Genomic DNA, 54,848 nt, shown 5'->3' with positions numbered 1-54,848 from the left:
ATATGGTGAAAGGGGGGTGGTTACTTAGCTGGCATATAACGTCCCATAGGCGGGGGGTACAGATATTCATGTAGTTGGCAAACAAAGAGTTAATACGGTGTATGTGTGTGGCAGTGTTTGTGCCTTTAGGCCTACAATACATCGCCTGGCGTTTGGCTTTCTTTTCACATGCTTTTTTGTTAAGTGAACGTTAGCAAGATTTCAGAGTTTTCCAGCAACTTACCGTAAATGTCTATGTGTGGTGTAAAGAGACAGCGCTGTGTATATACTGATTGTGATCACTGGAGTGCGTTGTGATTGTATGTGTGTGTGTGTGTGTGTGTGTGTGTGTGTGTGTGTGTGTGTGTGTAGGGGGGGGGGCAGCCAGAGTGGCACCAGGTACAGTTCTTTATGGGAGATGGAACACATTAGAGATTATTATTGCTTCAGCATGTTTTCAGCCCACGCTTTATTCCCCTCCCACTGACTCCTATCACAACCAGTTTGCATTGGGAGGCTTGGAGGTTAACAGTGAATTCCACAGATAAAACGAATATTTGTTTTCATCTGCACTCAACCCTGTCTCTGTATGTATAAGTGTGTGTGTGTGTGTGTGTGTGTGTGTGTGTGTGTGTGTGTGTGTGTGTGTGTGTGTGTGTGTGTGCTGTCAGTCCTGTACTATGAGTGTAGTGTATGTGGCTCCGTCATGCGCATGGCAACAGACAAACAAAAAAAATACCACTAATGAGATTGTTGGTGGTCGAGCTGGCATATATTAAGATCCACGTGGAGTTTAATCCTGCGGTGGTTAATTGAGACCCTTGCGAGCCATGGCAGAAATATAAACATACATACGTACGTGCATATATTACATTATAAAAAGGTTTGTTTTTCACCCAACCAAAACAAGGCTGCTGTGATGCGAGAAAACAACCTAAATGTGTGTCAGGGAACCATAATTACTGACCCCCCCCCCCCCCCCCACACACACACACACACACACACACACACACACGAATGATTCACCCCTTATGTCTGGGAGGCACTAAGTGAGTCAGTTTTTAAATGTGGACGAGGCCCTCAACTCCACCTCGCCTCTGCCGCTATACCCTGCTACCATGCTCTGGTTCTTCTCATCCGGCCATTGTTTAAACACTGCTGACCCGTCTCGCCAAGCCCAGCCAGGGCGGTGCGCTCGTCCCCTTGGCACACATTTCTGCACACATAACAAATAGACACACATCCACACTCACGCTGAGAGGAGCACGACAGCGGGTGGTCCATCTGTTTCACTCTGCAGAGTTCAATGGGAACGTGGCTGGACCTCTGCAGTAACTTAAAAACAAAACAAGACAAAGCCAAAAAAGAAAAGAGAGTTTTATTAGGGATTACAAAAATAAACACGTACGTATAAAATTACAAGCATTTCCCATTTTTTTGTTATGACAAGCATTTTCCGGACAACATGAACGCCAAAACATTGTCTCTGTATCGAACATAACAATGCTACTAGTGATTATAGTGTGTATGAAACTATAAATATTTAATATTTTACAAATAACTAGTAGAATAAAAAAGACATACCGGTAAATTATAAACAATAAAATACAAATAAATAGAGGAGTGAAGTTGGGAAGGGGGTAATTAGTCAGGGAGTATAGTAAACTATATGAAACGATATCATACAGTATATAGAAGAATTGTTAGCAGAGCTCCATTTCCCTGAGAATCTTATATTTTATAAACTTAAAAAACTTTTACATCCCTAAGCCACAGATAAATAGATGGACCCTTATTATATTTCCATATAAGAAAAATATATATCTAATTTGGGATTTCAATAGTTAGAGATAGATAAGGATTTTAAAAAGTTAACTGTGTGAGCTTGAACACATTCTATACAGAGATTCACCCCACCCCATAATTGTAAGATCTGCCAGCTTCTGCTCCCAAGCAATTCTGGTTTTGGCAATAGAGATGCCTTGAGATGATCACATATCTTGGATATGATGATAGGATTCTAGGGTCAGAAGGTCATCCCATGCCTGGTCAGTGGGGAGGGAAGGGTAACATGGAAAGAAATAGGGAGGCAAGGTGTCTAACTTGAAAGTAACAAAACAACTCACTTCCGTTTCTTTCAACAAGCAAATATGAGGATAGTTCTGAGAAGCTTAGAAGAGGTCTCTAAAAATCTCTAAAAAAAGGGTAGACAGCACAGACACCGCAACCACAGGTCTACATGTACAGTACTGTAAATCTGGAAGGCTTTATTGTAGGGAGTTGGCGAGTAGGGCCATTGGGGAAGATGAGGAACATGACTGAACGACAACTTACACCGTAACCTCCCTGTGAAGTTGCCCGAACGGCCAAGGCTCCAAGAACAGTCAGAAATGGTAGTTAAGGGCTTTTATTTTCCCCCAAACTCCTCCACCAAAGTCCAGTACAGATTCCAGTGTGAAAACAGGAAAATAACAATAATACTGAAAAATGAAATAAACACATGAGCAAACACTACGAACAAAAGCCAACTGGATAAGAGCTCTCTTCAGGCTGTACCCTGATTACACAAGGCCCTGTAGCTCTCCCTCAGGGATGTTACCTGTGTCATTGCTCACTTCTAACTAACTAGCCTTTCCCTGCAGCCTCCTTTAAATAGGAGTGGATCCTACCACTGGGCACAGACTCAATTAGCACATTTCTTCTCAAATACTTCACTAATATAAATACTTACATCAACAACACCTTGAATAAACAGTAACCTAAACATTCTCAATAATGTGTTACAATTAAACAAGTAATGAAAACTCATACTTTTAATCAAAGCATAAGGAGAAACACCCCTCTCCTGCATAGCACTTGGCCACTTCCTCATCAAGGGAAATGCCACCAGCAGTGCAGGAAAGACAACTAACCAATCAGTGAACATTTCAATTCCACCACACAATTTTAAAATAGTCTTTGCACGTTATAGAAAGCAGTTTGTGTCTTTGTATATAGGCAGGGTACGGGTTTCCCCGTGACACTCCCCAGTGATTGCCAATAAGTCAATTTGCGAATATTTGGTGACCAAAAGCAGAGCAGAACATTTAATTGGGTAAGGTAAGTCTGCCACTGAATTTACATTTTTACAATGATTTCCTCCATCTTCCAAATTTGGTCCACAGATGGAAAGTTATAGCATCATACATGCCGGTGCATCACATTCACTCTTAAGAAACCTTAAAGAAATCTTAAGAAAGTATCTTGAGCATGGGACATTATTCAAATGGGTTATTCAGTGGATTTAATACATATTAAGCAGTTCATATGCACAGTTTCATTTCGCCACTAGCACAGGAAACTGTGTTATTTGAATGGCCAAGGTAAAAAGTAAAGGGTGAAGATGACAGCTCTACCTACCTAGTACCTCATAACAATGTAAGATCGTGTGTCAATGGTGTGAACGCTGGCCTGAGGGGTGATATGACCTGGCCTGAGGGGTGATATGACGTTGGCCTGAGGGGTGATATGACCTGGCCTGAGGGGTGATATGACCTGGCCTGAGGGGTATTATGACGTTGAACCCAGCAGCATATAAATCTGTTCTCAAATCCAAACATAACAGGCCTATATGAAGAACGGCAATGCGATAATTCCACTCATGGGAAGATTCTCATTCTACTGCTCTGCCACCAACATGTGAAATGCCCTGACACCATCCATTAAAGTCAATGGTCACTTTCAAAATAAATAAAATCAAAATCAATCAAAATCAGGAGACCACAAGGGAAGGTAAATGTAAATTCCCATTTGTAAGGAGGTGTCATTCACTCCTGCCTTTTTTCCTTTTCATCCTTTATACATAACTAGAGGTTCGGCCCGCTATAGACCGATTCACAGAGGGGTGCCCTGGGCGCGGCCATTACTGAGGGGTAATCCATGGAGCAGGTGCTCCGTAGGCCAGGTGTAGCTAATCAGTGCTGCAGTACTCAATGGTACACCCTCAGTAATGGCCGCACCCAGGAAACCCTCTGTGAATCGGTCTATAACGCTGCCCTTCACATCTAGTTGCAGCCGCCCACACATCACACACATGCAGGGTAATTAGTATGGCATTAATTGTCTCCACCAGGCCGAAGGCATGGGGGGAGAGTATGTTTTGCACTCCGTCCGTCCGTGTGTCCGTCCGTGTGTGTGTGTGTGTGTCCGTCCGTCCGTCCGTGAGCAGCTAATCTCGCCCACCGTTAACCCGGTCGATGCCAAATGTTGCACACACACTCCCTGGATGCCAACGATGAACCTCTGCCCCAAACTTTCCAGAACGGCCTGTTATAGCGCCACCAGGAGGCCGCTTTGTGCAAAACAGGTTTTTGCACAGCACACCTACAGATTTTGTCCAAACATCACGCAAATTGGTACACAGTCTCTCTAGAGCCATTCAACCAAACCGGTCTTTCAGATTTCTCACACTCCATCCTGATTGGTTAAGATTGGCTTCCAAAGTTCACAGGAGTGCTCAGTTTCAAACAAAATGCTGCAAATCATGAACACATCGCGTGATTTCCGTTAAATTGTGCACCCACATTCCCACTAGGCCGAGGACAAAATGCCACATGAACAATTTCAACTCAGCCTCAAGGTGGCGCTATAACTGGCCGAAAAGTGTTTTTACCTCTAACTGCACGGATCTGTGGATAACCTGGTGGAGACCTGTGCCCAGAAGGGCACTTTTTCTAGTTGTAAAGTAAGGTCAGGAGGTGCACGCACATCCAAGAAAATCCAACGGGTGATTGAACAAAAGAGATAAACTAAAGAAAAGGAGAAAGTCTGCAGACCGTTTTGAATGCTCCTGTTTTGTCGTAATGTGAGCGATATCCGCAGTGACTGAACACAACAGGGACATTCTGGGATCATTTCTGAAGTTATGCTGTGTCGACAATATAAACGCTTCTGAAGAGAAATACTGTTTTAAGACGCCATTAGTCACAGCGTGCCTAATGGTGGACGTGAGAAACAGAAGCTATACCAGCGCAGACCGGAAAACGGAAATGCAGCACGGAAACGGAAACTGTAGAAGCTGGGTTGAAAACGCAGAGGTGAAGTGAGTGACGTCAAGAGCACAGCACAGGAGTAAATGGCACTTCCGCATACTGCTCATATGTCACGGTCTATGACTTGGACACAGGATTGTGAACCCAAATGTGAGCAGCCTCAAAGTCAAAGTCATACGATTTGTCACACACGTTACCGCAGTGAAATTTGTTCTCTGCATTTGAGCGGTGAGCTACAGCTCTGATTAGTAGATTTGCCCCCCCAATGCAACCCTTTGATGCTGAGTGCCAAGCAGGGAGGCATTGGGTCCCATTTTTACAGTCTTTGGTATGACCCGGCCGGGGATCGAACCCCGACCTCCCAGTTTCAGGGCGGACACACTAAGCACAAGGCCACTGTCAGCCTATGAGGATTGTAATGATATTTCTTATTAGTTGATGACACGTATTATTGTGTTAATTTTTATGCTATGTTGATTAACTGAATACATACATAGGACCACAATGAAAACAAGTCCCCAGGACCTTTTTGTGTTATCCTTTTAGCCATAATATCTTACTGTCTTACTTACATTTCTGACTGATAAGCTTATAGCTGGAATTCCCCCTCTGTGTAACCTTTAGTGTAAGTGTGCCCTATGTGCTATTAGCACTGCAACATTTTGATGGAAATGACCAGTAAGAAATATATGCCAGAAGCCGTATATGTCTGATTTGTCTGGGCCTTACAGATGGTTCACAGGGGGTCATTATGCTATATAGGGAATGCATGAGAAACATCGTCAAGTCTTGGGATTGTAGAGATAAGTGATTGAACTGATGTCCAAGTGCTTTCTGGGTCATATGGCTCCTTCTATTTACTACCCTCTGGTCGAACTCAGTGGTGACCTAGCCACAGTGAGCCAGGCAGTGAGTAAGACAGGAACTCCAGAAGGAAAACCCTGTCTCCCATCCCACGCACACGCGCGCACGCATGCGCGCGCATGTACGTGGTCACAAACAGACATACAACCCCCCACACACACACCACAAATGTCTGTGGGGCCCCTCTACGCTGACGTCAGTTAATGGAGTCCGCTGGCTCATGGTTAGTGTGAGTGGGAAAGCTGTTGCACGCAGCTAAAAATGGCCATGGCTGTGTATGTAAATACACCCTAATCCAAACTGAAGACCACACAAACAAGCGAGGGAAGAAACGCAACCCATAACAAGTTACAGTTGTGAAGTCACCGTTTTCAATGGCCAATCAAATGTAAACAAGAAGGGAAAAAAAAAAACATTTTCCTGAAAAGACGAAGTGATCTAATTTTAGATTTTCGTAGTAGAACAGAAATAAGGCTTGAGCCACCTGGTTCACGTTAGCGGGACAAGCTGACGCAGGACAAAGGCAGAAAAAGGGCAAGTCGCACAGATGTGGTACCGAAGTTGTTGACGTGAAGTCGGGCATCTTGACTATGTATAGCTGCGGCCTGCGGGGCATTCGTTTGCTCGTAACAGACGTCACAGTTTCTGCCCAATTCCGGCCCACAACAAAGGCTCCGGGTTCTGGTCAGTCAGTCTAAAATGTGCCTTTCTAATTGTCTTTGTGTCCAGCCTGGCCATGATGCCCCCGTCCGTCACCAGCCACTGTTTCCCACTCGGGCCGCGGGGGCTGAAGGGGTGATTTCAGCAGGACATCGGGGGCGTTTTTGTGGACTGAAAGTCTTCAATTTGATTCACCAGTCTTCTATTTTGGTGAACCAGACAGAACAAAACCTCCCCCCCTCTTCCCTCTCGACGTGTCACAGTGGTAGGGATGGCTAGTGAGTGCCAGGGGACTAAATTACACAGATGATGGGAATCTTGCACAGCGCACACACCCAGCTACCATTTTGGGGTAATAATAAGCAATTCCAAAGGCAAACATGGAAAAGAAAACATGCTCATATTAAGAGGAGGCTTTTGGTTTCTGACAAAAGGGTAATGAGACAAAGAAAATGACAGGGTGAAGTGGAACAACTATGTCTTCCTGTCTGTCCGTCTGCGTCAGACTCATTCACCCCCCCCCCCCCACCCACCCTCTCTGTCTCTCCAGCCGTCTGTGGGTGACTTGAACTCTCTACTGGCCCTCAGGGCGGTGAGTTAGCCTGCCTGGGGCGAGACAGTGGGAAAACTGGTGCTCCTTCTCCTTCTAAAAGTTACAGGATCGTCGCACGCCACACAAGCCGCGGGCAAACATGTCTGAAGAAGAAGAAGAAAGAACGAAAGAAAAAATAGTCCTTGTATCTTCATTTGTCAACATTTACAGAAGGATGTATGAGAGCATCAGCGGTTATTTCTGGTGTCTCCACAGACCCCGAAAGACACACAGTCTGCCCTGATAACTCGCAGTGATGACGGAGCTGTGGCTTAAGTATGTCAGACCGTGGAGCCAAAAGACGTGTGGCATATCTCACACACACTCTCTCTCACACACACACACTACACATACACACACACAGATGTGTGTACGCACGTGCGCGCGTACACACACACACACACACACACACCGAGTGTGGAGATTGTGTCGGGGGGGGGGGTTCAGTATACTCACTGACGGCATCACCCTCTCCGCCACCCGCCCTTTAAGACCATAGCGGTACAATGAAATTATACGTCTAGCCCTCAGGGCAAATATTGTTTGATTCAACGTGGCGTACTTTGAATGCCATCAGTGCGCGATGGTTTGTTTGTGGTGGTTTCAGGAGGCAGGGGGGGCTGAATGTATGTACGCTTGTCTGCGATATGTACGCCAGGGGCCTTGGCAGGGCTGACGTGCGACGGATTACAGATTAAGGGTTTGCGGGTTTTTCGATGGGAACCTCACACAGACTACTCTCTCATACGACTCTGTATTTAAGAACTATAAGCAGAGGTGACTTATATTAGCGCTAAATAAGAGGTTGTCCTCCGGTCCAATGGAGAAGAGACACGTCTCTTGTGAGGTTTCTGTGACGAACCTCATGACAAGCTGTCCCCACATTGCTTTTCACAAATATACTACATGGAGTTAGAGTTATATGACATGACATCTGTGTGTACACATGGTAGGCCTTTTTTTTGTTCTTTCTCTCTTAAGCCATTTTGTGCGGGAACCCCTTTTGGTGTATTAAACATTATGTTATAATTTAGCTATTGCTGCTATTTTTTTTTTATCGTAAAAATGTGGTGCAAATCTTTGAATATATACATTTTTTAACTAAAATATTGGCTTCTGGGGGGTCCCTGGAACTACATATTTTGAGATGGGGGTCAGTGGCCAGTGGCCCAATAGAGATAATTCTGGGGGTCCTTGACATAGAAACATGGGTTTTTCAGAAAAATGCCTTTTTTTATTATCGACCTCAGTCCAAAATGGGTTAAGCACACATACACCTGGGGGCCAATGCTAATGGCCCTTATGTTCTTCATAGCGTGAGAGCGACCCATGGGTCTAAATACGGAAAAATCCTGTACTGTTGGACAATCCTTTTGAAAAACCTCACCGCAGATATCATTACCATGGCGCACTTACAGACACAGCCGTTTCATTTGCAAGCTGAGAAGTGCAGAGAAAGGAAACTCACACCCGTGCTACACCGCATTAAAGGAGATTTTGGTAATCATCTTTAAACACGTGAAATACATTAAAAAAATTGCTTTTCGGTTCCTAAACCCCCCACCCAAAAAAAAAAAGAATCAAATGGGTGAGGCGACTGTGCCCCATAAAGAATGTATTACATAAGAGGTCAGGTTTTCACTATAAGACTATAAATAAAATGTTAAAAAATATTTAAAACAAAACCCCTCTGCTATAACAATTACTGAGCTCATGAACAACAGGCCCCTGAACGCCCCTATGAATCTGGCACCGAGCGCCACGCAGCAGCGTAGATCTGGCCAGTGACAACCATGCTAAAAAGCCATGACAAATACGAGAACAGTCTGTGTCTGCAACACAGCGTAGCGTGTCAGGCGCTGGACACTTCTGACTCCTGGACGGCCAACGTCTTACTTGTTGGCATCTCTCTCCATTACGCACACTTCATACCGCTCGTCCAGGGGTTTATACACACTTAATCCGAGACCTTGCGACGGTATTGGTCTGAAAAACCCGTAATGCAGCGAGCCGTAAAACTGTTGGACTAATGAATTCGGTTATGTTTTACTTCTGCAGGAGGCAGCAAAAAAAGAAAGGGGGGGGGGGGGGGGGGAACGAAACAACGAATAGGGAGTTGACACTTTAGTGAAAATATAGCTGGGCAGCGTATTAATGGGTGTTTATGGGGTAACTGAAAAGTGCAAGACATACGACAGAGCTGGAAGCAGAAGTTTGTTTTCATTAGTAAATAAGCGTGGGCTTCCTGGGCACCATTAGATACCCTGCTTCAGCAGTAAAGTAATGCCGAGCGTAGATGGGGAGGGCCATCTATGGACTCTTAAAGCACAGAGGAGGCACTGTCTCGTGGCAGTAAGAAAGTTAGAATAATATATACGTTGGATGAGGGCCCACTATTTAAGATGGAGCCTACTCCGGGCAGTTGTGTAAACTTCAGAGGACTCGCAGTGTGTCTCTGTGATGTCAAAGGCGCTCCGAAAAGCTCCAAATTGAATCACGGTAATAGACGAGCGGGGAGATTGGGAACAAAAAGCTACACGAAATTAGATTTCCTCCGGCGATCAGGTTCCACGGTTTCACTTTCAAACAAGGTGCAGCCATTTTCGCTTATAGGAGGAGGAGGAGGAGGCGGCTGGGCGGGTGGGCGGGAGCGCTGGGCCGCTCACGGTATTTTGTGATTTGATCATGCTTTGAAATGTTAATAGGACAAAATTTGAATTCGATCCCTCTGCAAAATAAGCAGTGGGAGGGAGGGGCGTATTGTGATTGGAGGGGACGGTGTTTATCCTTGGTTTCGGGGCCCCCACTCTGCGCTTCAGGAAGGTTTTCTCTGGCAGGGATGACACAAACCAGCTCGAATAAAGGACCGGACAGCCCCGAGAAAACGGAGTGAGTTTCTGTCACCCTCGCTGCTCCAGCTGCCCGCCGGCCCCCTGAAAACAAGCGAAAGAAAACACGTCGGGCCCCACAGGGCCCTGAGTCAACATGGCCTCCTTCCTCTGGCGGACGCCAACAGCTGCGTTCCTAATCACAGGAAAACCTATCAGCAGCCTGTTGTGAGTGGGACACAGACCTGTGGGCGATACACTTCACCCTATCGCTACACACACCACACTGTCACACTGTTCGCAACAAGGTCCGACTGGCCCGTGCATGCACACAGACAATATGTTACTCATGCTTCTATAGACACACACTGAATACCCCCCCCACACACACACACAAGGAATAACAAGTACCATCACCAGCACATTGATAGACACTGTCCTTCCTCTCTCATAAGGTCAACGTCACCGTGATTCGCAGGGCAAAGATGACATCATGGCATCTAAAATAAACCCGGATGACTAATGCTGGCAGACATCAGCACCACCAGTGGTGACATCACCCCTGCATGACCGACCAAACTCTGATCTGCTGCAAGGAATTCACATATTCATTTTTCTTTTCGCAGGGTTTTATTTTTTTTATTCTCTCGTTGAAAAGATCTAACTCTTGCCAGGTCAACAGAGACAGAGAAGACAGGCCTGAATATAAAGTGAGCAAAGTCGAGAATGACATCACCGCCATCATTTCATTGCTACTGTCAAATTATTGTCCGATACGCAGGAAGGGCCAGAACTGGCAACTTTTACAGATTTAACCGTCAAAAGAGTCAGAAATGACTCATTTATTTCAACAATTTCTATAAATACGACATGCTATAGCCAGGAAAGATTTTATATGTATAAATATTCATCCTGGGGATGGATTTTCTTTCCTCTTTTTTTTTACGTCAGCAAAACAAACTCGAGCGCAAAATTTAATGACATGAAGCTAACACTTATTTCACTGCAAACTAAAAATCTACAGTGTGTGGCTGGCTCCATTAACTTCAAGCGGGTGCATAATACAGTGGAGTATGTACACCCAGGTGTGATGGCACATTTATGGAGATTCTCTGAAATAGTAAACCGGCTAAACCTTCTGGAGGATCGTGTTGTTGCTGTTACGCCGGCTACCGCTGCCAAACCATAACCTTCGCATGTTTATTTGGTGTAACTTTATGCATAATGTACTGAGCAGGAGTTTAAGGCCTTGTAAAAGCGTCGTTATACCTAGTTGCACGCTGGCGTCACACACCAACAGCAGCAGATTGACAAGCTCGCAACACGCCACAGCGGAATACTCTGTGAGCTTGTAGATCTGCAATTTTTGCGGTGCACGCCAGCCAAGTATGAATCAAGCCTTAACGCTGTGTTAATGGCTGTGAACCCCACGCCCCCCCTCCCCACCCCCATTTAGCAACAGGAAAAGACAAATTGAATTACAACAATTTTGATGAGCTCAGCTAAAACAACATCTTAATGATCTTTGGTTGGAAAAGCGCCCCGGAGATGGCATGGAGACTGGATATAAGGGGAGGAAAGGGGGGCGTAGTGCTGGAGCAGAGCCAGGTAGTTGGCTCCTAACGGTGCTTGTGTATTGGCCCTGGGGGTGAAGTAGGAGGCAAAATGTTTTCACGTCTGCCTCGCTAAGCCTCGCTATTGATGCCTTTTGGAAGACATTATAGACCAAAAGTGAAAAATAAGAAGGGCCTGCTTTGAACTTCAGGGAGGTCTGCAGGTCGTGGGTTATTATACTGCAGACTATACTCAGTCAGATCATGAGTGGTTCCTTATAGGTGTCCTACAGAGGCCTATTCCGTGTTTTCAGCAGGATATTGGTGCATGCTACAGAGGAGAGTGGAAACCTACAAACAAATAGTGTTCATAAAATGTAGTCCCGGATTTCCCATTTAAGCGTATACCCATTTCCGGTTCTGGTGCAGTTTTAAATTAGCTTTGCATGATTGGTGCAGTATCGGATTAAACCCTCCAAACTCCCCAGGGCTCTATACTGGGTCATCTAAGTCCAGTGGTTTACCGGGGGGTTCCGGGGAAGCTATGGTAAATTGGACACAGAAGCGGAAACAGGTATGGCACATATTATAGCACAGAGCCCCTAGAAAACATGTTCAGCGCGGGCGGCTTCACCATGTGTCACGTGGAAACAGCTGGGGTTGGGGGAATAAAAACCTACCCATGTTCTCCCTGTTCTGGTGATGGAGATCACGTCTGGCTGCAGCCTCAGTGACGTCCCAGTCCAAAGCCCAGAGTCAGGGACCGGTTTGCAGACCCGTCCAGGCTTAGGTTCAGCCGCTTGTAAAAGAGGCGTCCAAGGCTGCTGGAGGACGAACAGACGCTGCGAGTCCCTCTCCTGGACGCCTGGCCCTTTGGTCCCTCGTGCAGCAAAGTAGGAGCTAAACCTGTGAAACGTTTTTAAAAGAAATCTGCCTTTCCCAAATGATGTTCTCACAGCTCCGAGGATGTAGTGAGCACGTGGACAGGGTGAGCAGTAGAAAAGTGAGGGCCAGGGACAGGATGTCAGTTTGCTGGAAAGCAGGTTGTTAAAATGATAATAAAAACTAGATATGACACGCTTTCCCTTAGTTAAGAGTCAAAGCTCTGCAGGACCAGATCTAACAGACTGCGGCCACTTGGACTGAGCTGAAAATTAAAACAAAATCTTCTTAAAAAAAAGAAAGAATGAGAAAGAAATTGAATATAGCTGGAATGAGTTGAAAGGACATGTTCCCATGAGGTAGTATGCTCAATAACACAAGCATTCCGTGAATGCGGTTCCCGTTACAAATGTGAAAATCTGATGTAATTTTTAATTTTAAGACATGACATCAATAATTCAATATATCAGCAGTTTCAAGACCTCTGTATCAAGCTGAAAGAGCATCGACGGCGATCTAAATAGATTAGCGAAAGATCTGCCATTGAAATCATCTAATCAAGTTCTGACCTTTAATGTGGGGGGGGGGGGGGGGGGGGGGGTTGTGGGGCGATTGGCCAGTTGAGCGATCTGGAATCTGTCAACACCTCGGTTCCCTCGGCCGGGAATTCCTTCTGCAGCCTGGCCACTCTGGAGCAGTTCCACATGGAAAGTACAGCGCAGTGGAAAACTGGCAGCCAAAAAAGCTCCGACTTTGCAGTCCGCGACTCTTCCAGATTAGCATTCCTTCCCCCTGACACATGCGCCGTGGAGCAGATTTATCATCTGAACCAACAGGGGACGCACTTCGGGTGGGGTGGGACATGGGTTGGGGGGTGCTGTGGGTACTGGGGCGGGGCGGGCGGGGGTGGTGGGGTACGTGAAGGGAAATCTGCCATGGAATAAAGATGCAAAAGGCAATGATGATATAAGAGGCCAAGGAGTTTAAATTGACAATCATTAACTCTGGCCTACTGAGCCGTGAATCGCCAGAAAGCACTCTCGAGTCAGAAGAGCCAGGCATCCTGGGAATTGCAGTCAAACTGTAAAAACGGCAATAAAATAATTGCTGAATTGAAATAAACAGGAGGTTGTGGGAATTCAAGTACTGACAGGAGGAGGGGTGCTGTTGCAGCCAGCGCGATTTTCTTGTTGGAAAATAACAAGGTGGGTCATTTCTTGAGCTGTTGACATGCACACTTCCTCACCTGATTTCACCTATAGGGAGGAGCAGACCGCAAGGAAGCCCTTTCATTAACTATACATCTATTCCCCACCATTAAATCACAAAACGCCTGGAGGCCCCACACACACACCCGCATGGGCTCTGCTGCAGTCATTCAACAACACACAGAGAAATGACAGCGAGAGAAGTCTTGCAAGGGAGTGAGAGAGGGGAGAGAGAGAAGAGACCGAGGAAAAGAAGAGGTGTGGGGGCGTGAAAAGAGCGAGTGAGAGGTGAAGAGGAGCGGCAGGGGGAGTGTGCCAGTCCATGAGCGAGGGTGTGGGGTTCACATTTGGGGGGTGCAGTGGGGTGTGCTGCTGCTGGCCGCTCAACAGTAGCATTCTTTCACACATAGCTGGAAGTAATCAGTGATCGGGGGCCAGAACGAAACTCGGAGCTCCGTCTGTTTGCTTTGGCCGCGCCTCCCTTCTTCCCCCTATCCTTCCACCTCGACATGCGAAGGCCCCCATTCGCATGCACCCCCCATCCTGGGGTCCACCTCCATATTCTGCACAGCCAGAATAACCCCATACCCCCCTCCCCTTAAACCTCCCTCAGCCGCACCACTCCAAAGCACTCCAGATGATCTCAACATTGTTGCCTAATCAGAGTTCAACTGATACTCACGTTTCCATCCTCCCTGCAGGAGAAATAGAGGTGGGGGAGGAAGTGAGATGGGGTGAGGAGAAAGAAAGAGAGCACATGACCGACTTTGGGGGAGAGAGAAAATGTGAAGAAAATAAAAAAGAATATTCTTAAGACGATTTGTTTGATGATATTCTCTCACACACACACTGCAGTTTGCAGGGCCTGTGAGCGCAAAGTATAGTCAGTGTCAAGTTCAACACATACTGTAGGGATAAAACAGATGCTTGAGGTTAATATTTCCTCGCTGATGTCGAGGACAGGATGTTGCATAAGTTGTCAAATCCCAAGACAATTCAAAATGGCCTCGTTGGCACCATAAAAGCAGCTGCGTACGCCGCCAAAGTGTTTTGGACCTCCAGTTTATATGTTGGACAGAGGACAGCCATGGACGTGAAGCAAAAGAAGAAGAAAAAAACACTTTGTTGCAGCTCGATACTATGTTCAGTTTTTGTGTTCTTGTACTGTATGTTGTCTCAGCAGGGTTAACTCTTGTTACTTGATGCACAGTGCAGTGCAGGCCGGGCTGCAGAGGCAAACGTGCATGCTATGCACATGCACGCATGCACCACTGGAAAGGATACTTCCCATCTCCTCCTATCGGTGGTGCATGGATTCAAGCAAATACAATCTCACGACTGAAGAATGTTTGCCATAGGCCAAGTCCTAATATGTAATGTTGTGAAACAGCGTGAAAAGGAGCCAACTCACACTATAGCGCCCTAGTGTCCTACACACTTAACACAATATGCAAAATGTGATGTTTTGGTAGCCACACGGCTAACCTGCAGTTGAAGAAATGCGGTTATGAAATATCTGAGATCGTTAGGGGTTTCTGGAAGACTGAAATAACTAATAACCGAAGATAAGCCTATACAAGCTTTTTCTGCAGGACTGCACTTCTATAGAAGACTCCAAATGACTCAGTCGTGGTGACTGAGAACTTTGGGAAGGCTTGGGAGAGCCTTCGTGACCTCAGTCACCTATCTCACTTCCTCTACTGTAGAACCCCCCCCCCCCCCCCCCCCCCCCCCCCCCCCCCCCCCCCCCCCCACCCCCCCCCCCCCCCGGCCTATTAGGGCATACATTAAAGTTAATTAAAGGATAGGGGCGTGGCACGTGCCGTGGAATGTACGAGTGCACACACAGGCACTTTTCCAAACAAACAAGGCACCGCCTGCGTCAGATACGGTATAGACTAGAGGCAGCTTTTTTTCATCCAGAGTGAGGAGAACACACACACACACACCAACACAAAACGCTGGAGCGCAGGGGGCCGTAACGTTAACAGACGATCTTTAACTTACGTACAGAGGCCTTAAAGACATTTCCATCATTGTCACGATTCTCATTATTTTTGGCACCATGTCGCTCCATCTCGCTCGTAATCCCCGTGCCGTGACCTTGGCCTGGAGCCGCTCTATACAAGCTCTCACAGGGGAACATCCTGGCCACTTCAAGAACAACACAACTGAGAGTGTGTGAGTGAGTGAGTGAGTGAGTGTGTGTGTCTGTTTGTGTGTGTGTGTGTGTGTGTGTGTGTGTGTGGGGGGGGGGGGGGGGGGCACTAACCACTTCCTTCCAATAACCATTAATGAAGCGATGTGTGTTATGGAGCAGTGCTACTGAGCAAACAGTGCGGACCTCAGTCCAGACACATGTTCAACACATTTACAACAAATTGATGATGGATTCTGAAACAAAAAAAGGACACACACACTGCACACACACACACTCGCAGAGAAAGGAGAGGAAGCATCAGAGATAAAGAGCTGTTTCTCAACCCTGGCCAAACAGGAGTGCCAAAGTAGACCGATTGACGCTGGACAAACGCTGCTCTCTCCAGTGCAGGGTGTTGACTCTCAAGGCAAAGGGCCTCTTGTGCTGCGAGCCTATAGGACGACGAGGTGACGTGACACACACATCGTGCTGTGAGCCTATAGGACGACGAGGTGACGTGACACACACATCGTTCCCACAGAACTGTGAGCTGGCGCTCAGGTCTGAAGCGCTTATCCATCACTTTGACTGTTTTGTCAGCACAAGCCATACAGCAGGTGTTTGAGTGTGTGAATTGAGCACGAAATGTAATGTAATATAAAGCAAAAGAAGAGAAGAAAATCACACTTGTGTGAAGTGAGGGGCGCCCACTGTATTTACATCGGCCAAATGACGTCGTCATTGAATGCCCTAACACACGTTAAAGGTCCATAGACTTGGATTGCAAACGATTGACGTCATGATTGCTCTAAACAGACATTGTAATATCCTCAAAGTCCATAGACTTGGCTGCAAACGATTGACGTCATAAGTGCTCCAAGCAAACAATGGAATATGCTTAAGGTCCATAGACTTGGCTGGCAAACGATTTACATCATAAGTGGCAAAAAGAAACATTTCAAATCCCATAGACTTGGCTGCCATATGACTTAATCTTCAAAAAGCCATGCACTGGAGGGGCTATAGCGCCCTTCAAAAACAGGTTTATTGCCAAACTCACAAAAGCCATGGTGCCGAAATACCCGGGAGGTAGAATCTGTTCTTGTGAGGATCGGTCATTGGTCAGGGACCTTAGGGTCCGTCCGGTGGCAGCTTGGCGAGGATCCAGGAACGCAGCAGCTCCATCTCGGGTCGGGACAGCTGGTGGTACAGTCCAGGGATGGAGTGGAAGGTGGCGGCCATGCCAGCCTTCCGTAGCGCTGACCATGTGTCCTCTCCCCACTGGTGAAGCACCAGGTCATCTTTGGTCCCGTGGCACTGGAACAGCTCCGGAACCGACTGTCCAGCGGCCACCCGACGTTCCACAGCCTTGGAGGGGACACAACTAATTACCAGTGGTGGAAAAAGTACTCACATTTTCTACTTAAGTAAAAGTACCAATACTGCAATATAGAAGTACTCCGTTACAAGTAAAAGTCCGGAATTCAAAATGTACTTGAGTAAAAGTACAAAAGTATCGACATCAAAATGTAAAAAAAATGAAGTGAGTGGTGCAACTCCGTGTGTGGGGGGGGGGGGTTCAAGACCCACAGGAACGCACCCAGGGTTCCAGCCCGGTTACCTTTAGAGCATACGCTGAAGTATTTGGGCTTTTGATCCGCGAAAATCCGAAAAAATGTTCGTCCGTTTGTTATTGGCCTAAATTTCCCAGAAGCCCTAGCAGCCCACAGCATGTGTTGATTTCCGGTTTCGTCATCATAACATGAAGGTCTCGTCTCCAGCTCCGCGGCAAAGACAGAGTTTCTTTTTGATTATTAAAATACGGCTAATTAAACACATAAAACAAAAGGCGGGAATATCGTATTACGCGTGGTGGAACCCTGGATTAAACAATTAGTGGCCGTCAAACTGTTAAAATAACCGTAAAATAGATCTATATTCGGTTGGCAATATTGCTATCAATAATATGGAGCTTATAGCTGAGGTTCAGGAGCGGGTCCACACCTCCAGTACAGCTACTTCCACCTCCTATCAAGCCACCTCCGCCCATATTATAAAGGCCCATCTAACCCACGGTTCCCCCTCTGTTCTCACCCTAATTCTCATACTACTCCCTCTCTAACCTCTCCACATAAAGTTCGTCAAACATCCTTATTTGTTGAATCCTTGACACAAATACTCATGTTTATGATACATAGATGCTTATATTTCTAGGGGGTGACCTCATAGATGGGATGGTAACTGTTGTTATTTATTTTCTTTATATACGGTACTTTACTGTCCAATATTATTGTGTGTGGGTGTGTGTATGACTGTGAGAGTGTGTGGGGGTGTATGCGTGTGAGTGTGAGTGTGTATGTGTGTGTGTGTGTGTGTGTGTGCGCGTACGCTCACATATTGTTTGCATTTTATTATTATCCTGTGTGATCTCCTACAGTTATAGCATTTATCTACTGTTATTTACGGAGTTGGCAACACATACTGTAATGTTCAATTGTTTGTCTTTTTCCTTTCTGTATGTCCTTGTCTATTTCAGTTCATGAAAAATGAATAAAATGTAAGTTGAAAAAAAAAACATCCTTATTTGTTGGTGTGGTCCTCCTTGATAGTGAACAATTGATGAGTGTTTATTCTGCAACAGGCGTCTCCACATCTCTTCCTCTCTTTAGTAAACAGAAAATACGTATTCACGTCGGGACGGCAATTTGATCCAATCAGGAGAGAGAACTCATTCAGGATGCAGGATAAACACATGTAATTGGAAGTGATGAAACTTTTTTTTTTACTGAAGTGAACAGCCTGTAGCAATGATTACAGTCGTGATATACTGTAGGGCTTTAGCTTTTTAACAAAAGAAAATAATCACTTATACACCGCCTTCAACGCGGAGGATCGAAGTTTTGATTGAATACTTTATTAGCCAAAAATGTGAACAGCACGGAGGTACATTTAGGCTAAAAGTAATAAGTACGAGCAAAATGGCTGCCATCTGCATGGTTTATGTGTGGGCTTGAGGTTCACCTGAACAGCGATGGAATCCTTATTGAGGAAGCTGGACAGAGCGTACACTCCGGCGACATCTGGGTGATACCGGCACGCCAAATGGAGGGCCATGGCTCCGCCCATTGAGAAACCCCCTTTGATGAATGGAATACAAAAAAAATAAAATAAAAATGCTTATTTTGTTTACATTGTGCGTGAGACAAAACAGGAGGTAGGACTGTAAACTACATTATTCTCCATATCGTCATATCTCTGGTGGAAACCTCATATTTCCAAAACTGTTACTTTCAGGATTCAAATAAAAAGCTAAAAGCTAAAGTAGCAGATCTACAAGCTCCAAACGAGTCGCTTCACACTGCATTTCAAGCTTGTAGATCGGCTACTTTTGATGATCCCGTAGTGTGATCAGGGCAGGGCGTTAATTTACAGAAGAATGCTGAATGTTTCAATATTGAGATAAGACGTTTCTGCCCCAACAGCGACAATATATATATATATATATATATACAGTAGCTCACTCGTGGCACTTAAAAGTTCTCAGACGTGGAAAATTCTCTCTTCCTTAAAAGAAAAGAAAAAACATTAAAATGAATAGGACTCCTTAGTTCCACATCATCAGCTTTTTCGTTCCTTTTGGACCAGGCACCCGTTCACGAGTCTGTCCTTAATCTTACACATCTGGGTAGATCTGGGCACACTGTGTACATCTGGGAAAGAGTGCAAGTACCCATCATCCTGTCAGAGGGGGCAGAGGGGAGAGAGAGAGAGAGAGAGGTGGGGGTACAGGAAAGGTGGAACTCACATGCTCAAACCAGTGTATTAAAGGAAAAAGTACAGACATCCATGGGATTCCTAAGCCTGCTTTATACTTCAGTTCAGTTCAATTTTGGTCATAAAAAAATTAAAATAAACATTACATGTATTCATTTCGTAATGTTTTTTTACACTTTTTTTTACTTACTTTTTTTTTAACGTTTTTTTACTTTACTTACTTTTTTACTTAGTCATATGATGGCGTCTCATGTGTAAAAAATAGACAATTTGCAAGCTCACACAATGCATGAGCTTGTAGATCTGCTATTCTTGGCACGGGACACCGCCATACGACTAAGTATGAATTTGACATTTCTGTTTCTTTAATGGTTTCCCTCTGATTTTGTATCATCGCTGTAGTGAACCTAAGCCCCCCAAATACACACGGTATTCTCTGTACCGTTGTGTTCTCTGCATGTGTGTCAATATGTTTGAGCCAAGTTGTGTAAAATCACTGTGTGTATGCGATACCTTTCTTTTACACCAGGCCTTCCCAAATATTTAAAATTGGTGTCTCCTCAGGATAGGAAATATTACACTTTTTGTGACTTTTCCCCATTTTCTTTAAAAATATATATTTCTTTGTTTCTTGTATGAAAGTAAAAAGGTACTGGTGACTCATATACAAACGGGTCTGTGGCCCAATATGGGTCGCGACCCTATGTTTGGGAAACCCTGCTTTAGACAGTTTCCTGTGGACTGATGCCTCCAAAGAGAGAGAGAGAGAAAAACATCAACACACACACACACACACACACACACAAACCCGCAATCCCGGCCCCCTAGAAAAAAAAAACTTTTCCATGGAAAGCTCTGGCACTTGTCAGTCCGTCAGCCCGGGGAAGTGGACTCTGGGTACGGAGCAGTGCGTTTTCTCCAGCATGCCGAGTGACTCCAATGAGTATTTATAGTTAATGACAAAATGTTATGATTTAGGAAGATAATATTTCAGCAGTCTCCCAGGAGCATGTGTTTTTTGAATCACTTTCTCTGGAGCTGAGTTCAGGGGCTTTTCTGGCCCTCTACACTGAAGCCTTTCACACAAGCCCTCTCTCCTTTTTTTCACTCCCCCTCTCAACTATTTCTGTATATTTATATATTTCGGGGCTTGTAGGTTAACCCTTTTCCCAGTGCTCCCAGCGGTTTCCCCTTTCATGCACGGCAATCATTTGCTGTCTTTACACTGACATTAAAACGCATGATGCCCCCCCCACATTATTTCCTGTGGGAACTCTTACCTAAGTTCAGCCATAATGTTTACAACACTTGACGCGCGCGGTTCCATTTCATTGTTATTTATATGCGAACTTGATAACCACAATATTGAGGAAAAAGCTTTTCAGGACCTGAGAATCTCCCTGAAATACCCCCCCACCCCCCCTAACCCCCCTTTGTTCGTAATTGGCAGCACATGAAAGGATACGGTAACCTGATAAGTTGCATACTTCATTTTATATCGTGATAGTGGGAGTTAAGAACACCAAAGCTACGATGAACTGAGGTGTATGAGAAAGAGAGTGTGTCTGTGTGTGTGTGTGTGTGTGTGTGTGTGTGTGTGTGTGTGTGCGCGTGGGTGCGTGCGTGCGTGCGTGCAAATGTGTTAGTGTAATAGGGAGGAAAAGAATAAGAAGGAAAAAAGCAGTATGGAAGAACAGAGCCAAGGATCAACTGTGAGAAAAAATGAGAGAGAAAATAAGAGGTTGGGGTGTGCAGAAAGGCAGAGTTGAATAATACATTTAAAAAAGGTGACATGGCTACATAGCTAGCTACCGAGTCTACACAACAGAAATAATGGCCTAGTGGTCCAGGCGCATGCCACATATAGGCTCTGGCCTGACAGCGCATCGCATATTCGAGTCCCGCTCATGACGACCTTTGCTGTATGTCTCTCCCTCTTTCCTGACTATCTTCACTTGTAACTATCAATAAATGCAAAAGGCCAAAAACTAATCTTAACAATTATTTTTTTTTAATAATAGAGTGTGGTGCAATACAGACAGAGAGAAAACAAGTACCGATGATCATCCTGTGTTTGGGCACACCAGCCTTGAGCTCTTCTTCAATCACAGCCCCCAAGGTGCTGCACATTGAATCTACGGACTCCAGGTGCTCAGGACAGTCTTGCGAGATCTTGAGACGATCGAACCACACAGTGGACAGTGCCCCTCGCATCGGTGTGTATGGCCTGAGAGAATGAGACAAAGGCAGACATGGGCTTTTACAGAGTCATACATCTTGTGGAAAGCACTGGGAGAAATTGTTCACTATGTAAAAGTACATATTACAAAGTACATTTTCTTTTTAATATCAATGTATTGCTGTATTTAAATCCCACCATAATAATTATTTGAAACCATTTATAATGTACCTTTTCCCTACAATGTAGTGGAGTCAAAAGTACAATATTTGTCTTTGAAATGTATAGTGGAGTGAGTCATGTCAAGTATTTATATATAAAATAACAGATGACAGTACACAAGTAACAGTACACAGTCCACCATTGCTAGAAAAACAAGACATGGAAGGTTGTGAGATGTACAGTAACCTACCTGGCTGGAGCAGTGGGATAAATGACTCGTATATGAGAGAATGCCAATTCTGGGGTAATAACATCTCGTACCCAGGCTCGCAGTCCCTGCCCAGTATCACCTAAAGTTGGAAAGGAGATTTGTTAAGAAGTGGAGGATGGATGACCACTTGACCAGTGCTAGGGGCGGGCTGATATGTACAACACCAAATATCACAATATATTTTGAACAGATACTGTGTCAATATTGTGGCGATGACTATTGAGCTTTCACAAAATACTCACACAATGAGATTCTTCATGAATAAAATGCATACTGTTTCTGATCTATATCTGTGTGGGTGCACTATTTCCCATTGACAGCCCATACATCCAATCTGATTGTATTAAACAACATCAAACTGACCAATATTGCAGCTGTACGAAAAGCTTGAATTATCCTCTTTCTATCTCGTTGTAAAATCCATAGTAGATATGTTATGAGCTACTTCTGAGAAATTGAGAAATTCTTTGTAGGTGATTTTTTCTTCTAAGTGTTGAAGTTTGGAAGCGCTCGTTTCCAGTAGTTTTTCATATATATACCGCCTACCGGTATATTTTTTTCATATAGTTTTTCTTTTTCATATAATGTTTTTTCCCTGGCATGTTATATCACAACATTACAGTCCCCTTCTTGACCTCAGGGTTACTAGTTCCCTCAAAAATAACAAAATTAAAGACACATTTCTACGGAGAGGCCTTTTTAAGCCCCAGAACTCTGATAGTGTTGTTGTTATATATTTGGCTGTAATTGTTGTGATGTTTATGATTGCTTGGTTGTTTTATTTTATATTGTTAAGCAAAAAGGTGCTTAGTTTTAATATTACAATGTTCAGCCCTAACCAGTGCTATTATTACTTCCCACCATACCATGGCATGTCCCATAAACACTAATACGTTCAAAAACTAGTAGACAACTCTAGTTCAGTGGTTCTCAAAGCGGATGCGGGGACCTCCACGGTTCTTGAGGGAATGTGTTAATGTAGCATCAAAATCAGTTTAAATGCATCAGCCTATTTAAAACGAATTTACAACCTCACAAATATTGCATATGGTCCACAGCCAAATACATATTGACTATGACTGTCATGATTATGACAGTCATGTTTCAGGGCTAGGACTCTGCATCTCTAGCCCCTCTCGGAACCCCCTGGGTCAGCCCAATCCGAACCAAACCGGGCTGACCCGTAGGGTCCCTGTGCGGTGATGTGTTTTCGTATGGAAATGTTGGAACGCAGACATAAATACCTTCGGTAACGTGGTTTCTGCGCTGTTTGAGGGCTTCTGAATGTGTGAACTCTAGTTTCCAACGCACACCGCTGCGAATTATCCTGTGCTGCGGAAGCCGTTAAGTATTTTTGAGTGACCAATACATCCAGCAATGTCCGTGTACCTGTATGTTTGTATGTATAAGTGAGCACGAGTATGTTACTTATTTATACCAGTAGGGGGCACCAGAGTGGTGCAACCACTCCTACAACCAGCAATGATCCTGTTGTCATGAGCACGAGTGGTGTGCACATGCGTGAAATTGGAACGATACAGAGAAGAAATTTGGACGATACAAATTGGAATGATACAGAGAACCAATAGACGGGAGTTGCACCACTCGGTTCACACTGGTGTGATTTTTAATCTATGTTTGACCGACTTGGAAGCTTTGATTCCTCTCTTCCTTCCTTGTTTATTTAGGGGAGACGGGGGTAATGTGAGACACTTTTTACATTTGCTCCCCTGTAGGCGAGCTAAAATGATATATCAGTCAAATTTACATATTTCCCATTCATTTGGGATGTTTCCTAAAAATGGAAATGATTAGAATGAATCCAAGACAAAGGGCAGTGAAAATATGATTGTTTTAAAAAAAGTGGTCAGGTGTCTCACTTTACCCCAGGGCTGGGGTAAAGTGAGACAGACCAGCAAAATCAATGGGGTAAAGTGAACCACTTATTCTTTTCACTTTAAAACTACCATAAAAACACTTGTTTTAACAGTTAGAACACTGACAGCTAGCTTGACAACCACACATTCCAAAACTAATGTCAGACTAGTAACAGAATCATGGGAATTGGTCATTAACCACATTTTCTTTCTAAACACTTTAAAGTAAGTCTGAACAGAATCAAAGACAACATTCTGTATTTCAAAATGTTTTAATTAACATTCAAATGATTAGAACACAACACACACGCACACAATCCACATCTCTACAAAAAGCAACACTTGCTAAAAGAGATAAACGTTTCTCTCGGTCGAAGTTTCCCCCCATTTAACCCATTAAGACCGGGAATGTATCTGTGTCACTTTAGCATAGTAGACAGCAATTGGGTTCGGAACACTTGACCCTTAGAGCAGGCTAGTAGGGGCTCAGCACCATCAGAACCAGCTAGAACAGCTACAGCTACAACTAGGCCTACTCTACATTCCAGCCCTGAAGGTTACAGTTTGTAAATACATCAACGATGTGATTATAATCATAAATCATCATAAATGGATGAAGCCTTGGCCTGGAAGAGAGGTTATCAGGTGGTCTCCAAACGTCTTAGAGTGTTTTAACCCTCAACAACTACACTCTCCAGTTGGCGGGTCAGCAGTGATTTGGCCAAGTCACTGCCCCTCTCCTCCATGCCCACAGCTATAGACAAATCTGTGGAGGGGCGCCCCGGGCACAGCCATCACCGAGGTGAAACCAGCTATAGCATTGGCCACACCCGGCCAACAGGGAACGCAGTGACCTGCTGGCCAGGTGCAGCAAACCAGTGCTGACCACACCCCAGCGACCAGCTCGCCCAGGGAAACCCCTGAAGATCTGCCCACTGTCCTTTCTGTCATGCCTGAACCAACAGGAGGCTCCCTCGGCCTTGTGTGTTCTTGGGGGACTGCAGGCACTGAGGTCTCTAGGACTATGGTTTGCCTCATGCCTAGGGTTCTCCTACATCTCACCAGACTGTTCGTATGTGCGGTGTGCATGTGTCCATCCTTGTCCACACTTAGCCTTACTCTGGTGTATTTGAGTCAAAGAAGCCTTCTCTGAGTCGGTGTCACTGGCATTGTTGTTGTCGTTGAATCTGTTCTATCGAGTCTCCCTTCCTCCCCTCCTCTCGGAAGACTCTGGGGGTATTGCTTATTTGTACGTTCTGTAGCTTGCTTGGTGCCCTCTTGCGAGTGCTGCGACAGGGGCTGCTGGCCCCTGTTACCCCGCCAGTCTTTCCTGGAGGTCAGCTGTCTCTCCAGCGTCACTGACCTTCCTCGGTTGCCATCCAGACTTTCCTGGAAGTCACTGGTTTCTAAAGGTGAGGATTTGCTCTCTCTGTGTGGTTCCTCCACGCTGTTTAGGTTGTGGCAGCTTCTTCGCCACATCACATTTCAGAACATGTGCCACATCGTTTTCCTTTATAGCAAATGTGGGTCTCTCCCATGCTTTCGTGTTTCCCAGGATTCTTCTGATAATTTGTGCAATTGTGCATATATTTCTGGTGTATTATCTTCTTTTCTGCCTTGCTCTCAGCGGCTGCCTTCTCCATCTCTACAAGGGCGGTTCCACCCCAGGTTGTCTTTCTGGTGTATCTTGGCATTTTCTACAATGTTTATGACATAGAAAATAAAACATATGCAATGTAATATTAGATTAAAATATGTTTAAGACTGAACTTAACTTGTGCCTCATGGTGGGGTAATGTGAGACAGTGTCTCGCTTTACCCCAGAGCATTTGTCTCACTTTACCCCACACCCACATTTTGGTAAACAGGACCTCTTTTAGCAATTCAGGCTAATCTTCAGCTAGCAGCAATCTCATGGATGTATATGATGGTAGTTCATCAACGTGTATGATTTAAGTTTTTCTACCTGAATTAATTTGCTTTGACACAACAGCTGATTATGTTGACGACAAGAAAATTTACTTTTACATGCAAAAAACATATTTTTGTGAAAAAAACATGCTTACCACAGCACAATAAGGTCCTCTCCTCCATGGCAGGTAGGAAATGGGAGGGGCTTCAACATATAATGGTCACATGACACAAATGTCTTGTGGTCATGTGATACAGGGGGTGTCTCACATTACCCAGTGTCTCACATTACCCCCGTCTCCCCTACCGTTTATTGTACCGCCTCCCGCTGTGCGGTTGGCTTGTGCGTGGATACGTTCCTGCCACTGATTTGCTCTGTCATAGCTATAGCCACTAGCTAGCCAGATAGGCGGTACAATGAGGTGTCAATAAATAAGGAAGGAAGAGAAGAATCAAAGCGGTCAAACAAATACTTAACGGCTTCCGCGGCACAGGAGAATTCACAGCAGTAATTATAGGTACTTATAGTTCACACATTCAGAATAACTCAAACGAACAAAAGCCCTCAAACAGCACAGAAAGGACGTATCCGACGTATTTATGTTTATTTATGTTCGCGTACCCGGTGGCAGGGTAGAGGTGGAATAGGACCCCATGGTAACTGGGTCTCAAAAATGTCAGAAACTTCAGTACCATTGGGTTCTGCTTGTAGGGCTACTGCATCTCCTGAGTTAGAATGATAGCCTATTTATAAACCTTGCTTGGTGTGGATTACAGTCAGTCATATAATCTACTAGAGATCTTGTGTCAGTTTTGACTATATTGTTTGACACGTGCTTAACATTTTTCAGGCTTCTCTGAAGTGTGCCATGTACACTGTGTTGACATTTGTACACAGTACACACTCGAGTTATTATGGGGCTCCTTTGAGTTCGAGAACCACTGTTCCAAGATATTAAATACAGCTCCACCTGACCACATAATGATCCCCACTTGTCTGCAGCAGTACAGTACAGTTACAGTACAGTGAGTACACAACACATAGCCTACATGTGTTACATGTATGCCTGCATGTCCCCACTCTCCTCTGCAAAAAGTCGTAGTATAGCCGTTTAGAATATAGACCATCAAAACAACACACACACCTCTACTTTTCCCACTAAATAATCACACGGTTCATATAAAAAAGCTATTGCTGAGCAGCACCTGAGCCGTGCAGGAAGATAACCGACGCGGTGTGCTTCCCCGTCGGCGACACGGCGCACTTTTGAAGCCTCTGCACGGAGGCAGCCATGACACTCTGCTGCTGCCGTCTGTGACGCGAGATGGTGCGTTCACAGTACACGGGGCAAATGTAAAAGATGCAGTCTGCCATTCATTGTCAATGGAAGCCAGCGACATGACGTTGCAAAGACGCAATGCTGCATCCATGTATGTAGCTGCTGCTCCAAATCAACTCGCAACGCGTCGTTGCGTCTGCCCGTGTGAACGCAACAAGGGACAGTGGGAGTGCACGCTTCGTCGATGTGATTGGGTGAAGCAAAAAACGCAGATCCACCAAGCATAATTGAAGAGGTACTGCGTCGTTTTACACTATCCCTATGATTATGAATACATGATCTTGGGGGGAAGAAGCAAAACTTGCATTTTCCTGTATCTAAAATATAAATACTATTTTGTATTAATCTCAAATTTACATATACAAATGATGCATGTGTATTTTCTTCTTACTTTTAGGAGTAGGCCTATGAGGCCAGGTTACACCATTTGCTTATTTTAGGACCAACAAAAGCCAGTGAGCTGGGTTCCTATGTGTAGTGACTAAGGAATGTCTGGATCTGAATATCTGTTTAAACACATTTAAGGGTCTTATCTTCTATAAACATAACCCTCTTTCACTTGGATTCTGGTCATTTTCACTAGCAGAAGACCACACAAACAGTGTCCCTCTCTCGACCCCATTGTTCTTGTGAAGGGAGGAAGATGGAAGAAGTTGCTTCATATCTGTTAAAGAGTCAAAAGACCTTTATAAATGTTCGCTTTACCGACTCAGGCCCGGCACCATGTGGGTGCCAGAGGGGGCCTGGCACCCTCAGTTGCAAATTCTGACCCCTCAGTTTAAAATGTATGTACATATTATTTTACTATATATACAAATGAAATGTGCGCCCTCGCCATTTTTAACTGCCCCCCCCCCCCCCCCCCCCTCAGTAATTTCATCCTGGAGCCGAGCCTGCACCGACTTCAAATTCACACTTCACACACATCCCACACCACCACAGGGAGTGCAGTGCCCAGTGTTGAGTCCGTCGGATAGCCGGTTGTCCAGAACCAGCACAAAAGCCTCTGCCCGGGCTCTGGATCTGATCTCCATATATGGAGCTGGCCTGTTCTGACATCACAACACTTAATATTTGGGCATGCCGGCTGACACAGAACTGACATCACAATGATGTTCTTTTTTTAAAATATTTTTTTATCCCACGATTTTGTAACCCATTTTTCACCCCTGTGTCAATTTGAGTACTATAGACGAATAACAGTTTAAGTCCACACTAATTATCTATAATGTATAAATGATGGATTTATAGTGGACAACCAGGCCTTGTGCAGGGGTCAGAATAAAATGTGGACTTAAACTGTTATTCGTCTATAGCTCTACACACCCTCCGCCAACCTGGGGAGAGCAACAGACTTGAACTCATGCTTCCTTCATGTGTGAGTGTCCAAGTGTGACTCTACCCTCCTTCAAAACTACTCTAAAAGAGGACCTACAGGTGGCTGCAATTTGTAACTGGCCCCTGTAAAAAGACAAAGCTTATCACCAGAAATGACCCCACTCCCCAACTGTTTACTGTACTTCTTTTTTATCACAACTTGTAGAATATATAATGTTTCTGAATATGATATTATTATTTGTCTTTAAATGTCTTGATGAATTGAATACAAAGAACCTTATTGGAAACAAGCCCTTGGCTTATTTGCGTTATCCTTTTAGCATTTTGTGTGTCTTTAAAAAAAAACATCTTAATAAAGTATTCAATCAATCAATCTGTTATTCTCCAAACCAACAGGGATGTGACTTATCTTGTCTTACCTACATCCTCGCCTGACATCTGGAGGATGCTGCCCTCAGTGCCCATTGCCCTGCTCTCATCACAGGCTACCAGAGGTGTGTTTACATCTGGAGGATGCTGCCCTCAGTGCCCATTGCCCTGCTCTCATCACAGGCTACCAGAGGTGTGTTTACATCTGGAGGATGCTGCCCTCAGTGCCCATTGCCCTGCTCTCATCACAGGCTACCAGAGGTGTGTTTACATCTGGAGGATGCTGCCCTCAGTGCCCATTGCCCTGCTCTCATCACAGGCTACCAGAGGTGTGTTTACATCTGCAGGATGCTGCCCTCAGTGCCCATTGCCCTGCTCTCATCACAGGCTACCAGAGGTGTGATTACATCTGGAGGATGCTGCCCTCAGTGCCCATTGCCCTGCTCTCATCACAGGCTACCAGAGGTGTGTTTACATCTGGAGGATGCTGCCCTCAGTGCCCATTGCCCTGCTCTCATCACAGGCTACCAGAGGTGTGTTTACATGCATGCTTTAAAGCAGGGGTCTTCAACGATTTTAAGGCCAAGGACCCCTTAGCTGAAGCAGGGACCCTTTATGGCATTATGTTATACCGTTCTTATTTTGATCATGTAATGTGCAACGAAAGCACTGATTTTAGTATTGAAATCCCAAAAATGTAATAGACTTGGACCATGCTGCATTGATGCCTGTATACAGCCAGTGAGGTGGCTGACTTGACAGTCTCCAGAATAGGTACAGGACATTGATTTAATGAATGCGGAAATACTATCAGGTATCATGTGATATAGCCACTATGGCACATTAGGAATCCACTACACATTACGGCTAGGTCAATGTGGTAATATTATTGACTGCCCATTTTGTATGTCTGTGGCAAAAAATTACATTTTGACAAAACCTGGCATGGTGATGACCTCTACTCTACAATAGAACCCTCATAGGGCAGAACATGAAGATATATACACAGAAATGAAAAGAACATGATACAATACATGTGAAGCTGCATTGGATGCAGGGCATTCAGGCATATAGTGAAAAAGAATGCTATAGAGGAGGAGGCTGGGAAGTTGGAGGGAGTTTGATCACTGGCGAGCTGTCATTTGAAGTATACTTAGCAGCGAGAGATGTTGGTCATGAGGGAGTGAATGTCGGTCTGCTTAAATACTGTAGATTGTGTAGATTCCGAATGAATCATTAGGATCGTGGCTGTATGTGCAAATTATGCATGGAACCAGTTTGACTTCGGTGCCTGCTTGCCTCAACTAAAGTGATGCTCCATTTGGTCTGGCGCTCTCTGGGAATCTTGGAGGCTGGTTGTTATAAACAATAAACAGTGGAGGCTCTGGTGACCCATAGACAGTAGCTGTTGGGTACATAAATCAACCAATGATTCTGTCAACAGCTTACACCAAGTCTGAACTAAACATACCACAGCACGTATAGGCTCGGCATGCACACGAACCCATGCATGAATGCAGGCATGCACGCACGTCGTCTACGCACACACACACACACACACACACACACACACACACACACACACACAGGTTACTCCAGGAAAGAAAACGCTGATCCGTCTTCATTTAGGGACCAGAAAGTCCTCAGAGCTTTTAGCCAGACCAGATCTCTCCCAACATCTTTTCAAGCCAAAAGAAAAATGGGAGATATTGAGGCGTGCAGGACAATCCTCGCTTCTGTTAATTCCCACTTCTGGTTTTATCATATTGGAAAGTCTGACTGGGGAATTAGAGTACTTCTGACCGCAGTGATTTTTCACCCTGGTGTTTTTCTTCTGCTTTTCTTTCTAGCCCTGCTCCCCCAAGTTCTTCTGCTTTTCTTTCTACCCCTGCTCCCCCAAGTTCCAACCACCCGCCCCCGCCTCTGTGAGTGTGAGCTCACTGGGCGAGTGCAGTAGAGCCTCCCCCATCGATCCTCAGCGATGATGAAAGAATCACCGCACTCAGGTTGCGTGCGGTGATGATTTAAACAACTCATCACTCCCCGGTTCTCAGGTCCTATGGTGACTCAGGTCCTAACTCCTGAGTGTGTAATATTTCTTTGAAATGGAAACATTGTTAGCAAAGGAAAAACGCCAGCAATGGAATCAGTTTGACCCTGTGCTCTTAGTCTCAGGTCAAATGTGATTGATGATATAGTGCATGGTTTCATGCTACGATACGATGCAAGAGCACGGGCTACGTCAGAGCATGGGCTATATGTACCCTGTATATGCTTCGGAATCTAAATCCGCAACAATAACTCACACTTAATGCAAACTCGCCCTTGCAAAGTGTGTCGACTACACGTTTGCCCAACTCAAAGGGCTGCCATTTTGCAGGAACAGCTGCCTCTCACCTGTGCAAAGACGTTAATCAGAGAATGTCATATTTGACTTTGGGCCATGTTTTGGATGTGCTCCTTTTGTTATTGTCCTGCTCAGACCGTGGCCTTCGGGTTTAAATGGGATTACCAGTACCTGTGCTGTGTTCACTCTGCAGCACAGTGTATCGCTCGCTGACTCCTCTGACCTGAGCGTCCTGTCTCAACCCACGGTACAGTGTGCTGCCTTGACTGCTCTCTTCCAGCTTTTATGGCTTCACATCAAAGCCCCCCACTGCAGCGTTGCCAGAGAGCGCCACATAACTCAGCCAACATGAAAGTACGGCCGGCCGTAAATTTTTATGGAGAGAAAACCCAAGTAAACACGACAAACCTTTAACACGCTAGATAATGGAAGAACAATACCACCACTTTCAAGCCCTCAGTGTTCATCTGGAACTATACGCCGTTGCTATACGTTGAATATCTGTTACCGTGTTTTTCATTATGTACGCTATCTATAAGGTCTTATACCTACAGCGTAGAAACAGAAGTTTCGGGGTTTGCAGGAATGCACACAGGAGGCCAAGGAATTTTCTGGCGATAGGATTTTATTTTCAGGGTTGACTTTGATGTGGATGGATGTATTCTCCATTCTTTGTGTTACTGGGAAAATTAGAAGCATACATGTCTCACAAAGGTCAACGGAGAGAGTGCAATGTTACTGCGACGTTTCACTTTGTTACAGTGAAATTTGTGTCCCCAAAGCATGGTTGAGAAATAAATGATTGTCTTCATGGCCTATTTAAGTGCAGCCATGAATAGCCCCTCTTGGACTTTCAAAACATTTACATCCCTGTTGCTCCTCTTCCATGCCGGTGTGCCTCATCCTTGCAACACTGCTGCCTCTGTACTGTAAACTGACCTGCTGCAAGTGCAGGAAAACTGGCAGAATTTTATTTATTTTTAATTCGTTTTTTTTTCCTTTTTTTGCCCCGAAGTGCCGATCCGGGGAAAGTTTTGCTCATTAGCTCATAGTGGCTGAGGTCAGAATTGGGGTAGCGAAAGCTGATCCCAGGTCTGCAGCTCCAGGGCAAACGTGTCTCCCCAGAGTGCTGGGGAAGCACCTGCTCTCTCCGGGCCTCTGATTTAACCATAACACAGAGCTTCTGTGGCTCTCCCAACTTCAGACAGGTTTCCATTACACAGGAAAAAAGGGGGGAAAGCGGTGTTTTCTGAGCTGCGAGCGGTCACAGTTGCGCCCCTGCCAACTTCCAACAGTATTTTTGGAAAAAGAAAAGAAAAAGGCGAAAGGAGCTGGTCGTCACAGCGCTCTGCGAGGCACAGGCTCCACTCGGGTTGATTTTGGATAAGGGACGCCCTCTGGAACGGATCTTCGGTCTTTGTTTGGATGGATCTGTCACAGAGAATGAGTGGAAAGCAGGAATGTTAGAGAGGCGTGAAAGGCAGAATCTAAGACAAAAAGGCGAGTGAAAGTGATGCAACGTATAGTAGGCCTATACGGATTTCAGAATTCTTTCTCCCAAATTAAATTATCTTTTTCTTTTGTGACATTGCAAAAGGGGTCTCGCAAATGAACTTCCCAAACAATGGGTTCTTGAATCACTGGAAGCCCTCGATGAATGGTTGGAAGGGTCTGAAGAGGATTCATGTCACTGGAGTCACTGGCTTATCTGTCTGAATGGTGGCTCCATATTCAGAAGGATTTGTGATAGCATGTGAAATCCAATATCCTCCAGGAGAGGAGAGGTTGGGCGGTTCCTCCTGATCTAATTAACGCTCCCTCCCTCCATCCGTCCATTCCAAAAACATTCTGTTCCCACATCATTAGAGACCGATGGCCCCTCCCAGGGGTCCCCATACGGTGCCACATATAGGCTATACAGATCCTTCGTCTCACCTCACTTTGAAATCAGACTCAGGGAGAAATAGGTTATTATTCTTCTGCTTCTTTTTCACCACTGAGCTAGCAGAAATGAGAAGCAGAATATATATTCACATACATGCTGTTGCAGGGGTCTGTGTTTTGGGGGACTGGGGTCTGATATGTCTTGCAACGTACGGCACCTTAAAAAGTCAATGCAATGCTTTTCATTTAGTCTTTCAGCTATTTGACTGATTTTATTTTTTTTCTATTTTGGCTGTGGTTATGCGACAATAATAAAATTACACTTCAGTGAGACACTGACGTTTATTTTTATTTATTTTTTGCGGAACCTTCCCAGGTACAATGGCCCCTGCAGCTGGTTGTATTGACGCTGCTGACTATCACTTTCATCCCTGTCAGCACAGCTGCCGCTGGAGATTTCCAGAGTGACACGGCAGACCTGCTGGTTGCTCTGCCTGCCTGGGATCCGCTTAGCATCCGGCCCAGGGTTCTATTCCTGTCGCCGCCAGCCACTGGGTGATGCTAAGTGAGGCAGGGGAATATAAATGGGGCCCCGGCCCTGACAGTGCCCCCCCCCCCCCCCCCCCCCCCCGGCCCTGACAGTGCCCCCCCCCCCCCCCCTTCCCCCGGCCCTGACAGTGCCCCTTGCAACAGGAGTGGCTTGATTTCAAAGAAAGAGTGATGGAAAGGGTGTGTGGGGGGGTGTGGGGGGGTGAAGGGCAACAGAGAGAGAGAGAGTGAGAGTGGAAAGGAGGGGGGCGGGGGGTGAGACTGGGGTGGCAAGCGTTCATGAGAACTATGAGTCTCATGTTACGGGCTCACATGCAACGCTGCGCGCCTCTCCCTGACAGGTGACAGGCTTCTCCCCGGAGACCAAAGCCTGATTTATATATGCCTCGTCGTGTGTTGACGGTGTTGCTCGGCGAAAATAGAAGATCTGCAAGCTCACAATGTGTCGCGAGTATAAATGAATAGACGGGCAGAATCCCGCACCCACTCGAGTCTAAAGAACACAGGCCGTAAGTCATGAAGGAGAACAGTTGGGCGACTATGTGGAGGTGAACTGTGTGCATGTGTGGTGGTGGGTGGGTATCATAAATCTCTTCTTCTGACTGCTGGGGTGTGGGTTGTTTGGGAGTTTAGTTTACTGGACAAGGTCACAGGGCTGAAGGTGAGGGGTCATAAATTTAAGTTATCAACACGGCAATGACATATGAGGTCTCCGGAGATGCCCCCCCCATCCACACACACACACACACACACACACACACACACACACACACACACACACACACACACACACACACACACACACACACACACACACACACAACACACACACACACACACACACACACACACACACACACACACACACACACACACACACACACACACACACACACCATTGAAGCGTTCATTCAGCTGTGCAGGCTTAGCTTTGGCACTTTTCTTCGCTGTGAAAAGTTCAAGGTTGAAGGGTCAGGGGTCTTGTTAGCGAAAAGGTCGGGCAGCCATGGCAGCATGCCTAAGTAACCTTGTAATTCATTATCTGCACTTTTGTACAGTACACTCACACAGATTAACTCACTTTATAAATGCTTACATGCATCATGAAACAATGCCTCAAATTAGTGTTTTTAGCAAAAACACACATTTAAACACATGTATATACCCCAGGGGGTTATGTAATGATTTATGTGTACAAGCGAAATATAATTTTGCAGCTCTTGCAAAGTTAAGGCGCTGCCAAATATTCCAAGCGCAAATAAAGATTTGTTTGTTGCTATAGCAACACAAACTGCACCATAGCAACCCAAAAGAATCTCACAAATTTCTCCCGGGTGTCTTTTCTGCAGAGAAAACGATCTGCAAGTACTGTACAGTGAACCCCAAAAAATAACCAAACTAAAGAAACACCATTTGGAGAGAGGTCTCAGAAAGGGGTTAAACAACTTTAGACTCCATGAAAGTGTGTGAATTAAACTAGTCCCAGGGTCCATTTGGTTGCATTTATTTTGTATACTTTTAGTTAAATCAACGCAAGATATTGTCTCTGTTTGGTAGAAAACCTCATTATGTCCAAACCCACACCACAAACACTGTGAGAACCAATCAGCATATACGTTATATTGGAGTGTAACAGCAGGCCGCAAGGTAGCAGTGACTGAGTGGTATGTTACAGTTCTCAGACTGATGGGTGTCACAGCTGCAGCGATTGTTACAGAGTCACAGGTTGAGGCGATAACTGCTGGAGGCCTCGTCACAGCGGCTGGGAATGTCAGGGAGTGCACCTCCTTATCGGAGAAGGAGGAGAGGAAATGGGAACGAGGCCAGTAGGTGGGACTCTGTAATAATTCTATCAGATGAGAATCATATCAAGGAATCTCTGTTTTTTTGTTATTGCTCGAGTGACTATGATACTATAACTGGGCTATAAATAATGTAATGTAAATAGTGACGATTGAGCCCTTAAAGTAAAAACAAACGTTAATTCAACGTATATCTGATCTCATGCCGGATTATTGTGTTAGATGGTCTCCCCATCTGACGTGAAGCAAATCACTGTGCATATAGCATGGGTGGAAATCTCCTAGATATTGTCGTGATTAACGAGCGCTGGTCTGGCAGACAAACAACACATGCTTTTACTTCTCGTCGTACGAGGGAAACATACTTTGGCAATGAAAGAAAAACATTATAGTGGTAATGAATAATCTGGTGTGAACACAGCGCTGACTTCGGTTTCTGCACCGCCTTCATTATTTTCCATCATTTCTCTCTCTCTTTTTTTTTTTTTTTTTGAGGAATCAGAAAACGTGTAAAAGACATTCCGGGGGCCGTGTGGAAAATGTGCACGCTAAGTGAATGAACAGACACTGGGCCAATTCCAAAGTCATATAGAACATGATACTAGGAGGGGCCAGAGGGGGGGGGGGTTGGAGGGTGGGGGTACTAGGGTGTGGTGTTTGGGGAAGTGCGTGTGTGTGGGTGGGGGGGGGGGGGGGAAGGAGACGGGGGGGTTCAAGTGGGTCCCCTCTCACTGTAGTGTACACTGCATTATTGTGTTCTGGGGACTTTTGTCTTTTGTCAACATCTAGGAGTCCCTTTTTAATCCACTTTCAGTTCCAACCGTCCCTATTTTTAGGCAGACACCTGTGTTCTGTAGACCATGGGGTTCTCTCAACCCTTTTCATGTCAAGGACCTCCTGTTTGATATGCATTGGGCCATGCGCCCCTGTTTTATTAATTTAAGTATTATTTAAGTCCATATATGACTCTACGCTCTAAACAAACATCATGCCGTCATGTGGCAGCCACATGACGTCATGAGGTGGGGGTCCATGCTGATGTTTGGGGGCATGCTTATTTTTTGGGGGGAATGAATAATTGAGAAATAAATAAAAAAACATGATCATCCTCATCGTCCTCCACGAGACCTGAATAGATTGTGAAACGAAATTACTGTACGATTACGAGTTGTATCGGCCATATGACGTCGTCATTTAGTGCACTAAACAAACATTAAAAGTCCATATAGACTTGGCTGCCACAGCTAGGGACGGAGGGGCTAGCTAGCACCCCTTTAAAAAGTTCAAGATTCTCTGGGACCCCAATCTATAGACTGTAAAATCCTCAGTGTTCATTTAACTCTGAGCCAAATGGACCGGTTCCATTTATACACTGTCAAGAGTTACAGACAGACCCACAATGGCCCATTTAGTTCCTAACCAGCAAACTATCAATAGCTGGGGACCCCCTGGAGACTCCCGGGGACCACTGAGGAACTGGTTCTCAATGTAGTGTCTAGGGATCCCCAGTGGTCCTTGAGGGGGTTCCAGGGGTCCCCAGCTAAATGATTGACACTGAACCAAATGGACCGTTTAGGGTCTGTAACTCTATTTTGCACATTTGTAGCTTTAAAACCACTTTCAACCTGTTGTCCCTATTTTGGGCATATATTGTCATATAACACCAACATCTTTGAAACTTTTGAAAGACCTACAAGAACAACTCCACAATTAAGCTCGAAGATTGGTTACTTTCGTGTCACGACACCGTCATATAGGACAAAGCATAAGTGGTTAACCATTCTCACAATCTGCTCCGTGGGCTGAACTCCCAAATTAATCGGCAGAGAATTAACTTTATTGTGTCCGGTGTGGAGAGTGACTTGATTCAGTCAGCCTGCTGTGTGGGGTATATTTCAGCGCTTGTTATCCATACTGTACAGTATGTGTGTGTGGGAACGGTGTGACCTTCTGCACCGTGAGGATTAAACTATATGACTGTCTGTCACCTGCTCTGCCCAGGTGCTCTGCTCTAAGCCTTGATTAGTGAGGGACAGGGGGCAGGATGATTTATTTACCGTATTCCCGGGACCTCCTAGGCAGAGGGGGGGAGGGGGGGGGGGATAAAGGTGCAGCCTAGGCGATCCCCAGCTGGGGGACCGTTGCATGGGAACCTCTATGGCGGTCCTCTCTCTCTCCCTAATCTCTCTCACACACCTGTAGGAGTCAAATGTTTTAACATCATTCCACGTTGTACATTTTAGACGGCTTCATTACATTTCCAGATATTTACAGTTATATGCTTTATTGGCCCCGTTTCGTTTGTGTGTTTATTTGTGACATAATACTTTCTCTCCACGTCCTAAACTTTCCCATTCTTTCGCTCGCTCACTCTTTGTGTGTGCGTGTGCGTGTGCGTGTGTGTGAAAGTGTGTGTGTCTATGTAAATAGTGTGTTTCTGCGTGCATTGTGAATTTGCTCGACACGTGTTGACCACCTCAGCGGGAGAGCCTGCTGCGGAAGGGAGCATTTACACAGTTCCGCCATAATGTGGCCATTATCCACTGACCGCGGTCACCCACGTTCACGGCGCAGAAAGCCTTATGAGTCCACACAGACTGCATGTTGAAGACACACTGCACCTCAAGATCCAGTGATTCTGAATCTGATCAAGATTAAAGATCGTATTTTGTTACGATTTCCCATATCCCTCATACCAGCTATACAATAATACAAGTATTTCAATAAAGGAGAGGCCATGCTGGTTCTGTGTATGTTTCTACACCTTTTTCTAGAAAGAGGGATTCCAGAAACATTTCTTGCTTTAGTCTTTACTGCCAAAGGTTGTCACGGTTACTGTACCCTGCACCATACATGTTTACTGCACGTCGGGTTGGGGATTGTCAACAACCGATCTGAGATAAAGTTGCACAAACAAAACATGAGAAATCTCTTTCGCCATGCAGATCTTAATGTCAGAGTATACATGGCACTTACGACGCTGGAGGTGGAAGTGCACATGAACATATGGAGGTGGGTTTCTAGTCGCTTGCAGTAAAGAGACTGGCAGATCGGCAGGATCACACATGGTGATATTTAAAGACGGAGCCCAACCACATCATTCGCTGACTGCAGATTGCCAGATTCCGATTGGCTATAGTAGTGCTCACGCTTCAAGCTGTGAAATATCGTCAATATATTGATATATAGTCAATATATCGTCCACTTCTAAAGCCAGCAACATCCCTCTGTGTCCATCGGAAAATAAACCACCACTCCGTTGCATTGTTGTTAGCCCTGGTCCAGTGTGTTAGCAAACTCACTAACACACTTTTTTGAATAATGTTTAGTTTTCAAAGTTGCAACACTAAAAAGAACCACTGCTCATCCGCTGAAGAAACTTAAGTGAGGTGCACAAAGGGAACAGGAGAAAAATAAAGGGAAGCTCCGCACAATCAATGTATTTATTTAGCAAGCTTTCGGTCTACTGACCTTCTTCAGGCAATGTTGCAACACTTAAAATATAGAATATGACATCGATATCGCAATATTTGGCATAAATGCCGAGATATAAACCTTTGTCCATATCGTACAGTCAGTGATGCAGGCAGTCAGGATTCTCTCGGTGGTGACTCGTCTATAGCACAGTGGTTCTCAAAGTGGGTTCCGGAGGACCCCACTTTGGGGAACCCTAGGGTTTCCCCAGAAAAAACTGTTTATACTTTTGCATAAAAATGTAACGACATTGGCTCTATTGTATTCAGCTATATACATACATGTCGAAACCCATATGAGGCCCATAGGAGGGCCATGGGCCTCATGCCTCTTCAGTCGCCTGAGACTGCATGGGAGCTGTACCGTACGTCCGATTCCCCTGAGACTGCATGGGAGCTATATACCGTACGTCCGATTCCCCTGGCAACACAAGTGTGCAGTTCAAAGCCTCTTGACTTGAGTCTGCTGGTTCCCATGTCCTTAACTCTAAGCCACAACCCATCTCTCGCAACTTTTGCTCTGGATTGAATTGTTGTCAGGCTCCACTGACCAACACTCCCCAGGAGAGGATTATGATGTGAATGTTGGACAACGCATGGCGTAGATGTTCAGATATTTCTACATCTCCTTGCTTCAATCAGAATGACCTCACCCCCCCAACCATCGTCACCCCACTTCACCTCCCCTTGTTGTAATACTTACTACAGTATGTTTGCTCACGCACGCACGCACGCACGCACGCACGCACGCGCGCACGCACGCACACGCGCACACACACACACACACACACACACACACACCCCACCCCCACCCCTTTTATCCACTGGCTCTCACACAACAGGGACAAAGCCTGGGATTCAGTGATCATTCCCACACACACACGCACGCATGCGCACACACGCACACACACACACACACACACACACACACACACACACACACACACACACACACACTTACACTTTCTCCAACCTGAGATCTTTCTCAATATTTATTATGTCATTCCCGGCTTCCAGGATCACTGCATTTTTGGGAATGTTGGATTGCTTGTTGTGCGGTTGTGAAAAGAACCCCTGAAGTGCAATCGGGGGGACGAAGACTCACACGAAGGACCCAATGCTGCTGCTCTGCATGCCACCGCTGGATACCGTCTCTGTTGGGTGGAAACCTCATATGTTCAAAATTGTTACCTTTCAGGATTTAAACAAAAAATTTGCAAAGGTTACAGATCTAGAAGTTCAAAAGTACCGTGTTTTGAGCTTGCATATTCTAATACTTGATTATATGAGATTCTGACGCTGTGGTGTGATCACGTAGGACATTAATTTAGGCTATGGAAAAACACAAAAAGTTAGCATATATTGAGATAGGAACGATTACGTTTCCTGGGAGCAGCCAGAAACACACCTTTGGGCATAGAAGGTATATGCGTGTGACATCATCATGAAACTTATGGAAGTAATGCGGGAACGCCTGCTGAGTGGCAAAAAACTACTTTCTGGCGTTGACAGCCCATACATCCAAACAGAAAGGTCCTATCTGATTGCATTAAAGGACGTTAAACGATATGAAACTCACTTTGCCACTCACTTTGCCACTCGATTTGCCACTCGATTTTACCCTCTATATAACATTTCATCACTGTCGGGTAGAAACGTTGTATCTCCATATTTCATCTTTTTCTTATTTTTTTGTCCTACATTTCTGCCCTATTTTATAGTTCAACATAATGACAGTGTTGTGACCCTTGCAAAAAAAGAGCGTGTGACTAAATAATGACTAAATTACATCAATTGGAACACATGCACTCTTTTGGGACAAACAACGACGATACGTATAGAGACATTATAATCCTCTTTCATCCTGTGTTTGCCGAAGACTAACCTGAGCTCTGAAATGTATCATGTCAACTATATCCACAGCTTGTGTTTATTCTCCGGATGGATAACCCCCCCCCCCCCCCCCTCCTGGCAATACCATGCTCAGGTGAGCGGGACGATCCTAATCACTCCATCTTGTTTACCTCCCTCTCGGGCACTGCAGGGAGAACAAGGCTCTATTATTCTCAGCCCTAGAGCAGTGTTGTTTTTGACAGCCAGATTTTTAGTTTTTAGTTATACTCTTTTGAACAGATTTTGTTTAGTTCTATATAGTCACATTTTATTCACCTTGGCGGGGGAAAGTATTAAGATTTATTGTTGGGCTTTTATATGCCTTTATTGATAGGATAGTATAGACTGGCAGGAAATGGGGAGAGAGATGGGGAGGAGTGACACACAGCAAAGGTATAGTCGGGATCTGGATTCGAACCCGCGACACGCTGTCAGGCTGGCATTGGACCACCACACCGCAGCAGCCGGACAGGCTGGGAGAGTGAGGTCCTAGTGTGTGAAGGACAGGCTGGGAGAGTGAGGTCCTAGTGTGTGAAGGACAGGCTGGGAGAGTGAGGTCCTAGTGTGTGAAGGACAGGCTGGGAGAGTGAGGTCCTAGTGTGTGAAGGACAGGCTGGGAGAGTGAGGTCCTAGTGTGTGAAGGACAGGCTGGGAGAGTGAGGTCCTAGTGTGTGAAGGACAGGCTGGGAGAGTGAGGTCCTAGTGTGTGAAGGACAGGCTGGGAGAGTGAGGTCCTAGTGTGTGAAGGACAGGCTGGGAGAGTGAGGTCCTAGTGTGTGAAGGACAGGCTGGGAGAGTGAGGTCCTAGTGTGTGAAGGACAGGCTGGGAGAGTGAGGTCCTAGTGTGTGAAGGACAGGCTGGGAGAGTGAGGTCCTAGTGTGTGAAGGTGATGCTGGTTGTTTTTTGCGATGATGGGCAGAGAATGGTCACTGATTGGCCTTTGCGGTTTCCTTTGTGGCACATACCGAACCCGTAATCAGGCCATTCCACGAGTGAGTACTACTATAGCCCCTACCCCAACCAACCCCACCTGACCTCCAACAACCTCCCCACATCATGGAACATCGTAACTGAATGCACTGCGGGGACAAATACAAATAATTGCATGAGTATAAACTTCCTCGTAGGAGAAGATGCACTGATTACAACCATGGTTGTAGGAAAATAAACAAGATCTTTTTGGCAGTGGCACATCTGAGCATAGCTGAGTGTGAACATAGCCTCAGCCGAAGGCAGAGATATTTTGTTATGACATCTTGACATTATTAGCTTGTTTCATAATAGAGTATGAGTTGATATATTAATGAGGTGCTGAAGTTCTTCTGTGGCTAATATTCAGTAGTAGCCATTCGTGAAAGAATGTGAATGAATGATGGAGATTAAGAGTTTTAGTAGTAGATACAGTAGGTACAGTACATGTACGTACTGGTAAAATCTCACCTTCCTGTTTAGATGAAGGAAATATGGGTATTTTCTTCCCAATAAATTACCCACATTCTTTCTCAACATCTGTTTATGAAATGAACGTGAGCGGAGAGAGTTAAGCTCGGGGACATTAGGGCGTATATAATGACTTATGTACAGCAATTGAAAGCAGTATAATCAAAGTCTTGTTAACAACTTGGAAAATGAAGGTAAAGCTACATTTCACTTCTGTAATCTCGCAGGCAGTGCACGGGAACCCTGACATCACCGTCTCGGAGCCTCTCCGAGTTTCCTCCTCTTTCCCGTTGCCGAAACAGAGAGAGCCCTTAAATCAAAACCCTTCTACAACCCCTGTCCAAACGGCCCCAGAGCCGCAACCAATAATAATAAACATGTTATTTTCAAATCAACTTAATTAGTGGTTATTAAAAAGTTCCTTTCACACTAATGATTGGTTTAATGATTTATGGCTAACCGGAATGAGCTCTGCCAAGCAGCCTGTTGAGTGGGGCTTAATGATTTCTACTTCTTTTTCTCTTCCTTTTTCTTTTTTCTTCCTGGAGCTATTGCCACAGACTTAACCAGGTCTGATCTACACGGAGAGGAATGAATGCAACGCAGACGGGATCAGTGCGCCTGTGTGTAAGTGTGCGTGTTTGTGCATGTACAGGTGCATGTGTGTCCACTTTGATGCACCACTATAAATGTCTTCATAACGTGAGTTAACTTTCTCCCTAATTCCCTGCAGATCTGAATATGGGGAAATTCAAATTAATTTGAATCACAGCTTTGTCACGTCACAGTTTTACAGGTAAAAAAGTAGAGAGTTTTGAGCGCTTTTACCACAAACGTACAGGTAAAGGGTTTTCTTCTGTGTGGGTTTTAGACATATCTACAAGCTTTTGCCACAACCGGTGCAACTAAAAGGTCTAATAGCTTATTTACAATCTTGCTACAACTGTACAGCTTTTTCCACAAAAAAACAGATTTACACATACCTAAGATAATATACAGTATTATACTAATATACTAGACATTATTCAAGGCTTATGCCTTGCTCAGCGTCCTGATGGCAGACTCATGCCATGTTTCAGCAATCTGACGGCTGTCGGGATGAATTAGTGTTAATTTAAAGGGAAAGAACACTCTGGTATAGTAGTTACCTGGCCATGATGTGAAATGCATTATTAAAAATATGCTCCTCGTTGACTTGCATTGTACGCTGAAACTGCTCCACAGGTCACTCTTTTAGCACGTAAACAAACGCAAACAAAGCTGATTCAGACCATAATAGAACATCACCAAACCCAGTAATGTTTGTTTTTAGAGGAACCGGATCCGTGGAAGTCTTCTTCCTAATAGAAATAACAAAATCAACAGCAAGTTGACATTTTTATATAGCCTACATATATAGTACAGGTTTCTATTGTCTGATTAGTTTACTTGTTACTTGCTATAAAAGAGTGACTTAATTTGTGAGATGCTTCACCTTCACCTTATTATATTTTGAAATATAAATTTCTGGTCAATGGAGCAATTCTTTTTTATTTCTCACCACCGTTGGTGTTACATCATGGTAGAGGCACACAGGTACAGTAAACGCACATGTACATACAGTAGGTGTGTGTATACTGTATGCACAGTATTTAATGCAATTAGAGCTCGCATGAGAGGGAATTTAGCATGTTTACAGCTCTCAATGTACTTCACTGTCCATGCAGGAACCAAAAGTGTTTGGGTTTTCAGAACTGTTGTGTACATGGCGTGTGTGTGTGTGTGTGTGTGTGTGTGTGTGTGTGTGTGTGTGTGTGTGTGTGTGTGTGTGTGTGTGCGCGTGCGTGCGTGTGCATGTGCGTGTGTGGCGTGCGTGCGTATCTGCATGCCTATGTGCGTGTGTGCATGTGTGTGTGTGTGTGTATACATTGGCAGCATGGTAACCTCCTCTCTGTTGATATAACCTGAATGGACAGACAGAGTACTGTGTAGAGCTTCGTCAGATACTGCCACATTCTCCTAAAGGTAGGAGAGGTGGTCGGAGACCCTTAGCTCCTCAGTGGAGGAGAGGCAGTAAGACCCTAAAGGTAGGAGAGGTGGTCGGAGACCCTTAGCTCCTCAGCGGAGGAGAGGCAGTTAGACCCTAAAGGTAGGAGGGGTGGTCGGAGACCCTTAGCTCCTCAGCGGAGGAGAGGCAGTTAGACCCTAAAGGTAGGAGAGGTGGTCGGAGACCCTTAGCTCCTCAGAGGAGGAGAGGCAGTTAGACCCTAAAGGTAGGAGGGGTGGTCGGAGACCCTTAGCTCCTCAGCAGAGGAGAGGCAGTAAGACCCTAAAGGTAGGAGGGGTGGTCGGAGACCCTTAGCTCCTCAGCAGAGGAGAGGCAGTTAGACCCTAAAGGTAGGAGGGGTGGTCGGAGACCCTTAGCTCCTCAGCAGAGGAGAGGCAGTTAGACCCTAAAGGTAGGAGGGGTGGTCGGAGACCCTTAGCTCCTCAGCAGAGGAGAGGCAGTTAGACCCTAAAGGTAGGAGGGGTGGTCGGAGACCCTTAGCTCCTCAGCGGAGGAGAGGCAGTTAGACCCTAAAGGTAGGAGGGGTGGTCGGAGACCCTTAGCTCCTCAGTGGAGGAGAGGCAGTAAGACCCTAAAGGTAGGAGGGGTGGTCGGAGACCCTTAGCTCCTCAGCGGAGGAGAGGCAGTAAGACCCTAAAGGTAGGAGGGGTGGTCGGAGACCCTTAGCTCCTCAGTGGAGGAGAGGCAGTAAGACCCTAAAGGTAGGAGGGGTGGTCGGAGACCCTTAGCTCCTCAGCGGAGGAGAGGCAGTTAGACCCTAAAGGTAGGAGGGGTGGTCGGAGACCCTTAGCTCCTCAGCGGAGGAGAGGCAGTTAGACCCTAAAGGTAGGAGGGGTGGTCGGAGACCCTTAGCTCCTCAGCGGAGGAGAGGCAGTTAGACCCTAAAGGTAGGAGGGGTGGTCGGAGACCCTTAGCTCCTCAGCAGAGGAGAGGCAGTAAGACCCTAAAGGTAGGAGGGGTGGTCGGAGACCCTTAGCTCCTCAGCGGAGGAGAGGCAGTAAGACCCCCTCAGAGATTTCCCTCCCTTGGGCTCATTTGGCCCCCTGCTCCCCTCCTTGAAACACTTTGGTACACACACACTGGATGACTGAATGTGTGTGTGTGTTTATGGACTGCGGGAAAAACAGGGCGTCTCTGTCTCATGGCCCCGTGGTGATGTAATCTCTGTATATGTTTGGGGAGATATAAGGACTTGATTCTCCGTGCCGGGGCGCGCTAGCTGCGTCTATGAAATGAATGGAGGCTAAACACAAGAGTGATTGCCTTCCCCCCACCCCCACCCTCCCCCACTCTCCCTTTGGCTTCGAGAGCTGCGGCAAGGAAAACAATCAGGGCAGCCCTCGCCTGCTCTGCAGATGAGTCACGGATGGGTTTTTCTGTCAGAAATCCAGAGGCGTCGTCATCAAACAAAACAATTAAGCTTGACGACTCCCTCGGAGTGAAAGTGACATGATCCGAGTCCCTCAGCGTGGTTCTGGCTGTCGTTCCGCCGGACCATATGCAGCGTTGGAGTCTTGACATTCAGACAGACAGTAGCACAATGCCTCCTCATGCTCATCCGTCAGCCGCACAGTCAGCAAAGATTTGTCTCGTGTTTTCCGCTGAGGCCAGAGTTTGTGTTAAAAATTAAGGGAGGGGGAGTGGGGGGGGGCGGGGGGGGGGGGGGAAAGAAACTCCCTTCAGACCATGCATGGGTCTATTCATTCCAGTTGTTCCAAGTAGTCTTGTCTGTCATGTAAGTGAGATTTTGAGATCTTTTGTCAGTTCAAATAAACCCCAATGTCGACATTTTGAGCGTCAACGTGCCTGTCAGCTGAAGGAAATGCGGTCACCGTGTAGGTTTTTCCGAGCTGTCCCTCTCCATTAGGCCTATTCGGGAGATAAGGGAGCGTGTTAAAACAGTTAATGACTCGTGGAGGTGGGTGTAGGGTGACATTCGAGGAGGGTGTAGCTGTGGCCTCCACCACACAGAAAAAAGAAAGGCTTAGCCCGATGTCAAACAGATGTAGAACAGCTCATGTGAATTCATTCCAGCATCTGATAAGCACAGGATCATGTCCCGGCATGAGGTGTAGATATCTCTTTTCACTGTGGCACCCCACCCCTGCCAAATCAAAAGCCCATCTTCTTTAAACATGCGTGTCCTGTTGCAAAGACCACAAGTCATCACGAAAGTCACGTTTTGATCAAAATGACACCCCCCTATACACACACCACCATCACACTATTCCTGAGGTGATTTGTGTCTTCTGACACCTCCTCCTCCTTCTACTCCACTCCACTCCACTCCTCGCCCTCACCTCACCTCAACAACACTTGGCACCCTCTCGTGTCTCTCATCACATCATCATTGCCTCTGGTCACAAATAGGGCAACCTAATCCTTTTCCGTGTAATGAAGGGTTTTTACACTAATCGTCCGTGAAAGGGGCTGAGCAGGCACACAGACTGCAACAGCGCCCCGCGGCTCCTATCTGTCCAGTCGGCTCAGGAGACGCATCCGCTGATGGGGCGGGCCATGCGGCTCCCAGAGAGACTCTCTGAGGAGAGGTGAGCGGGTCCATCGTTGGCTGCTGTGCGTGAGGTGTCAGGTGGAGCGTGTCAGGGTGTGGCGTTCGACTCACGCACACCTGAGCTCATGGGATGCCAACACGGCGGCAGCTGCCTGGATGTCGGGTAATCCCACAGGGACGCTATAGTCTCATTGGACCATTGGAAAATAATTGTCCGATAATAGAGCACAACCCATTCCATTGCACGATTCCCCAAACCACCAATTACTGATATTTTGAACAAAATGTTGTAAAAAGAAAAGTGCTAAATCTTTAAATCAGTTTGAATTTTCATAACAAACCACGATCTGCGTCGCCGGTTAAGACACACGTGTGGCCGGTTAAAACTCACCCGTGGCTTCCACGTGCGGTTATAGGGTTAGGTTGTTTATATTTACGGTGCTCAACACCGTTGCAGGACTACGTGTAAGTCGGGCTTGAAGCAGTTTGGTCTCATGGCGAATCTTTGGCCTGAACGAGGCTTAACAGAGGCAGTCATTAAGACATATAGTGAGGCAAGAGTATGCGGCTGTGCCCCAGATGGAAAAGGATAGCACGATGACATGGAATATATTAGCTGCAATCATTCGAGCCAACATCCAGACCACCATGCCCACTCAAAAATGCAACCGCACACACACACACACACACACACACACACACACACACACACACACACACACACACACACACACACACACACACAATCATACATAATACACAAGCCGCACATATTGCATGAAAGTGCTATCCTGATTTTCTTTAACAGTCGGGTGAACAGACACAATCATTCCAGCATGGGGAAATGCCTCGCCAATCCAGGCTGGACGTTTTTCTTTTCGTTATTGGTGGGAATGTAGGCCGACTACGACAGGAAATGGAAATTGCAGAAGCATGGCGGACCGTCCACAGTCATCAGCCTTGCAGGAGGAAGTGCCGCGAACTTATCGCAGATGGACGCGTTTCAGCCCCCCCTCCCCACCACCACCACCCCTCCTTTAACAAAACTTGGAAACTATGGCCCGTCGTGGCCAGGCTTTTCATGTTCGGTTGGATTTCATGATCTTCAACATGCTAAATTCATCATAGTTAAAATGAAAGAAAGAATGAGGGAGAGCGAGAAGAGAAAAGGGGGGGGAAGTCACTTTTTCCATTCTCTCATTCTGTTGACCTCAGCTTCAGTGAACTAGGAGCCACATTAACGCAGAGCCAGCATGCAGGAGTATACAGTGGGATCTCCGGGACTTACAGTAAGGAGATGTCGGGGAGTCTCGGGGAGGAGGAGGAGCGGGAGAGAAAATGTGGCATGCCACGGTTTGCCAAGCTGACTCTTGGCTTGGGATGCTGCTGCTGCTGGCTCCACAGGTTGTTGTTGTCACCATAAATCAGACGACCACATCTATTCAGTGAATTCAGATAAGTTCATTACACCCTGCGGTAACTTTATCTTTGTCTCATATTATACTCCACTTACTCCTGACCTCTTTTCCTCCTTGCCTCTCCTCTCCCCTCCGCCTTCTCTCTCTCTCTCTCTCTCTCTCTCTCTCTCTCTCTCCTGAGCACGTTCCACACACTGCATGCCGGCAATGCCTGCTGCATGTGGTTTATATGGCCCTTATTAGAATTTATATCTAACAAGTGTTTCCCCGCGTGCTGTAATTCATCCCCTGCCCTGACTGCCTCGCTCACGCTGGATGGAGGTCTTAATCCATCTCGAGTGGCCTGCATGGGAATCTCCACTCCGTGTCACAGCAGCAGCAGTCAGTCGCTCAGGTGACAGGGCAGCCAACAGTCATATAAAATACATTTGTTTTAAGGAAGAAAAAAAATCACACGCCACACAGCTGTAATGTTACCTAGTAATTCTTTGAAGCTCGGGATGTTCCCAGAATGCCACTGTCATTCTTTCCACAAGTGAGTGGAGTAATACCGTGCGCCGCCGCCTCCTCCTCCTCCTTTTCCTCCCAGTCGGGATTCCGACCAGATTCCGAAGTCCTTGTTTACGTGTACAGTGTGAGTGGGTATGTAGCCCTATTTTAAGAGACGTGTCCCCGGCGTGGGAGAGATAGATCGACGGAGAGGAAGTGAGCGACTGAAGGAGAAGATATGAGGGAACACAGAGAGGGGCGAAGGCTGGGGGGAGAGCGGCGATACGGATATCGTAAGGACTAGAAAAAGGACAAGGGTCAGAAAAGAGATATCAAGAGACAGACAGACAGACAGACAGACAGACAGACAGAAAGGGGGTTCATATCAGATAACTCAAAGAGAAAAGGAGGGTTCCTCTGCACACCCCCTGCCTCCCCCCATAATCCCTGTTTCATGCACAGGGCGGTTAATGTTACTCAGCTGTCACATCAACTCCAACCTGACAACACCCCCCCCCCCCCCCCCCCCCTTCCCCTCCTTTTTATATGCACGCTCGCACACGCACACACACATCCCTATGCGTACGCATGACAAACACGCACACACGCCCTCCCTTGCAAACTAATCCAATTTGATGTTTATGCACTCCTCTGACACTAAACCACAGCACCACACTTATTAGCGTTGCCCACAACTGGGCCTACGCCCTCGTTCTCCTCTTTGCACTCTGGGGCATTTGTGTTCTGAACAAATAATCACACAATAAGACAAGCGTGGGTTCTCCTTTCAAGGCGCCATGCACAAGACACCCGGCTGTCTCCGTAATGCATCCCCTCCGCATGTCCTGCGAACAGTACTGTGTGTCGGGGTGGATTAGGTGACACCTGTGGGCCCAGAGATGACGGCGATGGTGAGGGAGGGGGCGGCACAAAGGTTCATTTATACTCGGCTGCTATACTCGTGCTGCGCACCGAAAATAGCAGAGATTCAAGCTCACAGCGTGCACTGCGGCGCTTTGTGAGCTTGAAAGGTCGGCCATTTTCGATGTGCAGCATGGCGCGCAGCCGAGCATAACTAACTAACTAAGGCATTAGGTTCATTTGGAAGCAGGTGTCTGCACGTCCGTCCGGAGCAGTGCAGGCTGCTCCCTCTGATGTGAGCCGGATTCCCTGGCAACACCTCTATTGTGTGCCCATCTCCTCTTTCCTTTACTATCACTCTCTCTGGATCTGAAGTTTGCCTGCCTGCCTGCCTGTCGTTCTGTCTACCTAAAGATAGACATTTACAGATACAGAGGTAGGCTACACACAATAAGCAGATACAGATACAAGTAACAACAAGATAACTAAGAATCAAAGGTGACGAAACAATATCAAACAACAGCATCAACAATATATGACAATATACCAGATACAGTATCCGCACTGTGTGTGGAGACAGTGAGGCAAAACAAGCAAACGATATCAATAAAATCCTGGTATCAAAACAGCATCAACGACATACACCGCACACTGTGTCAGTGAAGAGAAGAATACACTGATAACAGTCAGTATCTGTACAATACTGAGTCAATCAACACGTTATCTCAGGACGCTAGAGCAATGTTTTCGACAGTGGCAATGGAAAAACTCCCCCTTTTTTTGGGAGATAAGCACTAATGCAAGTAGTAGCAATAAATATAATAGTGTAAGATAGTATAATATAATATAGTATAACCATAATTTTAGATAGTATAATGCTATAATATAAGAAATGTTAAGATGATATAGTATAATAGAATAGTATAATTTCCACAGTCGTGCTTCATGGAGAGGCCTGATCCACAGTCAAACTCGTGACGTGGTCCATATAGTAACAGTCCATGGAAACTTGCGGAATAGGAGACATACAAACTTTGAGGATGTTGAGTTTGTGGCAGGCCTTATTGGAGCGTGAGTCCATACAGCGTTAATTACATGCACTGATGGGACATGAATCCACACAACCAGAGGATAAAAGAGAAGAGAAAGAGAGGAAGGGGATGAAGGAACAAGGGCTGGGGGAGCGGAGAGGGAGAGAGGTGGAGAGGGAGAGGGAGAGAGGTGGAGAGGGAGAGAGGTGGAGAGGGAGAGAGGTGGAGGTGGAGAGGGAGAGAGGTGGAGAGGGAGGAGAGGTGGAGGAGGGAGAGAGGTGGAGAGGGAGAGAGGTGGAGAGGAGAGAGGTTGGAGAGGGAGAGGGAGAGAGGTGGAGAGGGAGAGATGTGGAGAGAGGTGGAGAGGGAGAGAGGTGGAGAGGGAGAGAGGTGGAGAGGGAGAGAGGTGGAGAGGGAGAGAGGTGGAGAGGGAGAGGGAGAGAGGTGGAGAGGGAGAGATGTGGAGAGAGGTGGAGAGGGAGAGAGGTGGAGAGGGAGAGAGGTGGAGAGAGAGGGAGAGAGGTGGAGAGGGAGAGAGGTGGAGAGAGGTGGAGAGGGAGAGAGGTGGAGAGGGAGAGAGGGTGAGAGGGAGAGGGAGAGAGGTGGAGAGGGAGAGAGGTGGAGAGAGGTGGAGAGGGAGAGAGGTGGAGAGGGAGAGGGAGAGAGGTGGAGAGGGAGAGAGGTGGAGAGGGAGAGAGGTGGAGAGGGAGAGGGAGAGAGGTGGAGAGGGAGAGAGGTGGAGATGGAGAGAGGTGGAGAGGGAGAGGGGAGAGGGAGAAGAGGTGGAGAGGGAGAGAGGTGGAGAGGGAGAGGGGAGAGAGGTGGAGAGGAGAGAGGTGGAGAGGGAGAGAGGTGGAGAGGGAGAGGGAGAGGGAGAGGTGGAGAGGGAGAAGGAGAGAGGTGGAGAGGGAGAGAGGTGGAGAGGGAGAGGGAGAGAGGTGGAGAGGGAGAGAGGTGGAGAGGGAGAGGTCCACGCCTCCCCTTTTGCCTTTTCATTTTAATGTTTCTGTTTCCTTAGATTTTAGTCTTTTAACTTTTATATTTATATGACTAAATGGTCCAACAGTTTCTATTGTTCTAATTTGTAGGTTTTTATTCATTCGTCCACTGCTTACCTGTAACTGTCACGGTGCCGGGCAGAGAAGGTGTAGGACCCAAGTGCAGACAGAAGCAGCGGTGGCAGAATTCAGGTGCAAGATCCAGGTTTATTTAACAATGCAGGGAAACAGGGAACTGGCACGAGGAAACACAATAAACTAATACTTGGAACATGAAAGCTCAAAAACAGGACTGAACACAGCGACAACAAACAACGAATCGACAGAGAACTGAACACACAGTAAATAGACAAAAGCTGACTAGACACAGGTGAACACTACTGACAATCAACACTGGGATAGGCTGGGGAACTAAGGGGACACAGGTGGAAACACAGGCAATCACTCTAATCACAGGACTAGTGAGACAAGACAGGAACAGAACTACAGGGGGAGACAGGAAAGCACAAAACAAGACTACAAAATAAAGGTTCACAGTGTAAAGCAGAACTGCAACTACGAAACAAGGAAAATACATACTCCAAAATCACAGTAACACAAAAAACACTAACTAACTAAAAACCAAGGAACACAAGAAAATCCAAAACATGTCACGGAACGGGACAGTAACGTTGAAGGTGGCTGTTCTGATGGAAGCACATAGAAGCATATAGGACCACAACTTTGGCTCCTGCGTCCCAACTCTAATGTATCAATAAACTCATCCATATTTCTAGAAATGAGCCTCACACCATCCCAGGATAGATGTATGGAGTCTCTCCTGATCAGTCCAGTTTTCTCTCAAAAGTCTGCCAATGATTTATAGCCCACGATATATAAGCCCACTTTGAAGACATATGCGCAGGGCCGGTTCTAGGCATAAGCGACCTAAGCGGACGCTTAGGGCCACAACCACTGAGGGGGCCATGTCACAGGGAGAAGAAAAATATACTATATATATATATATATAGCATCTTCCTGTGCACATAAACAAAACTACATTAGAGATTGGAGTCAAAACAGAATGTGCACATTCTGTAGGACTGGGAATACATGAGTATAACATCGATACATTTTCATATACACTGCTGTTGCAATATACAACATTCGTTTGTAAGAGTATAAGGCTGCTCTGTGACAAAGGCCAATGTCTCCGTTAGCCAGGAGGGGGGATTCCACCTTGGCTGAGTGATACATAGATGCTCAGTTTCCCGTGTGGGAGACCTGGGTTTGAATCCAACATATGATATACTCCCACAGACATGTTTTCCCCCCTCTCTCTCACTCTCTCTCTCTCTCTCTCTCTCTCTCTCTCTCTCTTTCTCCAGCATTCTTAGCATGGTCTCTCATCCATTCTCTCTTTCCCTATGATGTTTTTCAACCATTCCTCTGGCTCCCCTCCACCATCTCACCGGAGCCCTATCTCTCCAGGCCTCCTTCGGTGTCTTTGGTGTTGAACTTTCTTTAGCCTGCCTGGTCTCTCTTTCATTAACCAGCTCTATCGTTTTTCTGCCGTTCCCTTCGCTCTCTCTCTCTCTCTCTCTCTCTCTCTCTCTCTCTCTCTCTCTCTCTCTCTCTCTCTCTCTCCCTCTCCCTCTCCCTCCAAAGCCTTGTCTCCAGCACCCCCCCCCCCCTCAAACACCCCCACCCCCCCTCCTTCCTTTCTTTCTCTCTGCTGATAAACAGAGGCAGAGAAGAGGAAAGGCCATGGGGCTGCTTCAGGGCCAGGAAACCACTGTGGCTCAGCGAGAGGAAACTCTTGTCCTTCAGACAGGAAACTCTTGTTAATATAACTAGCTTTTATGAGCGTTTTTAGGGTGCGGAGAGTGTGTACTGTTGTGCTCCGCTGACCCCTGGCAATCTTTTCTTAGGCACACGCCAAACAGTGGCGCGGATTGACAGCCAGTTGGTATAATTGGTCAATAATATGGAAACATTTGGTGGGTTGCAGATTCTGTTTTTCTAAATAGATTCCCCCGGTGAAATCCCCCCCCCACTTGAAAAAAAAAATACAAACAAATCCAACTTTTCTCCAACGTTTATTTAAGGCATAATTATGTTATTTGGGCCTAAGGTTGGGTGATACTGACTCATCTGTGATGTCATCGGAGTATACTGGAGGAGCTGCTAGGCAGTAAAGTTGAGGCTTTAAGGGTGTTTACGCTGAAACGACACTTTGACATGACTGGCGTTGGCTGACTCACACAAACAGACAGGGAACTGGGCAGGAACCCCGGCCGGGCGTCCACACACCGTCGACTATTCACACTGGCTTCATAGAAACAACCTGTGATGGGCTGGAAACAGCAGCCTGGGAGAATCTGACGCTGTGGTCTACCAAGAGGTCAGGCTGACTTCTGAGCTTGGGTTGCTTTTTTTTTGGAAGTGAGTGGTGTCATCTCCTCTCTCTCTCTCTGTGTGTGTGTGTGTGTGTGTGTGTGTGTGTGTGTGTGTGTGTGTGTGTGTGTGTGTGTGTGTGTGTGTGTGTGTGTGTGTGTGTGTGTGTGTGTGTGTGTGTGTGTGTGTGTGTGAGGGTGTGTGTGTGTGTGTGTGCGTGCGTGTGCGTGCGTGTTCGAGTCAGTTATAGGGGGGAAGACAAAGTGGAGAGACTGAGAGACAGAGGGAGAGAGAAAGAAAGTGAGACCAGAGGAACAGAAGCGATTAAGTGTACGTGTGTGTCTGAGTGTCTGTATGTGTGTGTGTGTGTGTGTGTGTGTGTGTGTGTGTGTGTGTGTGTGTGTGTGTGTGTGTGTGTGTGCGTGCGTGTGCGTGCGTGCGTGCAAGTTCAGTCACAACACTTTGTCGTCCCACGGGGACGGCTGTCTGCGTCGTGACTCCCACACTTCCTGGTCATTCTCAGTCTGCGGTGGTTCGTCTGGCTCCTCATGAAAGGAACGGACACTTACCACCGCAAGGCAAGCGCACCCCTGGCTTCCACCCCATGTCTGATCCCCCCCCCCCCCCCATTTTCCTCCCACGCAAAACCCACCCACCTACCCACCCGGTTCTCAGGCAGGCAGACGATGTGCCGGAGAAGTTATGGTGCCCTATATACAGTCAATGCCTCACAGTCACACACGCTCGGTCGTTGTATGACAGCGTTGCAC

The 54,848-nt window shown here is 46.1% G+C and overlaps 1 protein-coding gene across 1 annotated transcript; it reads right to left on the bottom strand.

Moving 5' to 3' along the window:
• Nucleotides 1–16,305: 16,305 nt before the first annotated feature.
• Nucleotides 16,306–27,214, bottom strand: lyplal1 (lysophospholipase like 1). The gene is made up of 5 exons (XM_083761537.1): nucleotides 27,117–27,214; nucleotides 22,102–22,201; nucleotides 21,568–21,737; nucleotides 18,758–18,873; nucleotides 16,306–17,104 (listed from the first exon to the last, which is right to left on the bottom strand). Exons 1-5 carry the CDS (start codon nucleotides 27,202–27,204, stop codon nucleotides 16,868–16,870), a joined length of 711 nt encoding a protein of 236 aa, XP_083617663.1. The 5' UTR covers nucleotides 27,205–27,214; the 3' UTR covers nucleotides 16,306–16,867.
• Nucleotides 27,215–54,848: the final 27,634 nt, after the last annotated feature.

Source organism: Protomyctophum parallelum (assembly GCF_964188405.1).
Source record: "Protomyctophum parallelum genome assembly, chromosome: 3".
Lineage (NCBI taxonomy): Eukaryota > Metazoa > Chordata > Actinopteri > Myctophiformes > Myctophidae > Protomyctophum > Protomyctophum parallelum.
This window is presented reverse-complemented; position numbering and strand designations above follow the sequence as displayed.

Coding starts and splice junctions, on each gene's coding strand:
- lyplal1 (XM_083761537.1), bottom strand. CDS start 27,204: ATGGCTGCCTCCGTGCAGAGGCTTCAAAAGTGCGCCGTGTCGCCGACG. Junction 18,874..21,567: donor CAAACACAGGATGATCATCG/GTACTTGTTTTC, acceptor CATTCATCAAAG/GGGGTTTCTCAATGGGCGGA. Junction 17,105..18,757: donor AGGATTCCATCGCTGTTCAG/GTGAACCTCAAG, acceptor GTCCCCTCCAAG/GCTGTGGAACGTCGGGTGGC.